This window comes from Ambystoma mexicanum, chromosome 10 (genome assembly GCF_040938575.1).
Source record: "Ambystoma mexicanum isolate Mex_15411 chromosome 10, UKY_AmexF1_1, whole genome shotgun sequence".
Classification (NCBI taxonomy): domain Eukaryota; kingdom Metazoa; phylum Chordata; class Amphibia; order Caudata; family Ambystomatidae; genus Ambystoma; species Ambystoma mexicanum.
Genome location: NC_090932.1, coordinates 76,262,530 through 76,334,618, shown reverse-complemented (window position 1 = coordinate 76,334,618; position 72,089 = coordinate 76,262,530). Strand labels below are relative to the sequence as shown.

Genomic DNA, 72,089 nt, shown 5'->3' with positions numbered 1-72,089 from the left:
TCAGGAGTAAAGCGCTAGGAAGCAAAATACTATTATAGTGGCTGCTACATTCACAGGTGTTATCATCAATAAAAGGGAGGCGCCATTCGCATGCTACCAGTGACATTTTAGTGCTGTGTTTTTGACAATTTAACATTTTATTCCAATGTACCGATATAGATATGGATAAAATATGACCCGCAAATCAAGTGTGGCGTATTTTTACAAAATGTTAAACACACCAGTCCATCTGTTTCTGAAAATTGTCTCCATCCATGAATAAGAAACTGCAGGAAGGGGAGACAGCTCCACTGTGTATGTGTGCACAAGTGTGTGTGAGTGTGTTAAATATTGCCACGGGGACACTGAACTGACCTGCGATCAATAATGGCTTTAAAAAGCCAAGTGACGCCAGGTCGCTTATCGAGCGGCCTGAATTTGAACTGAAGGGTCAAAGGTTATGGTCTCCCTATGTCACAGCAATGAAACCATATGGTACCTCATTCACAGGAGTTTGCGTTGAGATCTGGCTGCCATCACCCCTCTTCCCCCGTACTGAACAGAACATACAGTTAAGGATGCTGCAGGGTTCGAAATTGCCAGGAGCTGGTAACAGCTGTTAGGGAATCGATACTTAAATCGATAATTAAATAGACCTTCGTGGTCTCGGCCTAGACGCAATGTAGCACCCTGCTCATTGGCTGTTGATGATGTAACAGGGAGCAGAGGAGGTGTGGTCTACAGGGATGTGTAAGTGGGATACACCGGGCAGGAATGTGTTGTTGTTGGCCAGCCACCTCCTAATGACTTTTTTCACATTGCAAAGGGCATACTATCCCTGCAACTGCGCGGCTAAAAATATAAAGGCTGATAACCACACATGAATAAATGATGAGTTCACACTTAAAGTGTCAAGAGAGTGGACAGGACCCAAGTGGTCGGATGTCTAAAGTGTGGACCTAACTGGGGAGCAATAGAGTGCTGTATATAAGGGGCACGTAGGGGGTCACAGCTAATGGTGTAGGGTAGCAGAAGAGCTGGTATGGGAAGGGTAAGTGGGGGCGAACTCAGGAGGGACAGCATTAGGATTGGGGTGAGTGATCAGAGATTGAAGAGACACTCTGAAGGGTGGGTCCTTCCTGAAATGTAAGGTGGGGGGCAATTCTCACCTGCCTTGGTAAGCTTATGCTTCAGGGCTCAAATCCTGAACTGAAGCTCCCTCTTCCGAATCGTTGCTCAGATCCCCCAAAACTAAGTTCTAGGTTTTGGAAATAAGAACTCGAGTTTGTGTAAGCACATGTGATTTGCATAAGCTCAACCCAGAACTCTGGTTGCCCCTCGGGCCTATGACTCAAGTTCTCTGCCAACAATTCCAGCTATGGAGTCAACATTCAGAACCTCTGCTCTGAGCCTCAACCCTAAAATGTGAGCATCAAAAATGTGGGTGTGGGTAAAGAAATCTGAACTCTGCCTTCTCAAACCCAGAATTATAATTTCAAAGCCACTACTTGAGTTATCAAGCTTTGGATTCAAAACCCCCATACTCTGGTTTCAAAGCCATGAATTGAGTTATCAAGCTTTGAATTCCCAAATCCAGGACTCTAGTTTCAAGTCCATAGCTTCAGTTATCAAGTGCATTATTCTCAAACCCAGAATTCTAGTTTCACAGCCACTACTTGAGTGATCAGGCTTTGGATTCTAAAACCCAGGACTCTGGTTCCAAAGTCATAATCTGAGTTATCAAGCTTTGGGTTCTGAAACCCAGGACTCTGGTTTGAAAGCCTTACTTTCAGTTATCAAGCTTTAGATTCTCAAACCCAGGACTCTATTTTCAAGGCAACAGCTTGCGTTATCTCAAGCTTTGGATTCTCAAACCCAGAATTCTAGTTTCAAAGACATAGCCTGAGTTATCAAGCTTCGGATTCTCAAACTCAGCACTGTAGTTTCAAAGCCATAACATGAGTTATCAAGCTTTGAATTTTTAATTCCAGATCTGTGGTTTTAAATCCATAACTTGAGTTATCAAGCTTTATATTCCCAAACCCAGACTTCTAGATTCAAAGCCAGTACTTGACTTATCAAGCTTTGGATGATTAAATCCAGGACCCTAGTTTCAAAGCCATTACTTGAGTTATCATGCTTTGAATTCTCAGATTTGAGTTCTGGGTCACATCTATATTCTCAAAGTGAAAACTCATGTTTGACAAAGATTCTGGGTTCTTAATCCTGAGTTACAGATTTAGGAGCAATGAACTCTAGTTCTTATTGCTCACGGTTAAGGTTTCAGAGTTTAGGACCCCTGTTCTCTCCATCGCAAGTCACAGCTATGGTTTCTCAGTTCCAGTATTCAGGTATGAGAGCTCTTGTCCAATTCCCAAATCAAAGTTCTTGCTTTGAGAACTCAGGTTCTCGTCTACTATTTTAACCTCAGAATAGTTACTGGAAGAGGAAGAGCAAAGGCTCGAAGCCCAAAATGGCACCTGGAACAAGAGGTGTCCAAACCCAAGGAAACATTGTATATTAAACCAATAATTAGTCCTGTAAAGGACTTTTAGTTCTGTTGTCTTTCAACATGTAGGTGCTCAGGACTGGAAAGAAAAATAGGAATTGAATGGGGCCTGATTACTACCTGCTTGCCTGCGCTCTTTAAGTGTTACAAAAATGTAAGACGACTTTAAATAATTAAAAATAATGTTGGGGTTCCATTATTTTATAGCAACATGAATGGACAATTTATATATCATAATGTGTATTTTTTACTTATTTTTATCGTAAAAAATAAACCTTTGTTACTTTTTCTAGAGGTGGATAAAACACATAGACGTTTGTTTTAAAAAGAAGTCAAACAATGATGGGATTGTTTGATATCATCCAACGAAATTAACCAAATTATCAATTTATATATTTAAAATGTTTCAATTTTTTTAGTAGTGTGATTGTATTTAAAGATTGGCAAACATTTAACAAACATTATTAAAGTGTTTCTTTTCATAAAAATAATTGCAGTTATTGCTTCATGTCCAGGCAGGATCGGGACAACTTAATGCCATGCTATTTAAGTCTAGCTGTACCCGGTGCACTGGTTCCTCTTTCCTCTTTCTCTCGCTTTCCCTCTCTCCCTCCCACCGTCCAAGCCACTCACTCACTTGCTTTCCTTAACCCTTCCTCTCCCTCGGTCTCTGCTTTAGTGCTCGAGCCTGGCCTTGCTGACCTCACAGATGCAAGGGAAGGTGGAGGAGCATGGGGGGCATGGATGTAGCTGTCCAGAGTGCCTCGCTGTGCTTTAGTCCTTGTTTGTGGAGTGGGGTAAGAGATAAAGGGCCTGATTGACAGAAAAACGTGAAAATACTGCACAAAATTAATTCTGCGCTTGCGCTATGATTACGGGACCGCAATACATTGCGTGAGGAGGCGATTTACAGAAATAAGCGCAAGCAGGGACCAACAGTGCAAAGAAAGTAGGATTGCACCTGCCACCCCCACACACATGCAAAGGGCACTCACACCCACTATTCCTACTCCCGGTACACCCACCAAACTGAGCCCGCCACATGCAAAGTGCACCTACACCCACTATTTCCACCCCCTGTACGCGCACGAAACAGAGCCCGCCACATGCAAAGTGCACCTACACCCACTATTCCCACCCCCTGTACGCCCGCAAAACAGAGCCCGCCACATGCAAAGTGCACCTACACCCACTATTCCCACCACCTGTACACACACACAAAACAGAGCCAGCCACACACAAAGTGCACCTACACCCAACAAACCTAACCCCTGTACTCCCACCAATCACCACAACACACACATAACCCCACACCCACGCATCCCTCTCAAAGGACCAGCACACACAAGGTGCACCATAAAATCACACAACACAGCACCCAGGCATCCCCATTGAATCTAAAAATAGGCCCCAAGTCCAAACCATAGAAATGTCACCTGGCTGTCACCATTATCCCACACCAGTAGGGGCACAACAGTGAATGAGAACTGTCCACCCCACTTAGCGGTTGTGTGGTGCAGCATGCGGATGCCCCCTGCACCTGTATGTGTGCAACAGGAAGGAAGGAAGGCAACCACCCCACACCAGGATTGTGTGCCCCAGTGCATGCGTCCCCCCATTGCCCTGAGGCAGATTGATGTTGAAGTGAGACCCAAATCTGTGGGCCATATCGGTCCCTGACCCTGGCAGGGATCCCAGGGGAAGAGCTTGATGTGCACCGTGAAGTGTACCATGACACATTCTGCCATCAGTCCTGACCACTGGCACCCACAAAGCTGAACAAACTGGCCAGAGTTTAATGTGAGTCACAACTAATCACATCAGCTGGACGCACAGGCAAAGAGAATGCAGTGAGTGCCGGACTGTGGGCCTGGACAGGACCCAACAGGCAGTGTCTTCCTGGGACTGCACCCCACACAAACTCAGCCCTGTGCTCATATGAAAAATCCACTGCATGCCAGTACACAGCACAATACCCAACAGATTCCACCAGAAGTGTCACCACCGCCATTGTGCAAACACAATACCCTACTGTAACCCGTTGATGGACAATGAGCAAACATTATCTAAGCTACAACCTGTGCGTGTTTCCATACAAATTAGTGTTCACAATCACTGAGGCAACTTGTCTTTGTCACACTCCGAATTACTGACATTGTCACTGTATGTTCGGTGCAACAACTTGTCCACCATAACACCCCTCTTGAGCAAATTGACTCCACATGTCCGGCCAAAAAACATGGAGGACTACCACCTGAGTGTATCTGCACATCCACATGAATGTGTCGTCACACCATCCCTAGAAGTGTGAGTGATCAGTGGTCCATCACATTCCCACCCACCCTAAAACACCAGTTGGACAGATTGTAAATACTACACAGATGTGTCTCACATGGTGTACGCCATGGAGAAATCAATAACCACATACATCGGAGGCACACGTGGTGGTGTTGACACGCATTCACCCGAAGCACGTGTACAGCCTCAAACACCCTTATGCACACACCCATCAGACCTATGCATGTTGGACAATTGTTTGGTGAGTAACACATGCATCAGCAGCCACAATGCATTAAAAGAATGCAACCATGAACAATAGTACAAATCCGGGACCACAGACATTCTCAATACATAAACTGAGCCTGATAGTGACCATCATGGGATCATCAAAATAATAGAGCAACAAACACCATCACTGGCAACATCCCCACACCCAACACACCTGTGACACCCATGCAACATCGACAAAGCCTTGGAGATAGCAACATCACCCATGAGAGAACACCTACAACCACGACACAATCCCAAACACATATGAGTAGTGGGGCCATGTACATCAAGCACTTCTCATGTAAACATGCGTCTCCAGTGCAACATCCATGCCTACTGCAATGCACATTCATCATCGTCACACATAGTGAAACATAGACCCGTACAGGCAACACACATGGATACATGACCATATGTGCACGGAATAGAATGCAGGATAACACTGACAACCACAATGATGCACAATACAAATCCACAGAACCACCACCACCCTCACATACATACAGCCACAGATGCATATGACAGTCTGCACAGCACACAAATACATGTACCAAAGCCATGCACATGCATCAACTACATTCATGGACTGAGAAGGCCACAATGAATACATACACATATGCTGAGCCATCAGCGCATGTCTGCGATCCTGACACCTGCATACAGCACACATGTCGCTTGTTGGCAATATGCACATGTAAGCCCGAATCCTACATGCACAGTGAACAGATGTATGTAGCAATGACAACCATAACCTTGCCAAAACAAAACTATGATGAGCTGAGTGCCTACACATGAATCCCAAGAAGCCTACTACATGAATATGTGGCATGCACCCTCAGAAACAGACCAGTGTGACATGCACTATAGAAGATGACTGCACACACACACGTGTTGTAGAAAGTAAAAAGCCCAAAAAAGTCAAAATAACCACATGATTCAGATAGAAAAAAAAAACACAACTGTATTTGTATTAAAACTGAACAAAAAGTATCAGAGCAATCAGTACAAAATAAATCTACAGGAATCCTCCTTCAAAAACAAACAATAATGAGGCCAACACACACCAAAGTAAACAACAGTCACTGCTGCAGTCCAAGTCCTGACAACTCAAGCTCCAGTGCTGCTTCTGACTCTTCCTCCACTTGCTGCAGGCGTGCCTCCCTGCTGTTCCTGGGGGCCTGCAGGGACTCACAAAGGGACTGCTCAAATGGCTTGGAAGACCTCCTGCTCTCCTCCAGAATGGCATCACGTAACTCCTCCATCCTTGCACGTGCTGCATCCCAGCCCTGGCAGCTGCCTCCTCTATAGCCGCAGCCTTTTCCCTCCTGCTGCAACATGTGCTGCAGTTAGCATGTTGTGGCCACAAGAATCTGTTGCCTTGCCACCTGCCTCCCCTGCCAGAGCAAGATGCCTGCTGTGCCCTCCATGCCAAGAGGCACCGGCGTGATTGTCTCTGTCGCTGCAACTACTCCTGCCGCCTGGCAGCCCATCTCTGGTGCTGGGCTTCCCTCTGGAGAGACGACCGACTCCTGGAGGGGAGTACTGCCCCACCACCTTCCTCAAGTGCCATGTCCACTTGCCCTGCCTGATCTTGCTTGACTGGCATACCAGAGCTTGGTCCCACCGGAATTCCCTCTATGGACACCTGCAGCCCACTGACCGTGAAGCAGGCAGCAGACAAACAAATGGGTGTACGTGGGCAGAGGAGCCTGGGCTGGTTGCCAACATGGAGGCCACACCTATGGGTGCCTGGGGCACAGTTGCTGAGGAGGAGGTGGGTGTCACTTGTGTTGCCTGTACCATGTTCACCACACCCAGCAGTGCACCAGCCATCTGCGACAGGATGTGCACACCTGCCCATGATGGCTGCCGAGTTGTCTCACTTCTGGGTTAGTTTGTGTTGTGATGTGGATGTTTGTGTGCAGCCCTGTAGACGATGGCCCTGGGACAGTGTGAATAGCTGACTCAAACAATGTGTCCTGCACAACGTCCTGTCCCAGGTCCATGTCCCCAGCCAGCACATCTACGATGCACCCCCACCAGACACATTGGCCAGGGCCCCAATTGCGCCCTTCCCCTCCACCACACCTGAGCCTGACACCCCAGATGGCGCCTTTATGGCAACTGGCCTGTCTGTGGGGGTGGCTGAATCCCACTGTACGTCAGCCCTGAGGACTCACCCTGCATGCCCATGCCAACTTCCTTCATGTCATCATCCCCAGTGCCATCAGAAGATGTACCCTCAGCATCCACCTGTCCTTCAGATGAGGTGAATGATAGTATTCATTGTCATTGTCTATGCAGCCTCTGTGAATGCCATGGTCTTGCAACTTTCTCGTCCTCCATGCTGGTCTCCTCATTTGCATGCAACACTGTATGGGAAGGGAGAGAGGCGAGGCAGGTCAGCATGCGTGTACACATGTGCATGTCTGAAGATCGGCATGGTACCATGCCACCATCTCACACACAAATGGCACTGCCCAATCACAACACGACGGCAACAAATCACCCTGAACAGACAGACACGTGAGCACAAAATAAAAGATGTCAACCCCCTTCAAATGCATGCATGGATCTGCAGACAATGAGCATTCGCCACCCCAAGGGAATAACAGCCACCATGGCCACCTTGGAACATGGATGGGGCATACGTGAGGACTGGAGCATATTAGCAAGACACGCAGCGATCATCACTGCACTATCGACACGAACATTCCTCACCCTCCACTGACCCAGGACCATCTACCCGCATATGAACCTGGTACATGGGAATGAGTAAGGTGGACATGGCACACTCCATGTTCCCCACCATACATTACCACTGCCTCATGGCAAGCCAGCAATCCATCACCCATCCCAATCAATGACCATACAAAGGCACAATACCCCCTCACAAGCATCATATCATCCAACCACCGACTATGAGCACACCAGATGAGTCAACCAAGAAAGGTAAACACACATCCTGCAACGCAGATTGTGACCTGGGCACACAGCCATGAATTGGACCACATGTGTACATCTGTAAATATACCACTGGGAAGTGAATGTGAAGGGTGATTGTCCATTGACCTCTAACACATGGCCCAATACCTTTGATGTCAACATGCAACTGCACAAGGACACGGCGGAATACAAGGACACCCTTGACACACCCTCCAATGGTCCTCACACCCATAGGACCCCCACAGAGAGCAAGAATGCATGCACCATTACGTAACACAACATTACTGTGTCCCTCAACAAGTGTCCTCTTAAAAGGCCCCAATTAAGTGACAGTGTGGACTCACCTGTTGCCTGGATCTGGTCCTGCAGTACAGAGAACTGGGCGTGAAGATCTGTGTTCACCCTCTGCAGAATACTGAGTTTGAGAGGCCCGCCGGAGTGCACCTCAGCAGTGGGTCCTGCCTCAATGGCGGCCCTGGCCTTCTCTTGGCACCGGATCCTCAAATCATCCCATCTCCTTTTATTGTTTTCAGGGGTTCGTTTGGCCACACCCTCAACATTAACGGCTGTGGCGATGTCCCGCCAGATCCTCCTGTGACCAACTGCCCAACGCTGCTGCTCTGGGTGGATCAGGGCGTCATAATGCTGCAGCACCCGTTCACATAGTATGGTAACTTCTGCAGCCAAGATGTGAGCTGCTCTCATTTGCCCAACCCTTGAGGTGGAGGTGGCTGACATGTTGATGGTGGACTGGCACAGGGTCTGGGATGCACCTGTAACAGAGACATAATTGTATCAACCTTCAATGTGACTCCGTTTGATCCCCCTGGAGCGCACCCACACTTCATGGCCCCAAGTATGCTCCTAGGACATTGTCCCCCAATCCTAGCCCAATATTGATTCAGCCGTACACGGCCAATCAGCCACTGCCTATGTCAGAAGTGACACATCAACATGGACAACACACTCACGCATGTGCACACAATGGCCAACTGTAAATGTCTCTGCAGACCAACCAACTCAGGCACCTTGTCAGCGCAATTCATGCATCTGCTGCAGCAGCTCCCATATGCATGAGGGTACATTGTCTAGCTAACTACTTCACATTGCAAAAAAAAGCATACAAAATGTGTATATCATTGCATAGGTAAGCACCCACCTGCGACACACTGTGCCCCCCACAACAGCACCCCTGGCCCATGAGTGTCATCATCCCACCCCCCCTTCCTGCATGCAGCCACAGAGCCACCAGTTGCCCTTTTGCTATTCCCACACTCACCTGTACAGAGTAGCAGCAGGCAGCAATGAAGTTAAATTGTACCAATGCGCAACTGGAAATGTACAGCAAATTGTTCATAAAGTCCATGCCTGAGTGATTGCAGAAGTATGAGAGCAGGCCAAGATGGGTCTTGAACCAGTGGCAGGGCGCTGTCTGTGGACTCATGCAACTCTGAATGCCAAAACAAGCTGGGCTGTGTCACGTAATTTACGCATGTCGCGTAAGTTACGCCAGTCACACCATGCAAACCCTGAATGCGCGGCTTAGTACGAATATGGGGCACATGCACAGGATGCAGCTGCGCTGCATAATCGTAACGGTCGGAAGACACGGAGTACTTCCTTGATTAGCGTTATGGCTTAAGCGGCAGATAGGTGGCGCCAGTTCAGAACAGCAGGTTTTGCAAACATCCATCTTCTAGATTCCTGACATGGATGGAAGGGGAACTGGCAGGACTGGGAGAGCAGTGAATGGGAGGGGACCAGTACCAAGACATGCCAGGGGGAGAGCACAACGGCTAATTGCTGGGGATGCACCACTGACACAGACAGGCACTAGCGCTGTCACTGCAGGTGGCACTGGCAAAAGTCACTGGGAATGGGCAGAGCTGGAAGAGGAAGTTTACAGTTGAGGAATTACAAGTCCTCAGGCACTATGTAGACGAACACCAGTCTGAGCTGAACCCCTGGGGTGAAAGCACTGTGACACTGGCCTCGCGTCAGCAGAAGTGGCAGGAGGTAACTAACCTGGTGAATGCCTGTGGGGTGGAGAGGCCGGCTGCGAAAGAGGTGCATAAGCGGATGGATGACCTAACCAGGCGTACCAAGGAGAATCTGGTTGCAAATGTGTCCTCTGCACAGGCGACTGGTGGTGATTCACTGCAGATTGAGGATCGCACTCCTTTTGAGGATCTCACTCCTTTTGAGAAGGTAGCCTCTGGCCTCATCTCAAGTGAACAGGTTGTTGGCATAGGAGGCATTGACACATTTGGACATGCTGCAGGTGAGTGATATGTGTGACTGATACATGTGATCATGACGCCACTGTGCATGTGAAAGGATGAGTGATTTGGTGTTGCACAGTGGAATCCACTTCATGGGATTGATATTCCAGATGTATACACATGTGCGTCCTGGGGGCTTATGTGGCATGTCGTATTTACTTGGATTGCGTTTAGTCATTCATCAGTTTTACACTGCCATCATGTCGGTTATATTTTGGGTGTCTGGGGTGTCATGCTGCTCTTGCTAGGGTTTGCATGGATGTGGGACAGGACTATGGGACCAGTTTGGGATTCTGTTGCATGTGTCTATAGTCCTTTTGTGCATCATGCATTTCATGTGAGGCATGGATGTATATCGAGATGTAGCACTTACTTGTGTCCTCTTACTTTTTATAGGTGAATCCGCAGCTGGGGCGGAGCAGGTGCCAGAGGGCTGATCAGGGGATGAACAACCAGACAGCAGCAGTGGCCAGGATGCTGTGCATGGCGAGAACCTGAAGCTGTAACGGGCCATCGTCGGCATGTCTGCACAGTTATCATTGGATGAGGAGCATGAGGATGATGATGTTGCAGAATTTTTCAGGCAGATGGTGGCTTTGCAACCACTGAGCAGTCCCGACCCCATGTTCCTCCTTGAGTTCGTGGAGGAAACTGAGCCTGAGGAAGAGCAGGAGACTGTGGCCCTGTCCATGGTGATCCACGCTTCTTCAGACGGCACTGCGCCTGTACCATTGCCTGCACCATTGCCCACACCTGTCCTGGTGGCAGCGGAGGTGTGTGATGGTAATGGGTGGCATGTGGACCCGCAGGCCGTGCCAGTGCAACTACTCAGGTGGGGACGCACAGCATCATCACATTTTCGGTGCCCATGCACACATGGGGGGACGTATGTCTGCTGCATGCCTTGACTGGGACGAGGAGGTTATCGAGGAATTCATGCAGCAGGGCAAGGTAATGCAGGAGATCGGCAGGGACATTCATCGCCTTGCTGAAAACATCATTGTGCCCACCACCACGATGTGCACAGAATATCAGCTGTTGTGTGGGGAGAAATCTGCCTTGAAGGCATGCCTGCATGAGGGGATGAAGGCTTCCAGGGAGAGTCTCCGTCTTGAGATGTCTTACCTGAGGGACACTATCAACGTCCAGATGGCTGCATCAAGGGCTGCTATGCAGGCAGACATGAGTGAGACACAGAAACATAGTCACTAGGACCTTGTTGCAATTGGCGGCCTGTTTAATGCCTCTGTGTCACATGTGGCAGCCACACAGGAGGACAAGGCATCTTCGTTGCATGGCCAGGGGCACCCTTCTCATGATGATCCACAGGGTGGGTCATAGATGGGATTTTGCCAAGTTAGGCTATCTTTTGAGTTCTCTGCACTATGTTCTTATGTTACCTCTCACCTTACCACGCCCCTTCCTCATCACCCCCGCTGACTATGTGCACAGTCATGAATATTTTTCTTTTGATTTTTTATTTGCTGTCCAAGGTTGACTCATTTTCTTTCTTTGATGGGCATTACCATCTTGCACCGTGTGCAGCTAGATCTCTCACGGGGGGAAATTTGTGAGTGATGCTGAAGGCCTACACTTGCAGGCATCAAGTGCCTGCAAGTGGTGGTGTTGAGGTGTCACGCTGCCTCATTGGATCTATTCTCTTATATTCCTGAAACAAGGTTTACATCGTTTATGGACAAGAGGAAGAGTCGTTCCATTACTGCAGCGAAACGTTGGGAAAAGGACTGCATTCACCAACATTCCGTGTGGCTGCTCGCCCCGCCCACCGTCTCCCAGACACCATCAAAACCTACAGGGCACACGGATCTGCGCGCGGGGTGGCGAGGCATTACGGTGGGGGACTGTTGAGAGGTGTTGCGCGGATGGCGGATGCGTTTGGAAGTGGCGAGTAGTTGGCGGAGCTGGGGACGGGGTGTGAGTTGGTGGGGGGCGTTTGTTTGCGGTAGGGTAGCTGTTGGTGTGGATTGGTGGGGTGTGGTTGTTTGCGGTTGGGTGGCTGGTGGTGTGGAATTGGGGGTAGTGGTTGTTTGTGGTTTGGTGGCTGGAGGTTCGTGTGGAAGTGTGGGTGTCACTCGGGTTGGTCACGGAGGGTAGGCGGCAGTGCGCGGTGCCTCGCCTGAAGCGCATGTGTAGGCGTACGGGCTGGGGTCTCGCGGGTCTGCGTGCCGGTCTCTGGGCTCGCTGGGTGGTGTGAGTTTGGGGTGTTGTGACTGTTGGTGTGGTTTGGTGGGGTGTGGTTGTTTGCGGTAGGGTGGCTGGCTGTGTTGAATTGGGGGTAGTGGTTGTTTGTGGTTTGGTGGCTGGAGGTTCGTGTGGAAGTGTGGGTGTCGCTCGGGTTGGTCGCGGTGGGTGGGCGGCAGCGCGCGGTGCCTCGCCTGAAGTGCATGTGTCGGCGTACGGGCTGGGGTCTCGCAGGTCTGCGCGCCGGTCTCCCGGCTCGCTGGGTGGTGTGAGTTTAGGGTGTTGTGTCTGTTGGTGTGGTATGATGGGGTGTGGTTTTGTTTGCGGTAGGTTGGCTGGTGGTGTTGAATTGGGGGTAGTGGTTGTTTGTGGTTTGGTGGCTGGAGGTTCATGTGGAAGTGAGGGTGTCGCTCGGGTTGGTCACGGTGGGTGGGCGGTGGCGCGCGGTGCCTCGCCTGAAGCGCATGTGTAGGCGTACAGGCCGGGGTCTCGCGGGTCTGCGCGCCGGTCTACGGGGCTCGCTGGGTGGTGTTTTGAGTGGTGGGGGGTGTGTGTTTGTGGTGGGGCGGCTGGTGGTGTTGGATTGGGGGGTGTGGTTGTTTGTGGTTGGGTAGCTGGTGGTTTGTGTGGAAGTGTGGCCTGTGTGTTGATTGGTGGGGTTGGTGCACATCGTGCTTTAGGATGGGGAAGCACCTGCGTGGGTCCGCCCATGCATTCCATAATTAAGAAGAAGAAGAATAAGGATCTGCGCGCGCATCAAGTGCCTGCAAGTGTAGGTGCTGAGGTGTCACGCTGCCTCGTTGGATCTGTTCTCTTATATTCCTGAAGCAAGGTTTACATCGTCTATGTACACGAGGAAGTCTCGTTCCATTGCTGCGGTGAAACGTTGGGATAAGGACTGCATTTACCAACGTAATTATTTAGGCTAATTTAGGATAAGGTGCGCTTGTGAATGTAAATAGTGGCTGATCCTCAATTGTGTGGGCTGGTTTATGTGGGCTGTGGTAGTGGACTGTTGTTGTGGGCTGATGTAACTGACGACGTTTGAATTTTGAGTACACCCATTCGATACGTCACCAACTCGCCCTTTCTGTTTTCTTTGTCCATTTAGATTCCGTGTGGCTGCTCCCCCCGCCCACCGTCTCCCAGACACCATCAAATACTACAGGGCACGCGCAACTGCACGCGCATCAAGTGCCTGCAAGTGTAGGTGTTGAGGTGTTTGGGTGTAAGGGTGAGAGGTGAGTGAGCACGGAATTTGTCCTGTTATAGCCTATGAAGTAGTCAAATACGTTTTTGAATCTTTTTTTTAGTACTGTTTGTAATAACTGTTGCCAGATTGTTACATTTTATTTTCACTCAATGGCAAGTGGTTTAAGAAGTGGTAGGGGTCTGAACTTAACCATGTTATCTAACATCGACTCTATTCCCTGCCAAGCGCCTAATATGCGAAATGGTGGTGCTTCTACTGGGAAAGTTACAAACAGCTCCATCGATTCAATTAAACATTTTCAAAGTTTCACGACAATATGCCAAATGGATCGTGAACTGCCTACCGATTGTGTTGTTAACAGTATAAGCTTAACCTCTACGGAAGACTTAGGAAAACAAAATATTGCTATATCGTCTTCTGGGAAATCGCCTGCCATACTAGATCACTTAATTCAGGATGGCGAATCAGACACTTCTACTGGCATTTCCTTCAACAACTTGGAGCCACAGTATGATGAGGCTGTGCCTATTTTGCCGGGTCCCACTTACACCTCACCTACCACAAATTATGAATTTGGTATTAACCATATGGTAAAATTGAATGAAAGAATCTGTCACTCAGTTGGTCTATTGACCCGCTCATACCTTTGAAAAGTATTGATGAAACTCCACTTTACAAAGGTGGCAAAGCTATCTGCTTGTCTCCCGGGTATGAGGTCTGTGGTTGAAATGACATCTTAGGATCCAACTCCTCATCGCCAACTGTACATGATACAGTAATGTTCATCCCATGAATTATGATGGGGGTGCTAACATATCACGTGTCACTATTGGGGACCCTATGCCCTCACCCACTCCAGACAATCAGGAGCCCTATTCTTTTCCTGTTATATTTAGGACCCTAGATTTCCTAGATAAAGGCCATGATGTTACACATTTAGAGTTACGTGTTGTGAAACATTATATCAAGGAAATTAAAACCAAAATGTAGAAATTGGAGGGATTTATTATAGCAAGAGAAACATGTACAGGCTATATCGTCAAGTCAGATACCAAAGAAGGAAATCTCAAACGAGCAAAGTTCCCAGTGGAATGGCTATATCAAGGAACCTGCAGGTTCTGATGTGAACGATACTGGTACCAAGAATAGCGATTCTCTTAACAGGATTATGAATGAAATACGGTGAACCAATGTGGCAATCCAATCTCTTAGTAAAGTGTTCTCTGAGATTAAAGATAAACTGGTCAACTATTCAAATCCAACTATTCAAACCCCCCTTGATAGTCCTACTGCTTTGACTAACATTATTGAGCTTGAATCTCACAGTGATTGTCTGGATGAGTCATCTTCCGACAAATCAATATTTATGTCACGACGAAGCCGCAAGAATCAGCAGTGCTCTATAAAGAGACTTGAAAAAAAGGCGCTCTGCTAATGAAAAAAAGAAAAGAAAATGGAAAATGTGCTCTAATCTCAAAAAACCCCAATGCTGTCAAATCACCTTCTAGCATATGTGGTGATGAAGACATAATTGATGTAAAGCAACTATCTGAAGAGAGCCAACAGCACCTTATCACTGTTGGAGCTAATGGGAATTCTTGTCATAATAACGCAGTTAGACAAGTAAAATTACCCACAGATCTAGGCACATACGGGAAGTTCTGAAGGATACTTCTGTTAAACCAGATTTAAAAACAAGGGCATGATAAAAACAGCAAACTTCGATGCAAAATCACCAAACACTTTGGTAGATGGTAAATTATTTTCCTAGTGATGGCAGGAAATGTATTACTAAGATGAATCATGCTAATACGGATACTTCACTATGTACTAACGTTAATTTTACTATTCCGCTCCAACCTAACATTGATTCTGAACTAACAGTACACAAGGAATTGTACTCTGATATCTGGCTGCTAACAATGCAATATGTATTAATGTCCCTATTAAGGAACAAGTCGTTGTTTGCTTAGATTCTGGCAAATCTCAGGAAATGACGCTGCCCCGGCAAACTGAGAAATACAATGAGGTTAAAAATGATGACGTCAATACTAAGCAATATGTTGATGGGGCAATGTCCAATCCCGTAATTGGTGTGGATAATGCAACATCGTGTGGTTATGATTTAGCTGCTCTGAACAAGGCTTTGAAGTGTGGCAGTTTGTCACTGGCAACTATTTCCAAATTACTAAATTCTATGCTAAAAAGCACTCAAATTGACGACATCAAACAAACAACTAATAACCTGAGTAGTTATCGGACTGAAAAGCCATTTAATTCAGGTGCTTTATCCTCAACGTGCACTAATGCCGTAATGGTTGGGAACCCGCCCAGCACTACTCATCAAATAGAAGGGAACGCTGTCAACTTAACATCCCTGAGCAATGTAACTAGTAATGCTGATAAAACCGCTGTTTAAGGTATCAATATGATTGGCTTGGATGGTAATCCTGACAAATTAGGGAAATCAAGAATTAATTGTTCTTACCTTTTATGCCTTTTATACACAATACCATCATTAAGAATTCTTACTTCTAACAATTTCGATAACATTTCTCTTGCATTGCACAATAATTATCGGATGACTTGTCATGTATTCTCGGAACATGTGTTAAAGCTTATCTGGTATTTTTGAAAAGAGTTGCTTGATTTAGGATTTACTCTGCATGCATTTAACAATTTGAATACTGCTGAGAAATTGATTCGATATGAACCATTAGAAAAAAGTGCAGACAATCGCTTAGGAGAGGGTGGTACCACCGATCCGCAAGTAGAAAAATCATGCATCTCACAACTACTTGCAATCGCACTTAACAACCTGGAGATTTCATGGATTGAACCCCTCCTAAAATCAATTTTTTCCTCTGAACCAGGATTCATTAATTCATAGAACAAATGCAATTTGAGCCTTTACTCTTATTCTTATGATTCAAGAAACTATGAAACAGGATATGCTAGATCTTCAGGATTATTGTACCTTTTGCTCTAAAACTATTAGAGGTTCTGAAGGTCGTCCTTCCAGAGGCCTTGCTATAGGAATTAGTAATTCCCTTGATTAGGTTGCTAAAACTGGTCATTCTTCTTATCTTTTAATAGCAGTATTGCTAACTTTAAAATCTTTTGTTTCCAAACCCTTACTGCTCATTTGTCTATACTGGAGCCCACTTAAACACAGCTAATCAGTTGTATTAGATGATTTGGATATCTGTTTGAAAAATGCATTTGATGGCAATTCTGACATCAAAGTTCTCATTGGGGGAGACTTTAATTTGGTGTGTAAGATAGGTGCTGTTGGCTATAAGTCCTCTATTAGAAACAAGAGTTATATGGTTTGTAGTAGGTGGAGGTAAATTATGGAATGCCTACTGCAATGACTGGGGTATGTATTTTGTTGACTTTGGAGTAACTTCTCCAGATTTTACTTGAAGAGGCACACAATGTTCTTTGATTTAATACTTCTGTGTTATAAATACTCTATTAGGTAATATAGACTTTGCTACCATAGACCAAATTGTTTACAGTGATCACACACCTCTCCATATGTGTATAGGAATCGCTTGTAACACCTTAGAAATCAATGAATAACTCCCAGTACTAGAAAGCAAGTGTGAAACAATTTCACTTAGATGGAATTCTAACTTATGTAACTGTCTTGTTGAAAGGATATCGACTGATTAATTTTATTAAGGTTATAACAACTATAACAGATTTAGCCCCTATTTTCTAGATCATATTGTTGCTAATTCCGTAACTACTGCTATAGCCCATTTTGACAACATTCAGAAACCCTTATTCTGTGAAGCAAAACACTCTTTTAATCACAAAATCAAAATGTTGAAACATCAAAAAAACAAAGAAATCTGTATGTTGAGGCATGACCAATTGTCATACTCACAAATGATATATCAGAAAAATTTAATTCTGCAAAGATATACATTTAAAGTAAAGGGTATCCATCTTATTGTGTATACTTGGAACAAATGTTCTATAATTAGATCAATTTGTCACCATAACACAGGGGCAATATGGTCTATTGTCAAAAATGGTCAAGTTGGAAATAAACCGGATTCTGCCTCTACTATCCGGGCAGAAACTTGGATATCTTTTATTAGTACTAAATTCAAACTACCTGTGAGATTTGCTCATATCAGTTATGAGAATAATTTTAATCCACTTTTGAACCCATTTAAATGGTTGATTGCTGATATAGAATGGGCTATTAACAAACTTTCCAATTCTGTGGCTGCAGGTCCACATCAAATACCTGCATGTGTATATAGAGCGGATAAGCGTTTTTGGGCTACAATTCTAAAAATGTAATTTGATAATATTCTTAATTGAGGCAACCTACCGGAGTCGTGGATGACTTCTATTATTATCCCTATCTTTAAGAAGGGTGATTCTTCCAATTTGGAAAATTATAGACCCATTTCTTTAACAGACGCAGCAGCCAAAATATTTTCTATTCTTGTAATTGCAGATCTTGATGAAAGTATTAGAGTTCAGAAAATGTACTCTAAATTTCAAATTGGTTTTTAGAAAATCTATGTCAACGTCTCCAAACACTACAATCATGGCTCACTTAATAGCTGGTACAGAGAACAAAGTACTTAGTCCTATTTATTTAGCATCCATAGATATGACTTCTGCCTTTGACTCCGTTGTTTGTAATTTACTATGGATAAAATGACTCATTTGGGCATTCCCGATTACTTGATACATTGGATCTCTAAATTTCATTCCAATACTTCTTATAGAGTTAAAATTACTAAGGATGGATGTGTTACTGAACCTATAATGTCTTATTTAGTACTTAAATAAAGCTGCAACTTTGCAGAAACTCTATTTAACATCTATCTTTGCGATTTAGAAAAGATTTGGAATGAGAATACTACGTATGCCGCTAGATTATGTTCGCTTAGGCTACATTGGATAGCCTTTGTTGATGACATTATTCTATTTTACCTCACTCCAACCGGCTTAAATACAAAATTGCAACTGCTTGCCCAATTTGCCTATAATCATTACTAAAACCTAATCGAACTAAGACAAATATTTTGATTTTCAATGCTGGAAGAAAGCTTGGAAAGTTTGTGTGGAAAATAGATGGAACATTAATATCTCATGCCAAGGAAGTTACTTATCTGGGCTATCACCTTAGTAACATATCTTCAATCAAATCTTGAATGGAATACCTTAATAATAAGGTGAGACCCGGGGCGCTGTGGTGCGCCGAACAAGATGGCCGCTTGATTAGCGTGCTCCGTAGCCGGCAGATTCCTCTCCTGATATTCCTGCACAGGCACACTAAACGATTTCGCAGCAGCTAATCTTGGGATCACCCGGCCTGAGACTGGTGCAGAAACGGCACCGGGAACCCAGAGAACGAAAGCCCATACGGCCACGGCCACCCGCCAACTGCCGAGAAGCTGCGCACAAAAGCCAATAGCCCCTGCGCTGCGGAGGGTGGGAGCCGACCTAGATTACATCCAAGGAGACAGCCTGCTGATCTCGTTGGAACCTGGCGGTGGACGGACGCCCGCGAGTGCGACGCAGCACTGCCTACGGGGCTGCGAGGCCGTGGGATCAGTGGCTCGGGCCAGAATTCGCCCGAGGGATCGGGGCAAGCCCCACCTCGGCGGGGGGCTGTCCCACCCAACACAGGCATATACGGCGGCATTCGAGAGGGCCGACACATAGCGGGCTGCCCCTCTACCCCCTCAGCGGGACTCTAACACCTGGGGTTGGGACGCAGCGAACCACGGAATCCTGGTGCCGTGCTCCCCCGACTCCATTGGATAGGAATATACTGGCCTCGGCAGCTGTGGGACACAAAAGGCATGAATAAACACCTTGTGCACCCCATCATATAACGCACGGCCACATGGGCTGTAATGTGACCCAAGAAGAAAAAACTGTTGTGGCTTAGGGGGTGCGGGCGGAAGACCCAGGGACAGAGGCAAGACACGGACCTACAACCTACTACCTACATCATCCTGGGGGGAGCACCCGTTGGACACCCACGCTGCAGAAAGCCTCAGAGCTCCACAACCCGTCCTGTAGAGCCCTCCCGCTGCTCCTCCCACAAAGACATATCCTCTTTTTCCCAGGGCCTCCCTCATCTTGGAAGTGCGGTCAGCACAACCCCCTATGAACACCCACTCACTATCAGGGGCATTCCTGAACCCTATGCTACCAGCGCTACCCCCTACGAACACCCACTCACTATCAGGGGCATGCCTGAACCCCTAGACATGTCTGGGGGGCACGAGACCCCTGGTCATTAATAACACAGTGTGGCGCCTCGACACAGCCCCGGATCTGGCGCTACTTGTCTACATCCCGGTGCTGGCCCGGATCAGCTATGTGCCCCGCGGCTCTTATGGTGGCCCCTTTGGAGCACGCTGTTTCATCCTGAGGTGACCTCGCGGGGATCAACGTTGCGGGGGTGTGCATCCCGGCCCCCCCTGCTCACACTTGATATCCAGGGCCCAGACACTCGCAGACCAGGAAACACCGGTGGCGGTGCCCTCCATTCTCTACCCAAAAGTTCAACCTGTTAGTCTCTGGTGTGGCGGCCCTCTTGGTGGCGGACTCGCAGCATCTTCCCAGATCCTCAGCGATCCTTAATACCTGCACCAGGAGCCTTGCGCACATTGGAGATCTGGCGTGACGCTTGCCTCTCTCCGATTGCGGCCCAGGATATTATTGCATACTTCTTCAGCTGGGCCTGCTGAGACTGTGTGGGGGTGAACGCTTTGTTCTCCAGGTGCCCTCTTGCTTCACCCTCCAAGCCCCCCCATCCTAGGTACATCACGCTGACCTCGGCTGTGGGCGAGGCAAGTCGGCTCACCTACTCGCAATACCTGGCTATCCCTGATGCTACAAAGAGGTTGTCGTTCCATTCTACTGGTGCCCCTGGTAGTCAGCTACTTGCAACTCACGAGATGCCTCCTTCCCACTCTCTGCATCCTACTTGGCTACTTGCCTGCACCACTGTTGATCTCTATAAGCCTACATTTCACCTCATTCAGAACTTCTCTCGGCACCATGACCAAAGGAGCTGGGAAAAAACAATGCTCCATCAATATGTTCGCAAAAACTCTGTCGAGATCAGCTGAGGAGGCGCCAGAGCAGCCTTCAACCAATCCAACTTCGTCTGTCCCTTCTGACTCCCAGAGCATGATGGAATTTATCCGCGAGGGCTTTACCATACTTCATTCCAAACTCGATTACATGAATGGCACCATATCCTCTATTAAAGCCCACATTGAGAGGACTGACGGCCGGGTGGCGGAGATCGAGAAGAGGGTGAGCACCATTGAGGATAACCTGGGCTCCCTTCGTGCAGGAGTATCCTGTCTCTCCAACCGAGTCCTTGAGGTCGAGAAGAAGAACGAGAACCTTGAGTCCCTTTCGAGACGAAACAACCTCCGCATTATTGGTGTCCCTGAAGACGGTGTCAATGAGCCGATTGAAGACTATATCGAGCACACACTGCTGACGCTCCTTGACTCTCTACAACTTTCCCTGCAATTCGCTATAGAGAGAGCTCATCGAGCCCTAACAGCTAAACCCAAGCCGGGAGCCCCTCCGCACCCTATCATAGGCATGGTCCTGAACTTCCGAGATCGAGGTGCCCTCCTCAGAGCTTCAAGAATTAAGGGCGCACTTCTGTTGGGGGGTGGCAGAATACACCTAAACCCCAACTTCTCAGTGGCTGTTCAGCAGGAACGCAAGACCTTCTTGGTGGTAAAGAAGAGACTAAGGGACCATGGAGTCAAATACTCCATGCTATTCCCCGCTAAGCTACGAATTGAACAATCTAACAAGGTGTATTTTTTCACAATTCCAGAGGAGGTCTCCAGGTTCATTGACAAACACTTCCCTGGCTAAACCTCCTGCCGCACCAAATATTTCTGACTGCTGTGTCACTCTGTTGAGAGGTTACTAAAACTGGTCACCACTCTGCGTCAGTAACCTATGATTCTACCACTCTCAACCCAGAACTAATTGGTTCACCATTGTACGAACGTGCCATATCTATGTGTACAAAATCCTCCCCAAGTTGCAGATGACGTCACTTTCAGGCACCATGTTTATCCTTAAATTGTCCCAAGGTTCGGAGCATCGCCACCAGGCCGGTTCACAGGCCCCCTGGCGTTGATGCCATTGATTTGGATTTGGTTAATTGGGTATGGGGTTATCATTCCTCTGTTTGGGGGAGGGATATGGGTGAGGGTGGGTTACGTTGGGTGTCATGTTGTAAAAGGCTTGTCGGCTGCAGCGAGGATTGAGTGCATGGTAGCACTGATCCGATAGTACAGAAGGGCTACTAGACGGATCGGGACTGCTGCTCCGTCAAATATTGACTTTTCATGAATATCTCTACACTGGTAACTGAAGATAACTTAACTTTCATGAGCTGGAAACGTGCAGGGTCTGGGTAATTATAAGAAAATGAGACAACTTCAGTTGCAGTCTGAACGTCATGGGGTCAAAATCTTTTTCCTGCAGGAGACGCACGCCTGTACTGAATACTGTCAAAAATTCGCAAAAATGTGGGGCCCTCAAAGATACTTCACTAATTACTCCACCCAAAGTCATGGGGTCATGACCCTAATCCACAGGTGCCTAAAGTTCGATCTGATATCCTCACAGATTGACCCCCCAGGGCAGATATGTCCTACTCCACGCCATACTTCAGAACAGGGAAGTGGTCCTACTGAACATTTACGGTCCTACCATTGAAGATCCAGAATTTTATTTACATCTCACGTCCCTCCTGGATAGCTTCCCCTTAATACCAATACTCTGGCGAGGTGACTTTAATACAATTTTTGACGTGAACCTGGACAGGTTCGGCTCCAGACCCCGTCAACTTACGAAAGCAGCTTATACTACATTGTCATCTCTCCCTCGTCTTGCACTGGTCGACACATGGAGGTTCCTCTATCCCGATTCCCGCTCCTACTCCTTGTACTCCTCGGTACATGACTCCTATTCCCGAATGAACAGATGGCTAGTCTCTGATATGCTGATAAAAAACATGACGCAGCTATTGATCCTTCCTAGAACCCTATCCGACCATTCACCAGTGACCATTACCCTTTGTTGGGGCCCGGACCGCGATCGGACTAGGCACTGGAGGATGAAGCCTCACTCTCTCCTCGACCCTGTATTCAGTTCTGAACTGGAGATAGCCATCGAAGAGTTCTTTGAAATAAACACTGACTCGGTACCTTCACAGGCTACACTTTGGGAATCTTTTAAGGCCTACATTAGTGGCATAGCACTATCCAAGGAAAATGGTATCCTTAAAACAATCCGAAAGGACATCTCTGAAAGTGAGTCCAAACTATCGCCCCTGGAAGCCCAATGCTCATTACACCAAACTCCTGAAGCCCTAGCATCCATAGGAGCGGAACTCGACACCTTCCGCGCCCTGGCGGACCGCAAACTAAAATTCCTGGAAAGCCCCTGCCTGGCTAGGAAATATGGTGAGGGTGAACGTCCGGCCCACTTCCTGGCCAGGCTTCTCCGGCGTGAGCTTGGTGCCCCACACATTCTTGGAGTGGAGAGGCCCGATGGCTCCCTGGCCACTTCATCGCAAGATATCAACTCTGAATTTCTTACCTTTTATGAATCCCTATATACCAAAGCGGACAGTGCCTCGACATTGGAGATCGACTCCTACCTTGATGCCCTCCCCCTCTCCATACTCTCCCCCAAAACCATTGGGTCTCTTGATTCCCCATTTACCCCTGAGGAGTTCTCAGATGCTGTAGACTCACTTTCCACAGGGAATTCCCCAGGCTCTGATGGCATTCCAATTGAATTTTATAAACGCTACAAATCGCTCTTACTCCCCGCCTAATGGCCCTCTGGGAGGAATCAGTGGAGATAGGCAAATTCACCCCCTCTCTCCGCGAGTCCACGGTAACAGTCTTACTCAAACCTGGCAAACCCCCCACACAATGCGGTTCGTACCGTCCACTCTCACTCATTATTTGTGACACCAAAATCTACGCCAAACTGTTAGCTCTACGCCTGGCCCTCTACATGCCACATATTATTAATCCTGATCAAGCAGGCTTTATTCCAGGACGCTCCACCTCCCTGAACCTGAGGCGCCTCTTTAATTTAATTAGCAGAATACACCCAAATGTCCACGCAGTAGCCGCTACTCTCGACATGCAAAAAGCGTTTGATTTGGTTTCAAGGTAGTACCTCTGGAGGGTTCTTGAAAAAGGCAAATTCAACCCCTCCTTTCTCTGCTGGGTTAGACTGCTATACTCCGACCCAGTTGCCAGGGTCTGCACTGAGGACCAATGCTCTCCCCTTTTTCAGATCGCTAGGAGGACGAGGCAGGGCTGCCCATTCTCTCCCCTGGTTTTGCCATAGCGATGGAACCATTTGCCGATATGCTACGCCAAGCCCATGCACATAGAGGTTTATGAACTGCGGGCCAGTTCGACATAGTGTCCATGTATGCCGATGATGCGCTTCTCTTCATCCGATCCCCCTCCATCAATCTGGTCCCAATATTGGAAGATGATATCCGTTTCAGACACATCTCCGGACTTAAAGTGAATTGTGCTAAATCCACCCTCTTCCCGCTCACAGACTGCACTCCTCCCCCCTGATACTCTGGGGTTCGCCAGGGCTCAGTCCAAATTCACCTATCTTGGAATAGAAATAGCTCGTCACATTGAACAGATCTTTGAAGAAAACTACCAAAAATATCTCACGAACCTCGCAACCAGGGCACTGGGTTGGAGTAAGCTGACGATGTCCCTGGCCGGCTGAATAGGGATACTAAAGATGATAGTACTACCCCAACTTCTGTATAGGTTCACTAACATCCCCTTATGGCCAGGTGAAGGGTTCTTTCGAACAATGACTCACACGATTATCACCTTTTTGTGGCATTCAGGTGCGGTCCGCCTTAAACTTGGGACCCTGTCCACCCCCATGGAGGGCGGTGGCTTGGGAGCTCCTGACTTCTTCAAATACTGGCTGGTAGCGCAAGTCCAATTCACGTCACACTGGTTTAACATCTTAGACCCCCCCCCCACACGTCAGGCTCGAAAAACTAGCCGTTGGCGACCGGGACATTCGTTCCCTAGTTGTCCAACCCATCCCCTCAGTCCCCGACTCACTTGACCCGGTGACCTGTACGTCCCTGGCCCTAACAAAAGTACGGACATTACTTGGCACTGCCCATCCATTCCACGGTAACCTCCCACTCTGGAACTTCCTTCCAGGGGTCCCACATGTACCACCACTCGTAGTGCGCCATTGGGCTGAGGCAGGATAAGAGACATCTTTGAGCAGGGCAACTTCATTGAATGGCCAGACCTCCCACTATCCCTGAGACAGGGCCCATCTATATGGCTTCAGTACTCATCCCTCCGAAAGACCCTTAAACGCAAATATTCTATGTTCCCAACGATACCGCCAGATGACCCTGCAATTGTGGAGCTAACCTCTCCCATGCCCACGATGGGTAAAGTATCCAGGCTCTATACCATGGTTCAAACTAGGACCACCCCAGAATTCACCAAACTGAAACAGTCATGGGAAGATGACCTTGAGCTGTAAATGACCGAAGAACGCTGGGCCCATATGTGCGCACGCATACACAGGGTATCCTTCAACTCCCGCTTCAAATTAATCCAGTTTAAGGTACTCCACAGGTATCACTATACCCCAAACAGACTCCACCATATGCTCAATGACCACTCCCCAAGATTCCCCAGATGTGGCTAAGATACTGTCCACTATATTCACATGACCTGGTCCTGTCCCCGCCTCGCCTAGTTCTGGAATTTGGTATGTGCTACCGTGTCAACTATTCTTGAGCATCCTATCATTCCATCCCCAATGAGATGTCTCTTCCACAACTTTCCTGAACTCCGCCGTGACTCCAAAAAACTGTCCGGCCTCTGCATGTTACTCGCAGTGAGGTCCATTCTACTTTGTTGGCTTCGGCCCACACCACCCACTCATGCGCAATGGCTCAGGGCGGTTACCTGGGCTTCAGACACCGAGGAATCCTGGTCCCTACTACAGCCCACTCACTCGAGACCCAGAGACATTTGGCTTAATTTTCGATCCTACATGTCCGCTATGGAAACTCCATCAGGAGCCACATCCCCGGGCTTCCACCCCCCGCCCCTCACTCTAGTCCCCCTTCCTGAACTGCTGTCTCTCCAATCCCTCACCTACTCTGCATGTATCTCCCAAGTGTATAATCAAACTGTAAGTTGGTCCTGTATACCTGTATTATCTATTATCTATACTGTCAATGCATTGTACCTGTTTTGTTTGTTGCTCGCCTATGTCTGTGCTGCCAAGCTAAATAAAAAGAAGTTTTAAAAAAAAAAATAACAAGGCGAGACCCTTTGCTAGTAAATTGAACATTATTTTCTCCAAATATTGCAAATTTACTGTGGTCGCATTATTAGATTTTATGAAACTGAAAGCTGAACCTGTAATCCTATACGCCCCAGGACATCTATTTAATTAATTTGAACTCACACTTGGATGTTTTATAGGGACGTTTACTTAAATCCACTCTCAGTTTAGCTCTCTCCATACTCAATTTTATTATAGAACACAAATTAGGTATTATTTCTTTGTCGTGCCATAGAAAATGGAGGGATCTTTCGGATTATGCCAGGATTCTCAGTCCTGTGGGAAATTCACTTCATGGTGATTTGAATAACATGACGAAGGGTTGCAGCTCCAGCTCTTTTATGACCTATTATACATGGATCCTTGCATTACTTGACGATCTAGGTGTTGAACAGTGTGACCTGAGAGTACCTCCAGGATTTGTGAAAAAGAAAAACTATTTGAGTGCGATTGGATTAATACTACCAGTGAACCATCCAAATTTAGTACATATAGTGAATATGCTAATTTTCCTAGAAAGCGGGACTTTTGTTGCTCTTTTCTGACAATATTTCCATGCAACACCGCTCGCAGCTACTCTATGCACTTCAAATCGAACCAAATGAAAACACTGGAACGGACTAGACTCTGGTGGTCACACAATGATAGTTCTGCATCTAGGTCATGTAGGTTCCCTCAATGTGTCAAAACCAAGGAGACGCTAAAACTTTTTATTTTAGAATGTCCACATTTTAGAGAAGCTCGAACAAAGTTCTAATATTGGATATGAAGATTGTATGGAATCACTATGGAATCGTTTAATGTTAGGACAATGCAAGGTTCCGATTTTTGCACGTTTCATTTTTAAAATGAATTGAAAAAGAAATAGAACTATTAGAGAATTTTGATTGATACTATGGATTCATTTTGTGATATCATCTACCTGTATGACATAATTGTAATTTTTTTAGATTAGATATCATGTCAATAGGATGATCCTAGTTATCTGTTTTTATATGTCTATGTAATAATTGTCAAGTTTTAGTTTGAATGTGTAATTGTACAGATCAGATATTGTAACAATTGGATGATTACAGTTCTTGGTTTTATATGTTTATTTAATAACCGTTCGACTTTAGTTTGAACAAGTATTGTTGTTCAATGTGCTGCTATTTTTGCACAAATTTGCTGTTTTTGCACTTTGCAATTTGCACATTAGGGAACCTACCGTTTTACATTCAGATTAAATATCGTGATGGCTTTCCTATGCTTATGTAATGACCATAAGGTTTATTGAAATAGTATTTAGATTAAGCTGATTGTTATTTTGCACATTTCATGCTGCTTTTCACTCCTAATGCTTTGAAATTTAGGCAAATCTGTGAAATGCCTCAAGCATTACTAACTTTTGCATTATTGTTGTTATATTGAATGACTTATGATTTTTGCTTTGTAACTTGAAAGATTATAATATTTAATGACAATGAAAAATAATTCTTTGTAAAGGTTGTTTTAACCATAAACAAATTAAAAAAAAGTTGATAAAAAAATGCTAAAGGTGGCATGTTCAGACTAACATATTCAGTGACGTTAACTGGCATGCTGGTTTCCCAAGTGACATGATTGGATGTACAGGTAAACATAATGTGGACCCATGATGTACATTATGAGTGGGATATGTGTGACAGGGAACATGAACTGTAACAGTCATGTATCTGTTTTCATTACAGGTCATTTTACACAGTCAGCTCACACCCACCCTGAGAATGCAAACAGGAGACTCTTCTTGAATCCAATTCCCCATTCCCTCTGCTGGACACTGACCCTCCTGACACACACGAGGAGGCACAGTGTTAGGTGGAGCAATGGCAGTGACACGAGGTAAAGTAGCCCATGCCAGGCATTGACATGTTTGTTGTCCTATGCATTCCAGCACTCTCCTGATGTGGCACAGGTAGGGTCGTGCATGAATGTGTCTTTCTGGTGTTATGTCTGTGATTGTCACAGGCAGCCGACATGGGGGATTGTACAATTTCAATTATTCTGTAGGCTGTTTAGGAATCTGCTGCATGCTGGTGGTAGTCTGTCTGCTTGTGGTGCTTTTGTGCATGTGTTTCTGGTGCTGGCCCTTACGCTGACATCTTGGTTTGTTCTTGGATTATTAGGTGGCATGTCCTGTGCAACTTGCATGACATATCCTGCCATTATTGTTGTCGGGCAGCCAGTCCATCATCCATGTGCATCCTGCACATCTCAGCTTCCACATGGGGGGATTATTTCAGTGACATACTGCAGCATTCTTTGTACTTGTCACATGTTGGCATGGCCATGATGTGTGTTTTTAGCTCTGATTTTCTTGAAGGGTGCAGGGCAAAGTGCAGCTTGTGTGCTGAGTCACTTTGAAATGCCATGTTGCACACCTAATGTGGGAACGCTCCCTGGCCCTGCAGCCCACTGCCATCCTAGGGTATTGACCCCACCCTGTGAGCCCAGTCCCTGTGTGCCCTACGGACTGCCCCTGGGAGGGTGCCGTGGATGCACCTGTACCCACGTGGCCCTGCCGATGAGGCACTAGAACACCCAGAGTGATGGTGAGATGGCCCACACCCACCAAGTCACACACTGCATATGCGTTGTTGTGCTGGTGCAGCATTAAAGCTGCCCCCAACCAGTCTTGGGCGGATACTGCATGCAGCCAACAGTTCTCCTGCTGCCCTGGGAACACCAGGCTGCATACACAAATAGCCCCTCCGCTAGGAGAGAGGGGGCCTGCTTTTGCTGGCATTTCAGTGGTATATGCCCATTATCGGGGTGTGATTCAGTCATTTACATTGTGCTTATTGAGGGTTCAGTCCTGGGTAATGGTAGAGACTCAATATGGGATGGTGTGCCATGCTCTTGGTTTGTCATTGTTTGATAACTCATGCCCATGTAACTTTTTGAGTTGATGGCCCTCATTCCGAGGTTGGTGCTAGTCATGGCGCTATTGGCGCCATAAATTACGGTACCTTTATTAGCTTTGATGTCCCTTTGCGGATCCCGTCCATAACGCCTGGTAAAAGCAGGTGTTAAGGACGGGGCTGCAAAGGGACCTCGTAGTAGGGTGCAAAGGGTTTACCGGCACTGATGTCCTTAACGGTGCCTGGGATCCCTTTGCGCCCTACTCGGAATGACCCCCATGTGTTGTTTTTATTTGTATGCTTGTGTGAGTGACTTTGGGTATGCAATGTTTACTACTAGTGACACTGCCCATGTTTTCATGTTTTTCTATGCGGTTGTGGGTGGAAGACATGTGTGTTTTTAACAGGTATGAGGCACACACCACATGTTCACCCTGGCATGCCAATCTCAGGTAGTTGTGTATGGCCCAACTGGACTTGTCATGTTTCATCATCGATGGCATTCAGGAATGTGCTTATGGTGTGACTTTCACACTGGATGTTTTCAGGTAAAGTATGTCTGGACAAGCTGATTGCAAATGTGCTGGGCCCTCACCCTTTGGCTTGCTATTGGCATGGGTACGGCCTGTGACTGTGATGGCAATCCCTCATGCAACTCCATTGGTATGCCACAATCTGTGGCTATATTATGCAAGACGCAGCATGCCAATATTTGAAATGGCACAGCTGGTACATACAACAGTACTCTACCTGAATGGTCAAGGCAGTGGAACCATGATTTCAGCACTCCGAATGTTCGTTCAATTATGCCTCTGGTCGCAGTGTGTGCTGTATTGTAGCGGGTCTCTGTTGGTGTGGTGGGATTTTGGATAGGCATCATCAGGAATGGTGATAGCGGATCTCCACTGTCCCCTGTGGATGACAAAAACAGTATTTTGTTATGGGTTGCGATGGTATCGTGGTTTGTATTTGATGTGACACACCTTTCAGTGTGTTTTTGTGTGTGCTGGCTGAAACTCACCAATGAGCCACTTGTTGCCGAACGTTCCCAAAGACAGTGCCTGGTGGATGGGGGAATGGTGTAGTATGTAGCCGTCATGGGTGCATCCAGGGTAGTTTGCATTCACATGCATTATGAGACCCTTGGTGTCGCAGATTACCTGTACAGTCAGAGAATGCCAATTTGTTCTGTTCCAATATATTTGTTCAGTGGCTTGTGGGGGCTGTAGTGCAACATGTGTGCAATCTATTGCCACAAGAACCCATGGGAACTGGGCAACTGCCTACCATTTTTGTGCCACTCTTTGCCTTGCCTGCACGTTGCATGGCATGTCTCTGTGGCTGTGCACACATGCAATGATGCAGCATAGGACCTGTTTGAGGCAGCGTGAAAGTGTAGGATGTGAAATTCCCCCGACAATTCTGTGGTCTTTTGGAATGTGCCGCTCCCCAGGAAGTGAAGTGCAGTTAGAACTTTCACTAAGGGTGGTATTGGCTGTGAACACACCGTTTGTGACACCAGGTTATTCTCCCACTCCCTGAACAATTCACGGGTGGCGGTAGGATTTTTGTGCATTTTTGTTGGCACAGATGCAGAGGTGAATCTGTAAATACAGGTTTGGTTGCACGTCATGTTTGTGCATTATCATGGTGGCACCTTCCCCATGCCCATGTTATCCCTCATTTCTCTGATTAAGGATTCATCCCCCTACCACGAGATCAAGCCTGATTAAAGCCTCCATTTTGAGGACCTTTCCGGGACCAGTACCAAAAGAGACGATCGCCCTACATGTACCTAGGGTCAATTTAACCCCTTAGCACTCCACTCTCATACAGCCCCCGTCCTGAAGAAGGCCGTGACAGACACGAGGCCCATCTAGCCCATACAGACGGCCTGAAACACCCCGGTGTAGACGCACCTTTTAACCACAGTGCATTGTCACTGTTTTTTGAAAAAGAACATTTTGTCATTTGTTTTGTTGTCTTTGTTAAGAATGTTCATCTTTGCTCTGTTAAACACTGTCCACTAGAACTTGACAGTGCATGATTTGCTCTCGTGTTTTTTGACACACAATTTATTAGGCCATTTAGCGCTGAAAGTGTCATGTTTTACCTACCTGTATGAGTGTTATGAAATACCTGTATTTTTGTTGACCTAATACATTACTACTTGAACCATAAAAACTAAGAACGTACCCAAATCGGGTATTCAAAGTAGAGTGTTGTGCACATTTATTTGGATCATAGGGCAAGAAGAGTGGGCCAAAAGTGAACTCTTTTGACCTATTCAAGTGTTTTTCTGATTTAATTAGGACATTTGCATATTCTGCCCCTTCTTGGTCTTTGCACTGGCCAGTCCCGCCCGCCTCGCCTTAGGCTCACGGACATGGCGCATGGAACAGTGTATTTATTTTTGCGCAAAGTGCCATTTTGTGGTGCAATTTGCTTATGCGCCACACAAAACTTTCTGTAAATCAGGCCCACGGTGTCTCACTGCAAGGCAAGAAGTGCATGAAGAAACTGTTCCTAGGGTTAATTAAGGGCCTCTTGATAGCTCTTTCACGCAATCGGTGCTTTGAATAAATCCTCCATCTTTACCATAGACCCAGTATATGAAATACATTTAAAACTTGTATTTTTCATTCATATGAAAATATTCCCTATTCATTCAAAAAAGTTAAAATCATATACACAGCCTAACAAAACATACACATGAATACACACAAAATGAATGAAACACAACATCAGTACAACAAAAATTGCTTTGTTCAACAAACATCTACTGTTACATTTATTTATTTATTTATTTATTTTGTTTGGTTTCATAAAGAAACCTTGCACCATTTAAAACCAGATAAAACAATCAATTAATCAGATAATAAAACATGAATACAACCTACACCAACATATAAAAAACAGTAATATTATGAATCACGTCATCACAATGATTTTAATAAACGCATTACAATCAAATCTTGCAATGAAACTCTCCAGGTGTAGAGTCAAGCAAACATAGACCGATTGTGAACTCGAATTCCCTGTCCAAAATACAAATCTCACCCTATCATGAAATGACTCAAACATAGATTTCAATCCAAAGGTCTATAGTTTCGGCACATGGGGTCCTCATTTCCAGGGTAGGGGTCTCAACATGGACATACGAAAACATAATAGGCCCTCTAATAGCCCAAATGACTTAGGCGGGTCACTCCTTGCACAGCAAAAACATGTTTTTTTTTTTAATAAACAAAAGACATGCAGAGTCTACGGTATATCAAGATTACATGAGGTCACATTGTTGGGGTGCCCAGGACTATTCGTAATAACTGGACTTTGCACTATAAAGTATCCCCACGAGTCATAGACACCTCGAGGAGCCAAGCCAGGGCCCCTGTGGCCGGGACAGCCAATATGCTTTCTAGCACTCATATGAAAGGTGTCCTGCTCAGACCTCTCCACTGAGGAAAAGAGGGAGCGCTAGGAGTTGCGCATTCCCAGTTCCCTAATGTAGGAGCCACAGGCACTAATCCACAGGGTGTTTTCCAATGGCGGTTTTGCCATTCTAAAACGCTTCTGTGAATTGGGCCCAAGGGCCAAAGACCTCATTTTAGCCCATTCAATCGGGGACACACTCACATCCCGCCCAACCACAGAGCTAAATTAGCGGCTCAGACCAGCTGAGCAGTCTTTCTAATGTCACTGCAGGCAAAGTGTGTATAAACCTCCCAGTGCATCACACGGTGGCTTCTCTTTAGCCCACATCCTCAGCACAACTAAGAGGACAAGCTCTCCCTTCAACGCGTCTCTGTGGGCACAGGGACCCTCTCGTGTTATCACCACCCAGAACAAGTCTAAAGAGACAGAGATGACCTGAAAGCCAGTGTAAATGCGTCTGGTGATGGCCCCGGACACATGGGGCGTTGGTGTGTGCTGGTGCTGGGTGGGCGATAGAGTGAGACCTTGCATGTCCATCAGAGAGTTCGAAAGAAAAGCCTTTAAAGGCATGAAGCCCCCCCCCCCCCGCCCCACCAGTAAAATTAAGGCTCGGGGCCCTGCTCCTGTTTCACTACTTCTTGCACAGCACCCCATTCCTCTTCTCTGCTTCCAGGGTCTCACTTTCTTCCTTTCCCATGTATTCTCAGTCCACCCTTTTGCGTTTTAGCCCTCCCCATATATTTTCTTTTTTCCTTTCCATGTTGAAATTGTTGATGCTGTTCTTTAATAAATTACATTTCTGTACATGAAAGGCTTTGACCACAATTGCTGCTAGAACATGAGCCTAGAATATGGGGCTGCACGTTGGCATATTGTAGCAGGCATAGGCAATGGTACCTGGTCCGGCGGTGGCAGTGCCAGAGTATATCAAGCTTCTCCCATATAGAGCCAGATTCATGGAATTTTCTGCACCCTGACAAGTGACGTTGGGTTATGGGGGACCCTATGCAGTGTCACAGTATTGCTGTACAGCATGAATCGGTGAGCAGACGTATGCGCGCTGATTAGATTAGATAGAATTCCATGAATCAGGCCCTTTGTGGGGATATCAATGGAAATGTGATGGTTAACGCGAAGCACATACAACTGCTCCTTGCATATTGCACTCCATACGAGCATATGATGGCGCTTTTTTGCTGCCAGTAGGTAGCATGCAATTGCACTACCTGGGCATATCAAGCTGTTATTGGGTACATAATAGTGCATAACAGGCTATATTTCGAAATAGTGCACTGTTTCTGACATATCTAGCTGTATCTTATGATATGTGGCGGCATGAGGGTATATGGTGATCATATGAGTGCATGCAGTGACTGTAGATGGGGAAATGAAGTGGCAAGTGGTGATCTGATAATCAAATACTCTAATCGGGCAAGTGAGGCAGGCCACGGGCATACGCGCAGTACCTGGGCAGAAAGAGCTTTTCAGTGCCATAACAGAGATCTATGTGATAAACTCGTGCAGAAAATATGCCAATGATTCCATTTGATTTTTTCCTTCTCCCTAAAACTCCTTCCCCAACATATTCTAGGACTGCTGTTACTTACTGTTCTAAACTCCAGTCCTAGAACACGTGTTGAAAGTGCTTGATTTTATTCAGGGGTCAAATGGGGGTAGGTATCTTCCCCAGGTTGCATTTTCCTTGGCGAGTTCATCACTGGATATCCATGGGAGAGTGTGTGCACGTACAGAGGCCAATACCTGCCCATAATGGCCTGCCTGATGCCCATCTGCCTACGCTACCCATTTCAATGCCTTCCTTCTGCAGCAGCTCAGGAATTCTGCAGAATGTACTACACAGTGAAAGGTGGCATTTGGGGAAAACATGATTGATTTTTTTAACCTGGCAAGATAATACTTTGGGCTGAATTGACTGTATTGACTAAATACGCAATGCTGGCATAAAACAAGAGCATTTACTAAAATTGGTAAACGAATAGTTTGGGATGAAATTTGCCTCATAACTCATACTGATTTAAAGGGATTTTCCGCTGATTTTATTGCGTCATTTGCATGGTGCTGGAGGACACCTTTTGCTGCTATGGCAGTTATTTCATGACTGCTGTGGAGATATTTCATGATTTATATTGGTAGCCTTTTAAGACCTCATTATCACTAAAACCCTGCGCTGTCTGAGGTCTGAGCCTGTAAAACCAGTGTCACCGGAGGGAGTTCCTCACTCTGAGGCCGTGCCAGGCTTCAGCCACCTCAGCAGCAGCTCTGCTGCCTGCGGCTGGAAGGTCTGTGTAACCTGAGGGATGGCTCCGCTGTCTAAGGCCTGGGATCCTGCGAGCGGCCCACCTTCTATTCCTGCCTTCCTGCCCTCCCAGGTAAGTCTATCTCCTTGGAAAGGATAGAATGGGCACACGAAAGTAAGTGTTGGAGGAAATGTTGAAATTCCTCTGAACATTGTTTTTATAGCCAATTGTTTGGCGGGGGGAATCTATTGTAAAAAATCACTTTTTAAAATTAAAATTAAAAATGATGAGAGGCTGTCAGAGATGTCTGCGGCACAGGAGTCCTGTTAAGTGTGCTCTGCGCGCCTACCCAAGGCCTTCGCCGAACCTTCTTACTCCTCCAGCTCCAGTCTTCTGCTAGTGCTGCGCTTCACTGCCACTTCAGTGAGGGACAGGCCAGCGTGTTCTGAAAATAAAGAAAAAACAAGCCTCTCACAAAGGTCAGGCGAATTGGGAGGATCGCTCAGGGGCAATGCGTTTGTCTTGGAAACAGAACAGCACTGAGCAGCACAGGTTCAAATCCTGGTCCTGTGCTTAGAGACTCATCTCTTTTATTAAGTGAGTTATACAACATTAATTAATTAAATAAACAACGGTCAGACAGGACACCATCCTGTGGGGAAATCGCTTTTCCATGTTGTGTGATGTAACAGTACAGGGATTTACACCGTGCGCTGTTACCCTTTGCACGGTCGCCGGGTGTTCTGGTGGATCTGAAACAGACAGTGGTGGGTTAGGTTAATGGAGAGAAAAGACAAATGCAAGATATCGGGAGTACCTGGGTACTGTTTACGGGTGTATTTTTGGGTGATCAGTGGCAGACATTTGGGTCTAGCTGGGAGACTCGTATGCCAGTGGTGGTAGGGTGCATCGGTCGTCATGGAGGTATGTAAGTTGCTTGTAGAGTTTTGTTGTTTGATAGCTTCAGGGAGACATTTTAAATTGTTTTGGACGAGTGGTAGAGATTGTCCATGTACTGTGTGTTTGGGAGTGAAGAAGACAATGTTAGTGATGGAGCAAGAAATGAATACCCTGGTCAAACAATTCATTTAGAATGCTGAGAAGCAAAATGCAGCCGGCCAAACATTAAACTAGGTGAAGCAGTCCAACTAGGTCAAACAAGTCATAAAGTGCTAAGGCGCTAAATACAGCGGGGCAAACATTAAACCAGGTCAAGCAGTCCAACTAGGTCAAACAAGTCATAAAGTGCTAAGGCGCTAAATACAGCGGGGCAAACATTAAACCAGGTCAAGCAGTCCAACTAGGTCAAACAAGTCATAAAGTGCTAAGGCGCTAAATACAGCGGGGCAAACATTAAACCAGGTCAAGCAGTCCAACTAGGTCAAACAAGTCATAAAGTGCTAAGAAGCAAAATGCAGCCGGCCAAACATTAAACTAGGTCAAGCAGTCCAACTTGGTCAAAAAAGTCGTAAAGTGCTAAGGTGCTAAATACAGCCGGTCAAACATTAAACTGTGTCACACAGTCCAATTAGGTCAAACAAGTCGTGAAGTGCAAGGTGCTAAATACAGCAGGGCAAACGTTGAAACGGGTCAAACAGTCCAATGAGGTACAACAAGTCATAAAATCCTAAGGCGCTAAATACAGCGGAGCAAACATTAAACTAGGTCAACAGTCCAACTAGTTCAAAGAAATCATAAACTGCTTAGTTGCTAGATACAGCGGGCCAAACATTAAACTAGTTCAAACAGTCCAACTAGGTCAAACAAGTTATAAAATGCTAGGGCGCTAATTACAGGGGACAAACATTAAACTAGGTAAAAGAGTTCAACTAGGCCAAAGAAGTCATAAGGCTCTAAGGTGCTAAATACAGCGGGGCACACTTTAAAGTAGGTCAAACAGCCCAACTAGGTCAAATAAGTCATAAATTGCTGAGGCGCTATATACAGTGCGGCAACTGTTACCTGTGGGCAAACAATTCATACACTGGGGCAACAGCTGAACTAGGGTAAATCATTCGTACAGTGTGGCAGCAGTTATTCTAGGATGCTACTATGACAGTGTCTTCAAGACCGCCTATGTGGGGGGTCCCGATCGACATATTGTACCCTCTTTGTCTTCCTCTCCCCTCTTTCTTCCACCTGTGCTCTGAAGCAGCTTAAGCAGCTAGATACAGGCTGTTTATGTCACCAAAGTAGACACAGTACATAAACCAATATGGACTTCAAGGAAAGGAAATACCAGCAAACAAAGTGGTTACTGCTAAAGTGACTGTAACAATGATGTGTCACATGTATTATTCTGGGAATATTTCCCTAACTTGATATGACAATGGAGAGCCTTTTATTGTGTTGTTTTCTAGACTTTGACCTAACCCCCCCCCACACCGACCCCAGTCCCCACCCCCTGCAACACTGTACTCACATTCACTTCCTGTTCAATAATGGTGACTGCAATTCTTGTAAATAATGGGAACATTAAGTCACATTCCAGGAACCTAGTGCGGAGCCGGCAGCTGATGGTCCAATGGGACACCAGGGGGGCTTAAGCAAAAGTACTGACTGCAAAGACGAGGTGGGCGGTAACCTCTGTGGTGCGTGCACTCCACCAGTTACCAGCCGGCCGAACACGTGCCACTCATTGTCCTGGAATATTTTAGGAGTGCACCAAACCACGTGTAAGGTGGTATTCATAGCCTGCCACCCCCTGTCCATTGTGAATGGTCCAATGTGCTGGACATGCTGTATGTTGCCATTCATTTACTGAACATTCTGTATTAGAGAAGCACCCAAAAGCCTGATGAAGATGGCTTTGTAACTTAGCTAATCTTACCATGTGTCGTTGTCGCAATGTGATTTACATAAATAGCACTGTTGGCCACAGACCCCCTCAACATGACCCAATACCCCAATTACAGTCGACCTTAAGTCATAGGCAGTTCTGCCCAACAGCACTGATTTAATGGGATTTTGAAATGTTTCCTTGTCTACCACTTTCCACGGAAGTTCTTCATGAGGAAATCCCAACCACCCTCTAAAGGTGGATTGGCACGGGTCCCGGTTTTCAAGTTAATCGACCAATGTGCCATTTAACTCATTATTCGCCGCTTATCTTCCCAGAATAATCATCCAAGGGGGAAGCTCGACCTCCCCTGGAGCAGTAGGATTTATTCTGTATTCGATGTTGGCTAATGTTACTGGTCCAGTGAGCTCCAGAGCCATAATTGTGCTAAGACTTAATTAATGTGATGGGCACACTGTGCCATGGACGCTCTGATTGCCCCCACGTAGCAGCAAAATCCAACCTTGCAAGAGGCGGCTTTACTTTAGAGGGACTACATAACCAAAATGGGAAGCTATATTTAAAATCTATTGGGTTTTGTCAAAATATTCCAAAGTGCTCCATTAAGCCCATTTTGCCCCAGTGTTTCCCACTGAATCACTTGGGGAGAAAACCTGCAAACCCTTCTGGAATTGCTATTTAATCTTGTCCAACATTATGGAGTCGGTGTGCTCTAAGGGTTATCATGTGCCACTAATTGACCACTGCCTCATGGGGATGAGAACCCCTAAACCTCTATGAATGTGTCCTTAAATCCTATGCAAATTACAGAAACACCCACGTTACTGGCCCACTGTGTTTAGAGAAGAACCATTTTCCAGGCTATTTCCAAAATAATCCCTGAAATAGATTTCTACTAATAATTGAAAGACTTAGAAAGTGCTTTAAATACTCAGCATGTTGCACATGATTTTCCAAATGTTCCTGGGGTACACCTCTTCCCACCTCACCCAGGTCCCATATGATCCCCAAATGTATACTCCTGGAAAGGAGCTTGCCTGGAGGTTACAGCCTTGTCAGCTTTTTCATTATAAACCCTTCATCACAATCGACAACTTTGGACGTGCCAGTTTTCCTGGGTGTTATGTGTGACGTGTGTGTCACCTGGAGCTTGACATCAAAGAGAAAGAACACAGAAGCCAACATCTCTCTGCACCACTGCTTGGCTGTGGGGGTTGTAAACAAGGAATGACATCATGGACTCTCCGGCCATTTCCAAGCGGGAAGTGTCCCATTGCTCCTGGACACCACTGCCGCCACACACTCATCCTTTGCAGGGACCAGGCACCATCAGGCTGGCAGCACCATGGTAAGCCTGAGTGAACACATTCGGCCAAGTCCCAAATCGCCAGAACCTTCACGGTATTCGAGAGATTCTGCATCAGATGAGCTTCTAGGATATTCAGGTGACAGATTCTGGTTAAGCTCATCCTGATGAAATGTCACTGTAAACATTGGGCTGAAGTGCTCAGACCTTAAACTATAAAGGTACTGCAGTAGGTCAGAAGATCAGAACCTTTTTCGCAGACAATGCTCAAAGAAACCAAAGTGTCTAAGTAACTCATGGCTTGTAACTGGCTGTTTATTTAAACTAGAAACCAACATTAACTCTTTGTTTGCAGCTGACAAAAACATTGCTATCTTTTTTTTAAAAATCACTTAGTGCCAAATTGACAAAAATGAATGCAAATCAAATGTGTGCAGAGGATGTGTTTTTTAATTTGCATTACTTTGAGAAAAGTGAAGTTCACCTTATTCACGATGTGGCTTGGCCATTTCCGATGTGCTGGCCAGCCCCCTTGCATGCATTACTGCCTGGAACATGTATGGGCGTTTCTTGCATGTGGATTCTGGGAGTGCATTTCATTGTGAAATGTGTACAAAATAAAATGTGCCTTTCCAATCCATGTGAGGGATAGTAATGCACATGGGACAGCAGTGGACCATGCCACTGTTGCCCCACACTTAAATAAAAATGCATGCACAGGCCAGAAATGACCCTGTGGTGCATTGCATGTCCCCTGCACCTGTTCCAGAGAGGTCCAGTGGAATTTGTTTGTGCTTCCTCTTTCTGAACTCAGGACGTGTATTGCACATATGCAGAAACACCCCTTATTTGTATGAAAGTGCAAAGAGGGTGAAAGAGGGAATCTAAATGTGTGCACCCCCGATGCACACATTCGGAGGAACTTTGCACACATGGCACATGTTTTGTGGGTGCAAGTGATGAGATACTTTAGCACATCTCATCACTCTCACCAAAATACGTGTTGAGAACAGGCCTCCTACTCTAGGTGTATGCTATGTGTTTTTAGCATTTACGTAACATTGCAATCCCACCTGACTAAATGGCATCAGAGTGTACATAGTGAATGCATGACATGTGACTGACTCTACTCCAACCCTACTGGATTCTCTGAGGTCAGTGACCCGAAGCCATGCACTCTCATTATTATTAAATGAATAACCTCAGTAGTCCTCATGGATGCAAACCCAGCAGAATGAAACTTCGTGCACCCGAGGACTGACTCTTCCCCAGCCCCATTGGCTTTTCAGAGGTCCATGTCTGTAATGAATTCCTTATATTGTAACATTATAAACCTCAATGATACGGTGCTTGACAACCTATCACAGATGAAAATGCGAATGGCATGGGACGGATTCTGCTGGCCTGACATACAATCTTGCAATTTCCCATTTCAACAATACCAATTTGATCACCTTCAGAAGGATGAAAGGCCGAGTTCTCCTTTTCCAGTTGTAAACCTGGGACTTACAGGTTGCACATAGATTTTTGCAGTAAGTGTATTAATCTACTGAGCTATCTCACTGCAGTTAACCTGCCGTTAATCTGATTGGTATTTTACTGGACAACATTCACATATGCACAGGACTCCATTTCCTCTTACTAGTTCCCCTCCGAAACTCAACCAAACCCCCCCTCTCTTCTAACCTTTCCCTCTGTTCGCAAAGTTTTGGAAGTTATTTGTGTATGTTTTTTTCCCAAGAATTAGCCCGAACTTCTCCCAAACTTCCCTGAAGATGTATAGCTCTTTATTCGTTATAAACTTCCCTGAAGATGCATAGCTTGTTATTCGGGCAGATTCGCGCTGGAAGAAAAATTATCGGCAACCCGAGAACCTACACGAATTTCACTAGGAGATTCACAAGAGCCCATGCATCAGATTCAAGAAAGTTCCTCCAGGCGAACAGCAGAGTTAAGAAGAGAAGAAAGGGTTCTCAGCATTCCCCTTACACCATGAAAGATGTGTTCTGTTCAGTGGGTCAGTTATGTTTTCTCTGCCACGTTGTGTCTTTTTCTTACTTCTCTTTCATCTGGAAGCATGTTTGGCTGATGAAATCCTGATCAGAGCATGTAGGGCTTGGCTGAGAAACTGCTCATTAGAGCATTATTAGAGAGTAAGGAATGGACTGAGGAACCATAGCGGTAGGACGTAGGATATAATACCCCACAACATAAGGGGTACCTCACCCAATGTCAAAAGATACATTTGTATATTGTTTGATTGATTGATATATTATTTCTATCGCGATCGTACACAGTGTTTCAGAGCGCGACAAGGCAAGGGAGGGGAACAGGGGAGAACGAAACAGCGATCTTACTAGGTTTGACCAGGCGTCCTTAGCGGGTCCTGCAAGCGGACCAGGATGCTAACAACGGGCCCGTCATTAACGGACCTGTTGTTAGCATCATCCCCACTCCCATTGAGCCCTATGGGGGCTCACATGAGAATGGGGATGTACTGGGGTCGGCTTCCCTGAATGGGGAAATACCAGGCCCTACAAGGTCAGAATGGCCTGGTAATTCCGCATTCAGGGAACCCGGACCCGGTACCCGGAATGAGGGTAGCCATGCCGCAAATGGCGGCATGGCTACCTCCATTCTCGTAATGACCTCCTCAGTCTTGAACTCGGGCCCCAGGCTAATAACACCTGATCTGGCCCACTGGATCAGGTACGAATACTTAATTGTTATATATATTTTTGTAGCGCAAACCTACAGGAGGGAGCAACAGAGTGCTGTGCAGGTCATAGAGTAAAACAATGGGACTGAGATTTTAACAAGGTATCAAGTAAACATTAGTAATAATTCTCACAGCAGAATATAAGGATTGGGGCATGAGCAAGGTAGCCAGAATCAAGGTAACGCCAAAGTATTGTTGGAAGGGCCAGGTCTTCATTTCTTTCTTAAACTGAGGGAGACGTGGACAATCCAGATTGTGACTGGGACGGATTTCCAGAGGGTAGCACGGAAGGACCTTTTCCCGGTTTACTCCTTGCGGACCATTTTAGTTCCTCATCTGAGGATGGTGTTACTAAGAGATGACCTTGTGTCACTCTATGTTTTTAGGTTGTTCATTATTTATCACCATAAGCAGTGAGGCTGACTTTATTGCAGAATATTTATAAATTGACAGTGAGCAGTGCTCCCCTTTCACACCACATAACAGGAGCATGCACTGCCCATCCTGCAGGAGATGTGTTAGATTATTGTGTTTGCGCTCCATATATATATACATTTACCTATTAAAGCAAAGTGGTTCTTGTGTTAAACAGCCCTTGTTCTGTTTGTGACTCAGAGGGAAGTAATTTACCCGCTCCCCTCTTTCCATGAGGTGGTGCTAGGGGGAAACCGGTCTGCCATGCTCAAGGTTTTGCCCACGTCAAGCACACTGTGACGTGTGACGTGTGTCTTTGATAACTGATGCTCCTATGGGTTTCCCTCTTATGGCATTGGATAGTGAGGTGTTAGGATAGGGACCTCCTGATGAGGAGCAGTTTATGAGTGCTGTGTTTTAAAACCACCTTCGACAATGCCCTTTTGAATTGGCCTAGTGTTGTTATTTTTTATTTTATTGGAATGTATTGTGTTGCCTCTGTTTCCACTTTGACAAATGAAACAACAACATACTACATGTGTGGAGAAGGACCCCTTTTCATTTCTCACTCCACAACCTGTTCCAGGGGTTCGCCTTGTGTGTGACGTATGGGGATGTGTTAATGCTTATAAATGCTGGAGCTCCAGTATACCCTTAGGGTATCAGAGGGCCAAGGCTGGTGTACCCAGTGTGACAATGCTGGAGAGGAAACACTGTGTTTTACTTCCCAGTCCAAAGTCACACTTTATATCTATACTGGGGCTCGTGTCTCTTTTTCATCTGGCTTTCAATCTATCTGCATTGTGTGTTATTATTTGTTGTTTCTTTTGTAACAAAAGGCAATATAGGCTGAAACAGTCTTGATTGCAGTTCAATAGGCCTTGTGTAGTGCAGTGCAAGGCGAGTGTCGCTTACTGTAGCATGCCAAGACATGGCTTTTGGGGGGGCCTCAATGCATTTTACAGTATCTTGCATGATTAAGGTAACTATCGATCATCTTCACATTTAAGATTCGAGTTGATTTTACTGTGGGATTAGTGAGTCCAACTGTGGGGAGATGTTACCTTCATGCAGAGCTCAGGTGCAACCTTTCACGGCTTGCAAGGTGTTTGCACCTTTTCACATTGGACATTTCTGTGTATCTGGGATTAAACATGACAAAACAGTAGCTTAATGTCCCTGTCATGTATTTGTGCTGTAAAGGATATTGTATATCGGTCTATCTTGGCTCCAAATCTGTCTCCCATATCCATAAAATATGCCTGTGCTGTATTTTTCTTGTGGCTTCAAAACAATCCTATATGCTCAGGTTTATTTAAGTTCCCAGACATGGGAATTCTGTTCTGTATCTACTGCTTGGCACCCAGTACACCTGCTGTATCTGTGCAACTGGCATGGTGCAGGGGGTTCTGCCACGTGACCCTCAGAAAATCTCTATTATAGACACAATTATATCATTCTTTTAATATTCTCTTCTTCACTTGCAGAGAGCAAAGGCAATGTCGTACATGTGGATTTGTCTGGAGTACTTCCCCTGCAAAAGAAGGTCTGACGACTTTGTCTATGTTTATAGTACATTTTAGACATTTATGTGGTATGATGTGCTGTTATAACACTTTATCATGATAAGTTTAGACGTGTTGTGTACATTGATCCGTACCTTACAGATAACGTAGAGTGCAACATGAATGGTCCGAGTCTTAGAAAAAGAATGCAAGACCTGTACCTGATTTATGTACAGTAGGCATGCAGTGTAGCCCTAGGCGTTAGAGTAGTGCAGGGGTCTGAACCTTGCTTCTTTCTTGATGTTTTGGACTAAAGCTGAAAGGATCACTCACCATTAACTATGCTGGCTAGGGCTGATGGGAGGTGTTGTCCAACATATCTGGAGAGACAACGGTTGCAGATCCTTCGGGTAATGGAACAATGTGCATCTATTGCTGGATTGTAAAATACAGGACAAAAAAACACCAAATGTTATGCTATGTTTTGTTGATTTCAGATATGAGGTCTCAGGCTGCGAGTGCTGTGGTTTGACAACACTGAGAAATGACACTTTCTGCTATGCAGCGACCATACATCTGCCAGTTAGACTGACTACACTCATCCTATCTCGTGATGCAACAGCTGCTGTGTGCCCCAGAGCACACCTGACAATACTCACTCTTTGGTTATCAACTTTTAATGCTGTATTGTACATATGTGGCAATCAAGTACTGTAAAAGCATCCATCAGAATAAAAGCAGTATTCTATGGTTGATCAATTTTGAATGCTGTATTGTACATACATGTACATAAACTACTGAAGGGGCACCCACTCAGAAACTTGATGTAGTGAATAATTGATCAACTTGTAATGTTGCATTGTACATACATGGAAATAAAGTACTGTACGGCCAAAAGATGCCTACTGCTTCGGCCTCCTCCAAGCTCCAACTCTAACCGCCCACCAAATAATTACTAGGGAGTGGATTAGAAACCATTTCGAACTGCAGACACTCACAAAACAAAGGAGGTGATGGCTGGAAGGTTTGGAATTAATCCTAACAACTGGCATTGCTCTGGGCAAACCTCCAGATCATCGTTCTTCACCTGCCAAGCCATTACAGAAGAGGAAAGACCATATGCAAATCAGGCTTGGTCCCACCCCGAAAGGGGCAGTCCAGCCCAAACTGCTAAGCCACATCCCTTCTGCACGAGACCACAAGCATCCCCAAGCATGTTTCAGCCTTGCTGGGCCTCATCAGTGAGGAGTATCTTGGGTCTCTTGCCCTAGCAGACACGGGGCCCACGTCTGGGTAAACCTTTCCCCATCGCTTTTATGACTTTAGTTTGCCTATGTGAGAGAGGGTATGCCCAGACGTGGGTCCTTTGCATGTTGCGCCATAGGGAACCAAGCTGCACCTCACTGAGGAGGACCAACAAGGCCGAAACATGTCTGGTATTGCTTGTGTTTCCATGCAGAGGGGACCTGGCCTAGCAGTTCGGGCAGGGCAGCTCCCTTTAGTGGCAGCACCTAACTGATTTGCATATGGCTGGACCCCTTTTGCAATGGCGCAGACGGGATACAAAACGGTGGTGTGGAAGGTTGCCCAGAGCAATGCCAGTGGTTCAGATTAATTCAAAACCTTCCCCCATCACTTTTTTGGTTTCAACTGCAGAAACTGGAGTGTGTTTGCTGGAAGGGTAATGGTTGCTTTGATAGGACACCAAAGTGAAGGTGTTGGTTTGACAGCAGCTGATGCCAGATAGCAAGGGCTAAATCTATGGAGCCTGACCCACAGTCATCTATTAAAAGACCATTCATGTACATTTACTTAACATGAAACCACGGATGGATTAAAGTCAGATGAGAATGTGTTTCTTTGCTATAAGAGTCTAAGTTTCAGTTGTATGGGTAGCAGGGAGGCAGGAGGACACAGGATAAAAAGAGTCTAACAATATGTGCCGCCTCCTCAACTCTGTTCTAATTAAGTATTAAAACAAAAGAACCGTTCTGAATGCCTTGCCCGTTGGGGTTGTCGGGTGTACTGCTTCATTATCATTAGAAAGACAGGGCTGTTATTATTATGAAAGAATTAAAGATCTGGTTCTACTGTATACTGTCCCTGACATTGATATTTGAACTGTCGTTGGCACACAAGGCACCTTTTACCTCAATATGAGACCCTTTATGAAAGCGAGTGTGTGTAGAATACCAATGGCAGAATCAGAACTGAACCTGTGAATGTCTGTATAGTTTCTCATAAAAATATGGAAAAAATAAATAAAAACACTAATACCAATAGGCAGACCCAACATCAGGGGATCAATAAAAACAGTAAATAGTAAACAAGTAAAACCAGGGCCAACATAAAAAACACAAAATGGACACGTCAATTATAATTCAATAACAGTGATTAACATTTTTCTTATATTTAAACACATTAAAGTAACAATTGGGTGTTTTTTTCGAATCGTGTGATCCAGTTCATTTAGAGGTCGTGAGAGGATGAGGAGTGCACCCAGTTTATACGATCCACACTAGGTTTGAACCCTGGTCCCCAACCTATCCTGGTTGTGGCAGATAGGCTTTCAAAGCCACAGTCCCTACTGGTACAGATAGGGATGGGTACCTGAACACCTATGTGCTTGAGCTGAGCCCTATGTTACGCTGCCCCTGGCAGCACACTTGGGGTCAGCGCATGAACGTTTGGGGGTTCCCCCCCTATTGCATGGCAAGGAGACACCTACTAGTGAAATGATAAACAGCATCTCGAAAGGCGTTGTGCAGTGGGTATCGAAGGTGCACTGGGCCCAAAAAACGTCACAGAAAAGGGTGGGCTTTGTGGACAATTGCATGATAAATAAAATTATGTAGAAATATCACTCGCAGGTGCTGTACCAGTTTCAATACAAACATGTGCCTTTTTGGAGCTAAACTAAGCGACTTGTGTTTGCAAATATTGAGCTAATTTAGTGTGATGTTATTGTTTAGTTGGGACATTGCTTGTCTGCACTTTTATTCACAGGAGGTTTCCTTGTCCATGGGACACAGTGAAGGCCTGTTTATCCCTAACTCTCCATGCCTGTCTCATGCTGGGGTCGGGGTCACAATGCTAACCACACTCCCGTCCTGATTTGGAAGCAAGAAGAGGGATGGCTAGAATGAGGCCCTTGGCATGTTGTTTCCAAGCAGAGAGTGTGGGGTAGATGTTTCTCTTTGGCCGCAGCTGCTCTCTGGAAGGGCCTCCCTGCCTCGCTCAGACTAGAGCTGGACCTGCTTAGGTTCCAGAAGCTTCTCAAGACTTTCCTTTTCTCTTCTTCCTTCCCTCTCCACCTCCCTTGCTAATGCCCCCAGTGCCGCTGTGAGCCTTAATGGGGCCCAGGCCGGCCTCTGCCCAGTCTACACCAGCACCCCCTCCAGCACTTGCCCTCCCGGGCCCCCTTCCCAAGCCTGCCTACTGAGACTGCCCCCCCCCTGCACTTTCTGTGTTCCTCAGCACTTGCCCACGCTCAGAACCTCCCCCTTCTCCTTCTCACCTGCCCTTGCTGACATTCCCCTCCCCTGCAATGCACCCAGCACTCTAATGCTGCACTTGCACGATCCAAATAGGACAACGGTTTTGGGACTTGGAAACACCATTTGATGAATAGGCACCTTACAAATGCTCAACACATGTATACAAATTAAAAAAAAAATAACACTGTATGCTGTCTTCACCTGCCACCAAAGTGATGAACCCCAGCCAGACCGTAGGAAGAGAGGACACCAAGCGGAAAGATACGTTCATACAAGTGTTTGTGTAAGTGTGTTGTGAACATCTGTGTTTAAGAGAGGTTGAATGATCATGCATGAGTGGGGTTGTGTGCCTGAAGGCATGCATACATGTCTGTGTGTATGAGTTGGAATGAGCTTGTGCATGTGTGGGACTGAGTGTCTTTAAATGTATGTGTGCATGTGTGTGTACATGTGTGTGCGTGTGTGTGTGTGTGCATGCGGATCTGCCATTGGCAGTATTCCCAATGAAGCCTTTGCCTCACGACCTTCCCCTGCGGTTAGCGAGAGCACCAGAAGAATTGACATAAATGGCAGGTTAGCCTACATTGGGAACAGGTAGCATGACAATATATAGATATATATTTACAGTGGCATACTTGCATATGGTGGGCATATGCACTATGATAATATGGTCTTACAGTGGTAACACTGTCAGTTATTGGGTGAATTAAGCATGCAAATATGCTTTTATTTGTCCATGCTTACATGTCTTGGGCACAGCCAGCATGAAAATGTACTCTTACAATAGCATTACTAGAATGTTTTGGGCACAGCCAGCATGAAAAAAATGTTTGCGTCATGATGCTTGCATATATTAGGCATATGCACAATTAAACTCTGCTCAAGTTGCCTAATGCTTGCCTTCCTAAAAATGTGTCCTTACAGTGTCAATATGACATGTGTTGGACATAGCATCAGAGTGTGTCCTTACAGTATCAATATGACATGTGTTGGACATAGCGTCACAGTGTGTTTTTACAGTGGCAATATGACATGTGTTGGACATAGCGTCAGAGTGTGTCCTTACAGTGTCAATATGACATGTGTTGGACATAGCGTCACAGTGTGTTTTTACAGTGTCAATATGACATGTGTTGGACATAGCGTCACAGTGTGTCCTTACAGTGTCAATATGACATGCGTTGGACATAGCGTCACAGTGTGTCCTTACAGTGTCCATATGACATGCGTTGGACATAGCATCACAGTGTGTCCTTACAGTGTCAATATGACATGCGTTGGACATAGCATCAGAGTGTGTTTTTACAGTGTCAATATGACATGCGTTGGACATAGCATCAGAGTGTGTCCTTACAGTGTCAATATGACATGCGTTGGACATAGCATCAGAGTGTGTCCTTACAGTGTCAATATGACATGCGTTGGACATAGCATCAGAGTGTGTCCTTACAGTGGCAATATGACATGCGTTGGACATAGCATCAGAGTGTGTCCTTACAGTGTCAATATGACATGCCTTGGACATAGCATCAGAGTGTGTCCTTACAGTGTCAATATGACATGCCTTGGACATAGCATCAGAGTGTGTCCTTACAGTGTCAATATGACATGCGTTGGACATAGCATCACAGTGTGTTTTACAGTGTCAATATGAAATGCGTTGGACATAGCATCAGAGTGTGTCCTTACAGTGTCAATATGACATGCTTTGGATATAGCATCAGAGTGTGTCCTTACAGTGTCAATATGACATGCGTTGGACATAGCATCAGAGTGTGTCCTTACAGTGTCAATATGACATGTGTTGGACAAAGCATCAGAGTGTGTCCTTACAGTCTCAATATGACATGTGTTGGACATAGCATCAGAGTGTGTCCTTACAGTGTCAATATGACATGTGTTGGACATAGCATCACAGTGTGTCCTTACAGTGTCAATATGACATGTGTTGGACATAGCATCACAGTGTGTTTTTACAGTGTCAATATGACATGTGTTGGACATAGCATCAGAGTGTGTCCTTACAGTGCCAATATGACATGTGTTGGACATAGCATCAGAGTGTGTTTTTACAGTGCCAATATGACATGTGTTGGACATAGCATCAGAGTGTGTCCTTACAGTGCCAATATGACATGTGTTGGACATAGCATCAGAGTGTGTTTTCACAGTGGCAATATGACATGTGTTGGACATAGCATCACAGTGTGTTTTTACAGTGGCAATGTGACATGTGTTGGACATAGCATCACAGTGTGTCCTTACAGTGTCAATGTGACATGTGTTGGACATAGCATCACAGTGTGTCCTTACAGTGTCAACGTGACATGTGTTGGACATAGCATCACAGTGTGTCCTTACAGTGGCAACGTGACATGTGTTGGACATAGCATCACAGTGTGTCCTTACAGAGTCAACGTGACATGTGTTGGACATAGCATCACAGTGTGTCCTTACAGTGTCAATGTGACATGTGTTGGACATAGCATCACAGTGTGTTTTTACAGTGTCAATATGACATGTGATGGACATAGCATCAGAGTGTGTCCTTACAGTGTTGCATCAGAGTGTGTCCTTACAGTGTCAATATGACATGTGTTTGACATAGCATCAGAGTGTGTCCTTACAGTGGCAATATGACATGTGTTGGACACAGCATCACAGTGTGTCCTTACAGTGGCAATATGACGTGTTGGACATAGCATCACAGTGTGTCCTTACAGTGGCAATATGACATGTGTTGGACACAGCATCACAGTGCGTCCTTACAGTGGCAATATGACATGTGTTGGACACAGCATCAGAGTGCGTCCTTACAGTGTCAATATGACATGTGTTGGACACAGCATCAGAGTGCGTCCTTACAGTGGCAATATGACATGTGTTGGACACAGAATCACAGTGCGTCCTTACAGTGGCAATATGACATGTGTTGGACACAGCATCACAGTGTGTCCTTACAGTCTCAATATGACATGTGTTGGACAAAGCATCACAGTGCGTCCTTACAGTGGCAATATGACATGTGTTGGACATAGCATCAGAGTGTGTCCTTACAGTCTCAATATGACATGTGTTGGACAAAGCATCACAGTGTGTTTTTACAGTGTCAATATGACATGTGTTGGACATAGCATCAGAGTGTGTCCTTACAGTGTCAATATGACATGTGTTGGACATAGCATCACAGTGTGTTTTTACAGTGTCAATATGACATGTGTTGGACATAGCATCAGAGTGTGTCCTTACAGTGCCAATATGACATGTGTTGGACATAGCATCAGAGTGTGTTTTCACAGTGGCAATATGACATGTGTTGGACATAGCATCAGAGTGTGTCCTTACAGTGTCAATATGACATGTGTTGGACATAGCATCACAGTGTGTCCTTACAGTGTCAATATGACATGTGTTGGACATAGCATCACAGTGTGTTTTTACAGTGTCAATATGACATGTGTTGGACATAGCATCAGAGTGTGTCCTTACAGTGCCAATATGACATGTGTTGGACATAGCATCAGAGTGTGTTTTACAGTGCAAATATGACATGTGTTGGACATAGCATCAGAGTGTGTCCTTACAGTGCCAATATGACATGTGTTGGACATAGCATCAGAGTGTGTTTTCACAGTGGCAATATGACATGTGTTGGACATAGCATCACAGTGTGTTTTTACAATGGCAATGTGACATGTGTTGGACATAGCATCACAGTGTGTCCTTACAGTGTCAATGTGACATGTGTTGGACATAGCATCACAGTGTGTCCTTACAGTGTCAACGTGACATGTGTTGGACATAGCATCACAGTGTGTCCTTACAGTGGCAACGTGACATGTGTTGGACATAGCATCACAGTGTGTCCTTACAGAGTCAACGTGACATGTGTTGGACATAGCATCACAGTGTGTCCTTACAGTGTCAATGTGACATGTGTTGGACATAGCATCACAGTGTGTTTTTACAGTGTCAATATGACATGTGATGGACATAGCATCAGCGTGTGTCCTTACAGTGTTGCATTAGAGTGTGTCCTTACAGTGTCAATATGACATGTGTTTGACATAGCATCAGAGTGTGTCCTTACAGTGGCAATATGACATGTGTTGGACACAGCATCACAGTGTGTCCTTACAGTGGCAATATGACGTGTTGGACATAGCATCACAGTGTGTCCTTACAGTGGCAATATGACATGTGTTGGACACAGCATCACAGTGCGTCCTTACAGTGGCAATATGACATGTGTTGGACACAGCATCAGAGTGCGTCCTTACAGTTTCAATATGACATGTGTTGGACACAGCATCAGAGTGCGTCCTTACAGTGGCAATATGACATGTGTTGGACATAGAATCACAGTGCGTCCTTACAGTGGCAATATGACATGTGTTGGACACAGCATCACAGTGTGTCCTTACAGTCTCAATATGACATTTGTTGGACAAAGCATCACAGTGCGTCCTTACAGTGGCAATATGACATGTGTTGGACATAGCATCAGAGTGTGTCCTTACAGTCTCAATATGACATGTGTTGGACAAAGCATCACAGTGTGTTTTTACAGTGTCAATATGACATGTGTTGGACATAGCATCATAGTGTGTCCTTACAGTGTCAATATGACATGTGTTGGACATAGCATCACAGTGTGTTTTTACAGTGTCAATATGACATGTGTTGGACATAGCATCAGAGTGTGTCCTTACAGTGCCAATATGACATGTGTTGGACATAGCATCAGAGTGTGTTTTTACAGTGCCAATATGACATGTGTTGGACATAGCATCAGAGTGTGTCCTTACAGTGTCAATATGACATGTGTTGGACATAGCATCAGAGTGTGTTTTCACAGTGGCAATATGACATGTGTTGGACATAGCATCACAGTGTGTTTTTACAGTGGCAATGTGACATGTGTTGGACATAGCATCACAGTGTGTCCTTACAGTGTCAATGTGACATGTGTTGGACATAGCATCACAGTGTGTCCTTACAGTGTCACCGTGACATGTGTTGGACATAGCATCACAGTGTGTCCTTACAGTGGCAACGTGACATGTGTTGGACATAGCATCACAGTGTGTCCTTACAGAGTCAACGTGACATGTGTTGGACATAGCATCACAGAGTGTCCTTACAGTGTCAATGTGACATGTGTTGGACATAGCATCACAGTGTGTTTTTACAGTGTCAATATGACATGTGATGGACATAGCATCAGAGTGTGTCCTTACAGTGTTGCATCAGAGTGTGTCCTTACAGTGTCAATATGACATGTGTTTGACATAGCATCAGAGTGTGTCCTTACAGTGGCAATATGACATGTGTTGGACACAGCATCACAGTGTGTCCTTACAGTGGCAATATGACGTGTTGGACATAGCATCACAGTGTGTCCTTACAGTGGCAATATGACATGTGTTGGACACAGCATCACAGTGCGTCCTTACAGTGGCAATATGACATGTGTTGGACACAGCATCAGAGTGCGTCCTTACAGTGGCAATATGACATGTGTTGGACACAGAATCACAGTGCGTCCTTACAGTGGCAATATGACATGTGTTGGACACAGCATCACAGTGCGTCCTTACAGTGGCAATATGACATGTGTTGGACACAGCATCACAGTGCATTTTTACAGTGGCAATATGACATGTGTTGGACACAGCATCACAGTGTGTCCTTACAGTGGCAATATGACATGTGTTGGACATAGCCTCACAGTGGCAATATGACATGTGTTGGACATAGCATCACAGTGTGTCCTTACAGTGGCAATATGACCTGTGTTGGACATAGCATCACAGTGTGTGTTTTACAGTGGCAATATGACATGTGTTGGACATAGCATCACAGTGTGTCCTTACAGTGGCAATATGACATGTGTTGGACATAGCATCACAGTGTGTCCTTACAGTGGCAATATGACATGTGTTGGACATAGCATCACAGTGTGTGTTTTACAGTGGCAATATGACATGTGTTGGACATAGCATCACAGTGTGTCCTTACAGTGGCAATATGACATGTGTTGGACATAGCATCACAGTGTGTCCTTACAGTGGCAATATGACATGTGTTGGACATAGCATCACAGTGTGTCCTTACAGTGGCAATATGACATGTGTTGGACATAGCATCACAGTGTGTCCTTACATTGGCAATATGACATGTGTTGGACATAGCATCACAGTGTGTCCTTACAGTGGCAATATGACATGTTTTGGACATAGCATCACAGTGTGTCCTTACAGTGGCAATATGACATGTGTTGGACATAGCATCACAGTGTGTCCTTACAGTGGCAATATGACATGTGTTGGACATAGCATCACAGTGTGTCTTTACAGTGTCAATATGAAATGTGTTGGACATAGCATCACAGTGTGTCCTTACAGTGGTAATATGACATGTTTTCGACATAGCATCACAGTGTGTCCTTACAGTGTCAATATGACATGTGTTGGACATAGCATCACAGTGTGTCCTTACAGTGTCAATATGACATGTGTTGGACATAGCATCACAGTGTGTCCTTACAGTGGCAATATGACATGTGTTGGACATAGCATCACAGTGTGTCCTTACAGTGTCAATATGACATGTGTTGGACATAGCATCACAGTGTGTCCTTACAGTGGCAATATGACATGTGTTGGACACAGCATCACAGTGTGTCCTTACAGTGGCAATATGACATGTGTTGGACACAGCATCACAGTGCGTCCTTACAGTGGCAATATGACATGTGTTGGACACAGCATCACAGTGCGTCCTTACAGTGGCAATATGACATGTTTTGGACACAGCATCACAGTGCATCCTTACAGTGGCAATATGACATGTGTTGGACATAGCATCACAGTGCATTTTTACAGTGGCAATATGACATGTGTTGGACATAGCATCACAGTGTGTCCTTACAGTGGCGATATGACATGTGTTGGACATAGCATCACAGTGTGTCCTTACAGTGGCAATATGACATGTGTTGGACATAGCATCACAGTGTGTTTTTACAGTGGCAATATGACATGTGTTGGACATAGCATCATAGTGTGTTTTACAGTGGCATGCTTGCATATTTAAGATACAGGCAGCATCAAATGTTTTTTTCAGGGGTACCATTGGCATGTACTGGGCACAGACAGCAAGAACATGTGTTCTTTTGGCGACAATAGTAGGATTTGTTGGGCACAGCCAGGCGAAAAATGTTTTTTTTGAGTATCATGCTTCGGAACATTGGGCATGATCAGCAACGGGTCCACGAATTAACAACAAATTTGCTCAAACTTAGTTATTTTCTTTCTTAAGCCAGTAATTCACGCTCACCTAAAGAATAATTTAATTGATCCCGTCCTCGCTGCAGGAATCAATTTTGGACTTCCAATTTCCACTATATACAACGTATTCACAGTTAAACTGTGGGTGGCCACTTCCTCACAAACATACAAGGTATCATAAAATGTCCCAAATATTTTCAGACTACCAAGTGGATAGTGACTTGAAGCTTGCACCCTATTGCCAAGTTTGTCTTTAGGAATAACCAATCCCACAGCAAGACATTCCTCTACGGTGTGACCAGAACCGCCATCTGGAAAACCAAGCTTCCGACAAAATGGGTCCCCCTTGCGGCCCAGTTTGCACCTGTTTTCCATGTGTGGAAAGCTTGCCCTGCTGTGGTCCATGCTGCAACGCTGTGCAAGTGACCCTTGCACTGCTTTGGCCCATGCTGGACTTGTTTTCCATGTGAGGGAAGCTTGCCCTTCAGTGGTCCATGCTGCAACGCTGTGCGAGTGACCGTTGCGCTGCTTTGGACCATGCTAGACCTGTCTTCCATATGTGGGAAGCTTGCCCCACTGTGGTCCATGCTCCAACGCTGTGCGAATGACCCTTGCACTGGTTTGGCCCACGCTAGACCTGTTTCGATGTGAGGGAAGCTTGCCCCGCTGTGGTCCATGCTGCAAAGCTGTGAGAGTGACCCTTGCACTGCTTTGGCCCATGTTAGACCTGTTTCCATGTGAGGGAAGCTTGCCCCGCTGTGGTCCATGCTGCAACGCTGTGCGAGTGACCCTTGCACTGCTTTGGCCCATGCTGGACTTGTTTTCCATGTGTGGGAAGCTTGCAGCTTGCCGTGCTGTGGCCCATGCTGCAATGCTGTGTGAGTGACCCTTGCACTGCTTTAGCCCATGCTAGACCTGTTCTCCATGTGAGGGAAGCTTGCCCTTCAGTGGTCCATGCTGCAACGCTGTGCGAGTGACCGTTGCACTGCTTGCTTTGGACCATGCTAGACCTGTCTTCCATATGTGGGAAGCTTGCTCCACTGTGGTCCATGCTGCAACGCTGTGCGAGTGACCCTTGCACTGCTTTGGCCCACGCTAGACCTGTTTCGATGTGAGGGAAGCTTGCCACGCTGTGGTCCATGCTGCAAAGCTGTGCAAGTGACCTTTGCACTGCTGTGGCCCATGCTGGGCTTGTTTTCCATGTGTGGGAAGCTTGCCGTGCTGTGGCCCATGCTGCAATGCTGTGTGAGTGACCCTTGCACTGCTTTGCCCCATGCTAGACCTGTTCTCCATGTGAGGGAAGCTTGCCCTTCAGTGGTCCATGCTGCAACGCTGTGCGAGTGACCGTTGCACTGCTTTGGACCATGCTAGACCTGTCTTCCATATGTGGGAAGCTTGCCCCACTGTGGTCCATGCTGCAACGCTGTGCGAGTGACCCTTGCACTGCTTTGGCCCACGCTAGACCTGTTTCGATGTGAGGGAAGCTTGCCCCGCTGTGGTCCATGCTGCAAAGCTGTGAGAGTGACCCGTGCACTGTTTTGGCCCATGTTAGACCTGTTTCCATGTGAGGGAAGCTTGCCCCGCTGTGGTCCATGCTGCAACGCTGTGCGAGTGACCCTTGCACTGCTTTGGCCCAGGCTAGACCTGTTTCGATGTGAGGGAAGCTTGCCCCGCTGTGGTCCATGCTGAGACGCTGTGAGAGTGACCCTTGCACTGCTTTGGCCCACGCTAGACCTGTTTCGATGTGAGGGAAGCTTGCCCTGCTGTGGTCCATGCTGCAACGCTGTGCGAGTGACCCTTGCACTGCTTTGGCCCATGCTAGACCTCTCTTCCATATGTGGGAAGCTTGCCCCGCTGTGGCCCATACTGCAACGCTGTGCGAGTGACCCCTGCACTGCTTTAGCCCATGCTAGACCTGTTTTCATGTGAGGGAAGCTTGCCCCGCTGTGGTCCATGATGCAACGCTGTGCGAGTGACCCTTGCACTGCTTTGGCCCATGCTAGACCTGCTTTCCATGTGTGGGAAGCTTGCACCGGTGTGGCCCATGCTGCAATGCTGTGCGAGCGACCCTTGCACTGCTTTGGCCCATGCTGGACTTGTTTTCCATGTGTGGGAAGCTTGCCGTGCAGTGGCCCATGCTGCAATGCTGTGTGAGTGACCCTTGCACTGCTTTGCCCCATGCTAGACCTGTTCTCCATGTGAGGGAAGCTTGCCCTTCAGTGGTCCATGCTGCAAAGCTGTGCGAGTGACAGTTGCACTGCTTTGGACCATGCTATACTTGTCTTCCATATGTGGGAAGCTTGCCCCACTGTGGTCCATGCTGCAACGCTGTGCGAGTGACCTTTGCACTGCTTTGGCCCACGCTAGACCTGTTTCGATGTGAGGGAAGCTTGCCCCGCTGTGGTCCATGCTGCAAAGCTGTGCGAGTTACCCTTGCACTGCTTTGGCCCACGTTAGACCTGTTTCCATGTGAGGGAAGCTTGCCCCGCTGTGGTCCATGCTGCAACGCTGTGCGAGTGACCCTTGCACTGCTTTGGTGCACGCTAGACCTGTTTCCATGTGAGTGAAGCTTGCCCCGCTGTGGTCCATGCTGCAACGCTGTGCGAGTGACCCTTGCACTGCTTTGGCCCATGCTAGACCTGTCTTCCATATGTGGGAAGCTTGCCCCGCTGTGGCCCATGCTGCAACGCTGTGCGAGTGACCCCTGCACTGCTTTAGCCCATGCTAGACCTGTTTCCATGTGAGGGAAGCTTGCCCCGCTGTGGTCCATGCTGCAACGCTGTGCGAGTGACCCTTGCACTGCTTTGGCCCATGCTAGACCTGTTTCCATGTGAGTGAAGCTTGCCCCGCTGTGGTCCATGCTGCAACGCTGTGTGAGTGACCGTTGCACTGCTTTGGCCCATGCTAGACCTTCTTTCCATGTGTGGGAAGCTTGCACCGGTGTGGCCCATGCTGCAACACTGTGCGAGCGACCCTTGCACTGCTTTAGCCCATGCTAGACGTGTTTTCCATGTGTGGGAAGCTTGCCCTGCTGTGGCCCATGCTGCAACACGGAAGTACCCTGAGCTTTGGTGCAGGTCAGTTTCTAGTTGTTGTGGGTCAACAGAATAGAAGCCTTTGAATCCGAAAGTGAGCGGAGGGTGCCAGAGGCCTGGAATGTATTTGGTTGCTGAGGTGTTGTGTTCTGATCTTTGATGTCTGTTGGTAAGGGTCTTCAGATGCCATGTGTGGATAGCTTAGGTGGTATGCATGGAACACAGATTGTGCATGCAAAAAGGCATGAAAGTCATCGCAACGCATTATGGGTCATAGAAATACGGAGTAAAGGCCTTGTCAGCTTTGGTCCACCCTGTGCTCCCGCCACAAGGCTCTTGCAGACAGGCAGTGGCACTGGGTGGGAGAGAGGTGAACGTGTGGATTCTTTGGTTCTCGCCACGTGCTTAGAGGAGGGTGGAGGCATCAGACCCTCACTTCCAGTGACTGGTGCATTAGGAATGGATGGAGGAGTACGGCTCCATTCTGAGCATGGGAGCAAAAGAACAGCATTGGACGGATAACCCTGCAGTGGCTCCATCTGCCTCAATATCCCATATGATCCCAACACATAATTAGCTGGTGTTTTAATAACAAATGATATCTAAAATGCCACATGTCTGTACCATTGCCACAACACTCATAAAGGGGCCATAAGGGGGTACACCTTCACCTCCAATTACAGGCCTTGGGCGTGGGTGCGGAAGGTAAGATTGGACAGACTGGCACCTCCAGTGACTGACATCTGTTGGGAGTGAATGAAGGATGGGTGAGGGGTAGGCCTTTGCTTGCGCACCAGTACCTCTGTGTAGGTCATTGGGGTACGGTAAGGAGGTAAGAGGGGCATTGGTAGTCATTGGCCCTGCGTGTCGTGACTATCATGTTCATACCTTCACCCAGTGACAGTAACTGAGGGTTCATAGGGCCGTCCTTTACCTCAAGTGGTAATTATTGGGGCTTCATGGGGAGGACAGGGAGGATTTTCACTTCCAGTGACAGGCATTGAAAGAGGATCGATAGCGGATATGGAGGGGACCGGCAGTGACAGGCAGCAAGACAAGAAAAGGAGTGTGTGATTGGCAGACCTTCGAATAGCATTGGGTCATGATGAGGATGGTAAAGGGCAGACCCTCACCTTTCAAAGACTAGCATTGGTGTAGGATAAGGAGGTCAAGAGAGGGGCTGACCATCCCCTCCAGTGAATTGTATTAAGCCTGAATGAAGGACAGTGTGAGGGAAAGGCCTTCTCCCACCGCTCCCTTTGCGAAGGTCTTTGAAGTGGTAAAAAGGAAGTACGAATTCCATTGGCAGAAGAGGGGAATGCCTGCTTCTCCAGTAACAGGCACCAAGGCTAGCAAAGGAGAGTGTGATTGGTAGACTTTCACCCTTCAGTGACTAGCATTAGGAAAGAGTGATGAGGGTAAAGAGCAGACCCTCACCTTACAGTGACTAGCATTGGGACAAGATGATGAGGGTAACGGGCAGACCCTAATCTTACAGTGACTAGCATTGGGACAAGATGATGAGGGTAAAGGGCAGACCCTAATCTTACAGTGACTAGCATTGGGACAAGATGATGAGGGTAAAGGGCAGACCCTCACCTTACAGTGTCTAGCATTGGGACAAGATGATGAGAGTAAAGGGCAGACCCTAATCTTACAGTGACTAGCATTGGGACAAGATGATGAGGGTAAAGGGCAGACCCTCACCTTACAGTGACTAGCATTGGGACAGAGTGAGAGCCTGCATAATCCTGGCAGGTTTGATTGTTCGCAACAAACCCTGTCTATTTCTAGACGACAAGGAATATACCCTAAACTTTAGTTACATTGCTACAAAATGCAGTAGGGACCTTATGGTCCTCACGATCACGACTGCCCAGTGTATAAGTGCTGAACTACAAAAAACATTGGAGAGTGAGGAGGCGATGTACAACACTAGCACGCTGATCACGAATGCGAATGAGCAAATCCGGGAGATCAATTAGCAGTTTGACATCTTTAAATCCAATACCTTGACCAAAAAAAACAATTAAATATTAAGGAATTCAAGATAGAAGTAGTATATCCTTATACTACTGACTTGGTAGCAGCCCCCCTTTTTTCTGTTATAGAGACTGGAAGAGAAGCCAGCCGAGAGTGGAAAGAGATGAAGAAATAGAGTCACGAGGGGTTAAGAGAAAGAGTATGTGGATAGAGGCATTAAAGATAGATTTAAGGGGTGCCAGAAGAGTAAGAGGGAGACCAAAAAGGGCAGGAGAACAGTAAAAATGCGGGAGACGATTAAAGAGGACAACAGCAGTTTAGTGGCATTGAAGGTTAGAAAGATACAAGACTTACAGATATTCAACCCCCTGTCAACTGCATTACCCTTGCTAGAACTCTCATCATGTCAAAACTCGACTACTGCAACACGCTCTATCTAAGGACCAGTCAACGGAACCTAAATAAGCTACAAGTAACACAAAACGACGCCATCAGGGCAGCACTAAATATTCTGAGAAAGCATCCTATTTCTGACACTGGACAAAGCTTACACTGGCTGTCAGTTACCCAAGAATCACCCTCGAATCTCTGTCACTTACCCATAAATGTCTCGCCAATGAAGCACCAAAATACCTGTCCAACCGATTCACACCTTTCTCATCCGATCGTCCTCATAGAGCAGCCCAAGTACACTTCCTCCTATTACCTAGGTTCAAGCTGCAGAAAGCAGGGGGCCGCAGTTACTGGTGCTCACTGCCAGGCTGTAGAGCTCGCTACCCAACCCTCTCAGATCAGAATCCTCATTCCATTCATTCAGAAGCAAAGCTAAAAGCTGGCCCGCAGTTCAGGAACACTCAAACCAATACTAGACTAACTGCTCATAACAACTTACACTTGTTTTCTGCTATTGTGTTATGCCTGCATGTGGATCTCCACTGTAAATATATACTGAATGTAAATGTGATGTATATGTAAATGGCTTTGTAAGAATGTGATGTATACGCATCATTTGTATATTTATGTAACTGTAACCTTGCAAGAAATGCGCCCAGATGCCTTTGGGCCACGTGCGCTATACAAATAAACAAAATACAAAATACAAATATTGTAAAGATGAAAGTGACAAGCAGGTGCTGCAGATAATGAAATGTAATATTTAAAGGACAGCTCAAAGTCAAAGTAACGCCCTAAATTACGGGCCGTGAAAGAGATAGATAATTGGGAAGGAGGAAAAGGAACAAAGGAAGGGGGAAGAGGAGAGGGACTAGTATTAGCTGGAAAGAAGAGTACTTAAGTTTTCACAGCGTTAAGAGCCAGAAAATGAGACGACATCCAAGACTGGATAGCCAAAAGACCTGCAGAGAGTTGAGAGTGGATATCCTTAGAAGAAGAAGAGAAAGAAAGAAAGAAAGAAAGAAAGAAAGAAAGAAAGAAAGAAAGAAAGAAAGAAAGAAAGAAAGAAAGAAAGAAAGAAGGAAAGAAAGAAAGAAAGAAAGAAAGAAAGAAAGAAAGAAAGAAAGAAAGAAAGAAAGAAAGAAAGAAAGAAGGAAAGAAAGAAAGAGCTGAGTGTCATCAGGGTAGAAGTGCTGAGAAAGGCCAGTGGAAGAAATAACTTTTGCTAAGGGAGAAGTATAGAGAGAAAAGAGAAAAGGGCCAACTAGTGAGCCTTGAGGGACACCGTGAATAAGTTGAAACGTGTCAGAGGAAGACCCAGACCAAGAAACTGAGAATGCCCTATGGGAAAGATATGATTTAAACCAGGAAAGAACGGATCCAGTAAAACTAAAAGATGAAAGAGAAGCTCAGAGAAGAGAGTGATGCACAGTGTCAAAAGCAGCCGATAATTCAAGAAGAATGAGAAGTGGTGAATGTTTAGAGTAACAAGCCGATAAAAGAGAATCAAGAACAGAAAGAAAAGCATTTTCAGTCGAATGAAATTGACGAAATCCAGACTGGAAGCAAGGAAGAATAAGCATTGTATGAAACAAAAGAAGAAACTTGGAAATAAACACGCTCAAGTATTTAAGAAAGATAAAGTAACAGGAAAATTGGGCAAAGATTAGAAGGATCAGCTGAAGGTTTCTTCAGAACAGGAATGATGAAGGCATGTTTAAATGAGGTTGGAAAAGTTGAAGATTGTAGACAAATATTAAAGAAAGAAGTAAGATAGGAGACAAGAGAGGGATAGACTTTGGGAATAAGTACTGAAGGTATAGGATCAGACGGAGAAGAAGTGGCATGGGCACCAGCCAATAACAGAGGTTTCCTCATTACTAATCGAGGTGAAACAAGAACGTTTCTTTAGGAATTGAGGTAGAACAGCTCAGAACTGACTGAGGAGTAAAGGATTCAATGGCTAGGTGGATAGAAGCCACATTTGAAGTAAAGAACTGTGCAAAGTCAGTGGACGATAGGATATCATTAATAGAATTTTCAGGGATGGTAGGAGAGAGAAGGCAAGAGAGAGTTTGGAAAAGACGCCTAGGGTGAGTTGATTGAGTAACCAAAAGATCGGAGAAGACTGTTTAGCAGAGAGGATGGAATCATCATAATGAGCATGATAGGAGGAGTACAAGTTCTAATTCTCTGCAGTCTTAGGGCCTCATTACACGGTAGGCGGTAAGGGTTTACCGGTACCAGTATTTTACCGGTACCGGTAAACCCTTACCACCTTACTACGAGGTCCCTTTGCGGGTTGGAGAATTTAACGCCTGCTTTTTGCAGGCGTTAAAAACCAACCCGCAAAGGGACCAGGGAGCTAATTACGGTAACGCAATTTGCGGTGCCGTAATTAGCACCTTCCCCATTCCCAAAAATGGGAATGGGGAAGGGCAATGGGGGAAGGGGGAATTACCGCCCCACCAACCTTGGAATAGGGCGGTAATTCCCCTTTCCACCAAGGCGGTGCCAGTATTTTACCGGCATGCACCTTGGTCCACTGCCGTCCGTGTAATGAGGCCCTTAGACTTAAGTCAGTGCTGCTCAAGGCGATGGACAGCATGACGCAAGGCGCGGAGATGCGAGCAAAACCAAGGTTGCCGAGGTTTACGAGATGACTGAAAAGCAGAAGTAAGATAGAGACTATCAAGTTAGGAAGAAAGAGAAGAGGAAAGGGAAGACACAGTGTCAGCTGCAGTTAAAGTGGCTAAGGATGGGTGGGAAGGAAGAGCAGATGTACAAGAAGAAACAAAAAGAAGAATATTAAACTTGTGTAGGTCATGACGAAAAGAAATTGGAGAAAGAATGAGGAGGAATAACAAGAGCAGCAGAGGTAGGAAACATTGTGACAGATAGAAGATGGCGATCAGAGAGATAGACCGGGAGTGAGGAGACATAAGAAGTAGAAAGAGGAGAAGTAAAAATAAGACCAAGACAGGAGCCAGACATATGTGATGGAGGGGTAGAAAGTGGAGTAAGAAGGTAAGAGTCCCATAATGGGAGCAAACGAATAATAACGTGAGTAGAAGAGAGATAGCGATTAAAGTCTTACAGGAGTATAAAAGGGGCGACAGTGGGAAAGATTGAGGAAAGAAGAGTGTCGATATCCTCACAGAATGAACCAATAGGACCAGGTGGCCGGTAGATGAGTAAAAACGAAATTGGATAAGACTTAGAGAAGACAGTGTATGAAAACTCAAATGAGGTAAAAGAGGGCAGAGTAAGGGTAGAGGGAATAAGTGTGAATGAGGAATGAAAATGAATGCCAGTACCACCACCGCGAGCAGCAATACAGGGGGTGTGGCAGAACGAAGTAAGAGAAGTAGATAGAGAGGCACAAAACATAGTAATAAAAGAGGGAATCCAGGTCTCAGTAATACAAAGAAAGTGCAGATGTTGCCTTAAATACAGGTCTAGTGCAGAGGAAGATGTATTACATAGAGATCTGGCATTCCAGAGACCCATATTAATAACAGTAGAACTCTTTGCCTCTTGACAGTGTTAATTTATCTCGAGACACTGTTTATTAAACTCTTTCTTCATTCAATTTAATGGCGTATATATATTAGCCTTTTTAACAGTTCTCAGCCCCTTTTCTAGGACCTTTAATGTTTTCAAGCTTTCTTGGCTTCCTGCAATCGACAAGCTCCGAGTTCCCCCAACCTTCTGTGCAGACTCACCGGTTTCCAGCCACGTGTCTGTTGGCTCTGGTACATCGATCGAAAACCTTGTTCGGTTCTCGCTGCTTCCCGCCACCTTTCCTCGGCCTCGGGTACCCTTCTGAAGGACTTTACTTCACCCCACTGCCTTCCTTGGAGCACCGGTAAGCATGGTCTCGCTGATCTGCAGCTGTGAACGCCCGGTGAGCTTCCCTCTGCTACCAGCGTCTCTGCAGCATTTTACAATACCGATTCTGCTTCACCCGGTTTCCTCCCGAGTCTCAACCTGGCTTCTCTCTGGTTCCCACTGCCCTACTGCTGCAGCTTCTCCGGTCTCCATGTTCCAAAGAGTAAGGAGTGTGCTTCTTGCCATTGTGTCTCAATTTTTAAGTTCCCAGCATCAATTAAGGTTTCAAAAAGTCTAGGCCACTCCTTGCCTTCAGTGTTTGATGCCTCTTCCTCATCCCAGTACCAAACTGATGTCAGGAAAGAGATGATTCATGGCTCTGGTTTTACTCTCTTTCGACCCATTACCTGACTGTTTTTTACTGGGAGATGATTTACTGGAGGGATAGGGAAGGGACTGGTATTACCATACAGAGGCCAGGGGGATCTTGGACTTGGTAGAAAAGGGGAATGGGGGACACCATGTCTCACCCAATGGTGCCTCATCCCCACTCCCCAAGCCTCTTCTACCCAGGTGATCCTCCCTCACATATCCACACCCAGGGTCAGGATCCAATAGCGATAGCCTTTGCCTGGCCACCTGGAGAGGGGGGGGTATTGGGGAAAGAAGTAAGGACACCTTGAGATTCCTCACAGGTAGGAATGAAAAAAAGCCAATCTAGGATTAGAAATGTTATGCACAAATCCATATGAGCAAAGCCATCCTCTTAAGTAGCGTTAACCAAGCAGTAAGGCTGAACTAAGGAAGAAGGAGCACAGTTAACACTTAGACATGAAAAGGAAAAGACCCGCACTGGTAAGTTATAGACATAACACTATTTATTACAATGCTGCACAAAGGAACCTTTAACTATTTCAAGGTGCTGCAGCATATATTACATACATTACTTACCGTAACCATATTTCTTATGCTTGTATCTGCTTAGATTCACATGCTTTGCATAGGCTGGCATCTAGTAGTATGTGCAGAGTATTGCATGACTTGTTTTCAAAAGCCAAAAAAGGATGTCTCAGTGAATAGTATTGGGGGATAAGGAGGGTAAAGGGACAACTTTCACCTTTCAGTGACTAGCATTGGAGCAGGATATGATATGATAGTTTATTTATATAGCGCCTATACACAATGTGTTTCAAAAGTGCTTCAAGGGAAGGGAGGGAACAAGGGAAAATACAATGACATTCTTATAGGGTTTTTCTTACAGGCCATGAACAGTAAGGATGTGAAATTAACTATCGTACTCGGCCTGATGACTTTTCAGATAGTGCAAGAGCTAAGGCATAGATAAGGAAGGGAGGGGGAGAGTGGGAAGGAAATAGAAACAGACAGGCGACTACCGTACTAGGCCTGATGACATTTCTGGTAGAGCTGGAGAAAAACAAAAGGTGAGGGAGAGGGGTGCAGAAAGGGAGGGGAGGAACAAAACAAGCAACTATCGTACTAGGCCTGACGACATTTCAGATAGTGCTGGGGGGGGGCAATTATGGGGTAGGGGAGGAGACAGAAGAGGTTGTTATCATACTAGGTCCAGGGACAATTCTGATAGAGTAAGTGTATTGAAGAAAGTAAGGGGAGGAGATAGGAAAAGGGAGAAAGGGAGAGGAGGAGAGAACAGAGAGTAAGCAGTCAAAAAGAGTGGAGAAGCAAGAGCGCAGAGCAAATACAAGCCGGGATACACGAGGAAGATGGGAACAGCACGATTCAGGGCCACCATGAGTATAGGATGCAAAGGAAGTCTAACATGAGAGTTGAGAAAGAGTGACGCACCGTGAATCAATGAAGTCCATAAAAGTAAAATCCAGCATTGGCCACAAGACGGTGATGGTGGAACCAGAATGTATCAGGACAGACTCCTGCAGAAGTACATTCCAGTGCGTAGCATTGGGACAGGGTGATGAGGGTAACAGCCAGGCCTTCACCTTTCAGTGACTAGCATTGGAGCAGGAGGAGGAGAGTAAAGGGCCGAACCTCACCTTTCAGTGAATAGCACTGGGGCAGGATGACGAGGGCATGTGGTGACCGTCACCTTTAAGTGAGTAGGGTTGAGCGAGGGAAAGGAGGGTAAAGGACAGACCCTCACCTTTCAGTGAATAGCATTGGGGCAGGATTAGGAGGGTAGGCGGCAGGCCTTCGCCTGTATGGATGAGGGCCCAGGTCTTCTCATAAGCGAGCCAGAGCTGTGGGCTGGAGGATAGTGGGGAAACCTCTCCATCTCTGCGGAAGCCATTGAATCTGTGTGGGGGAGGGGCAGTCCATCGGCTCCCAGTACCAGGCTGTCCTTTACCCCAATGGGAGCCCCAGCTTCCTGCCTCCCACACTGGCCAGGATCTGGAGCCATGGCCTTCGTGTGTTTTGCTCATCTCCAAGTTGGGGGGGGGGGGCAAGTCGCAAGATGAAGGAACATGGACCGAGGACACACACTCTGCACCCCCACCCCAGGCACCTGCTGTCACTCGCGCATTGTGCGGCCTCCCCGTGGAACTAATTTCCAGAGGATGTCAGTAATTACGGAAGCGCGGGCCTGCGATCACATCAAGGGGAGGCCGGCTCTTTGTCCTCAATGAAATGCGTTTTATTGAGGAGAATTGTGCATTTGCAAGGAGACAATTTTCAGCCCTTTTCAAACTCGGACGGCTTTCATTTCTGCGCCAAATGACGGCTTTTATTTCTTCCGCGGTGAATGCACTCTGCCGTTCGCTCGCATCTGAAATTGCAGAGAATGATTTGAAAGCCGTGCAGGGGTGAAGCCAGGGTGTGCATCTCTCGCCCCCACCCCTTTACACTTTCCAACCTGGTTAATATTGAAGAGTATGCTTTCATTAAACCGACTGAGGGCCATTAATCGCTGCATTAATGGCAGGCAGCTCAGGCGTCGCTTGGATGTACACAAAAGAGTCTCGTTACAGGTTAGTGGGTCAATATAAAACAGGCTCTATTTCTGAATAATGCCTGCTTTACGGCTCCAGATTACTATGGGATTCAACACTGAAATACAGAAAAAATACCTGCTTGTAAGTGGAGGCATCGCATCACTTACCATGGTGGTAGTCGATCAGACAGAATTACCACAAGCGGTAATTCTGCCTACCCCTAATCGGGAACACAAATATCTAAATGAGGCTGTAAGAGTGTTTGTATTGTATTGTAGTTGTCATTTCTATAGCGCCGTTTACCATTATTTTAGTTTCAATGCGCTGGGGGTGGGACCACCCTTGGGGACCAAAGTCGGTCAGGCATGGGGTTGGGTGCTGAGAGGAGTCAGGAGATGGCGTGAGTGCTAGGGACCCGCTACGTGTTCAGCGTGCCCACATTTTTCATAGGTCTTCGCTGCAAACTGATGTCAGAGATGTTGAGGCGTAGTCTGGTGTAAGTAGGCAGAAAATGATGTGACCAGCGTGACCGAATTGGCCATAGTCGCTGCTTTATTCTGATGTGTGCAGGTAGCCATGCCTGTGGCCAGAGTCCACAAGTGTGGTACATTATATGTACGTAGCAGATTTGGTGTTCATATGGTGTATGTGCGTCCACTCAGGTAGTGACTTCCTCTGTCGATTCTTGTGACTGCGATAAAACGGTTAGCGACAGCGATAGTCAATGCTTCTACTAATTGCAGCCAGAGGAGCCTGGGATATACTTACAGGCTCTTCTAGGTGGATAGCATGGCAAATCTACCCAGATAGTGTGCGCATACTGAACCTTCTTCATTGTTATCATTACCATGGGCAGCCCACCCTATATAGTTCATCCATGTGCGATACCCGCCCATCCCTCCAGTCGTTCCAGTGCGATGCAGTCTAGTTCTTGATTGCATTCCCGGAGTAGTGCATGAGACAACACGACCTGCCCTTCTGGCGCAAGACATGGCCATGGCACAATGTATGCATGTAAATTAATCTAACTGCATGGGCACCTGTAATTCAGTTTGGAGGTGCTGGCACAACTAATACCCCTAAACTGATAATGAGGCCCAAACACTCATTTCTGTAGCAAAGTCATGAGTGTTTTACATTGTATTAACTGAAATTTGGATTCTTGAACTGAGAATGAGGCAGTGTGCCAGCCTAGGAGCTGTTAGGGTAGCAGTTACAGGTCGGTGTTGACTCACAATTGCGCAGAAGACGTAGAATCTAGGGGGCCTGTCTTGCCAGATAACATCTACAAAAGAAGGTCAGGAGAAGATTCTGGAAGGAAACCAGCACAATGAATAATAAGCAAAGAGGGTACAAAGATGATTCTGGAAGAAATCGGGGTCACTGTGTGGCAGGCATGACAGTGAGATTTGGAACACCACAATGCACAGGGATGGATACACGTGGCTCTGAGACGTGCAGGAGTGGGATGAATCATGAGGAAAGATGGTGCAATGATGATTCTAGACAAAATCACGGTCACTGTGTGGCAAACATGCCAGTGGGATGTGGCAGACCACGCGCGGTTGGAGGGATGTGGCACTGAGACGCGCAGGAGTATGATGAATCATAAGGAAAGCAGGTGCAAAGATGATTCTAGAAGATAACGGGTCACTGTGTGGCAAGCATGGCAAAGGGATGTGGCAGACCACGCGCGGATGGATGGATGTGGCACTGAGACGCTCAGGAGTACGATGAATCCTAAGCGTGAAGAAGGGCTCCTGGAGGATCAACCCTATTCTGCCCAGGAGGGCTGAAGTTTCTAGAACACAAATGAAAGGGTCGAGGAAAAACCAATTGAGAGCCTCCTCCCTTATTATTCATTCAAGATTAAGCACATTGATGTGTAAAAAATCACACCTAAACTTACAAAAACTGGTTTATATACAGTTTTTGGTATCTGCTTTTTTCATAGTTTAAGATATACTTCTGAACATCATTGATTACAACAAAATAAACAACCACAGTTTGCACAATCAAAACAAAACAAAAGCAAGTTGGTGCTCTTGCACACGGTTCTATACAGAAAACACAATACAATTACTACTGTCGCTATCCAAAGGGGGCAAGAGGGGTCAAAAGTCGATAACCAAATGAACAACAGGTATATAATGCATATTTTGGTACAAAACAGTAAAAATTGGTAACACTGTGTTTAGAGGGAAAATCCGTCTACACCCGGTGTTTCGGCCCTATAATGGGGCTATATGAGCCAATTTCTTCCTAGGGCCATCGTCAGGACAGAGGAGGACTATGCAGTCAGGATGTTCAGGCGGTGCTGTGGGGATGATAGTCTAGCCACAGGTGTAAATGTAGAAAGTGGCCCCAAGGCCCAAGTCGCCTATGGGTAATAGTCACAGTGGACACCTATATTAAGGCAGCCGTGAAGTCTATTAAATTGAATGCTTCAACATAATAGTCATGGTGGTGCCGTAAATTCAGAGCTATATTAGGTAATCCACGTAGCTAGTGAATCGCTGATGGCACCATAGTAATCGAAAGTGTCTGAATCAATAGTGGGGCAAGCCCTGAGTGCTTGTCAGAGGGAGTGTTAATCCCTGTGGTCGATCAAAGCAGCTGCAGCGTGTTGCAGAAGCACTAGCGTGGGGATCTCAGAACGCTGCTGTTGAGCCAGCTTCCACGGAGAGAAGAGCGGGATGTGGCAGGCCAGGCGGGGCTGGACAGATGTGGCACTGTCATGATCTCTGGTGCAATGCACCATAGGTACACCATTGAGTCATGCTTCGCCCAACTTATTGATTATTGTTGCAGATGGGCAAAGCCCTGGTCTTTATAGGGCACTAGCCCACAGATGCTTGTGGTAAATTAGTCATAGACCAAAGGTGTTTCCTCGCACCTTATGTAATTCAAGTTTAATAAGTTCTGCTATGTGTCATCAGTTGGCAAAAAAGGATGTCGTCACCCGTAAAGTTTACAATAACAGTCGCTCACATCGATCAATTGGGAGCCATTTTGAGCTGGGGGGAAACATAACACAAGCAGCTGAGAAACAGCTTTAAATTTCTAATAAACCTGAAGAAGACCATTTGTTTTTGCTTGAAACATCTGTCAAGTGATTCTTATAATAAACCTATTGCACAACCTATTTGATTGAAGGACCCCACTTTGGAACTACTTTTATGACAAGGAGTTTATAAGCTGGGCCTTGGGAAAGTCCTCATTAAATATGAAGTAGCTTCTTATGAAAGCTCTTTCACCTCCAGCTACCTTTTGTCTCAATGGAAAGGTTAAAGGTTTTGGGCAGCTACCACTTAATCCCTTTTGGGAAGCCCAGTGGCACATGCTGCAGTTTCCCACACTCTCCTTTTAGGATGTGCAGTGCCTTCATGATCCAGTGTTTACTCACTCCCTTTTTTGGGAGCCGAGTGCCTTCATTCTGTAGTTTCTGCTTACTCACCTTTTCAGAAGGCCAGTCCCTTCATTCTGAACTTGGTATTCACTCTCTTTTAGGCAGCCCACTGCCTTAATTCTGCAGTTTCCACTCAATCCTTTTTTAGGAATCCCAGTGCCTTCATTTTGCAGTTTCTGCTCAATCCCTTTCTAGGAAGCCCAGTGCCTTAATTCTGCAGTTTCTGCTCAATCCTTTTTTAGGAATCCCAGAGCCTTCATTTTGCAGTTTCTGCTCAATCCCTTTGTAGGACGCTCAGTGCCTTAATTCTGCAGTTTCCGCTCAATCCTTTTTTAGGAAGCCCAGTGCCTTCATTTTGCAGTTTCTGCTCAATCCCTTTTTAGGAAGACCAGTGCATTCATTTAGCAGTTTCTGCTTAATTTCTTTTAGGAAGCCCTGTGCCTTAATTCTGCAGTTTCTGCCTAATCCCTTTTTAGGAATTCTAGTGCCTTAATTCTGAAGTTTCTGCTCAATCCCTTTTTAGGAAGCCCAGTGGCTTAATTCGGAAGTTTCAGCTCAATCCCTTTTTAGGAAGACCAGGGCATTAATTTTGCAGTTTCTGCTCAATCCCTTTCTAGGAAGCCCAGTGTGTTAATTCTGCAGTTTCCGCTCAATCCTCTTTTAGGAAGCCCACTGCCTTCATTTTGCAGTTTCTGCTCAATCCCTTTTCAGGAAGACCAGTGCATTCATTTAGCAGTTTCTGCTCAATCCCTTTTTAGGAAGCCCAGTGCATTAATTCTGAAGTTTCTGCTCAGTCCCTTTTTAGGAAGCCCAGTGCCTTAATCCTGGAGTTTCGGCTCAATCCCTTTTTAGGAAGACCAGTGCATTAATTTTTCAGTTTCAGCTCAATCCGTTTTTAGTCAGCCCAGTGCCTTAATTCTGTAGTTTTGGCTCAATCCCTTGTTTAGGAAGACCAGTGCATTAATTTAGCAGATTCTACTCAATCCCTTTTTAGGAAGCCCAGTGCCTTAATTCTGAAATTTCTGCTCAATCCCTTTTTTAGGAAGACTAGTGCTTTAATTTTGCAGTTTGTGCTCAATCTCTTTTTGGGAAGCCCGGTGCCTTCATTCTGCAGTTTATGGTCAATCCCTTTTTAGGAAGACCAGTGCATTCATTTTGCAGTTTCTGCTCAATCCCTTTTTAGGAAGCCCAGTGCCTTCATTTTGCAGTTTCTGCCCAATCCCTTTTTAGGAAGACCAGTGCTTTAATTTAGCAGTTTCTGCTTAATTCCTTTTTAGGAAGCCCCATGCCTAAATTCTGCACTTTATGCCTAATCCCTTTTTAGGAAGCCCAGTGCCTTCATTTTGCAGTTTCTGTTTAATGATTTTTTAGGAAGACCAGGGCATTAATTTTGCAGTTTCTGATGAATCCATTTTTAGGAAGACCAGTGCATTAATTTTGCAGTTTCTGCTCAATTCCTTTTTAGGAATCCCAGTGCCTTAATTCTGCAGTTTCTGCTCAATCCCTTTTTAGGAAGCCCAGTGGCTTCATTTTGCAGTTTCTGCCCAATCCCTTTTTAGGAAGACCAGTGCTTTAATTTAGCAGTTTCTGCTTAATTCCTTTTTAGGAAGCCCCATGCCTAAATTCTGCAGTTTATGCCTAATCCCTTTTTAGGAAGTCCAGTACCTTCATTTTGCAGTTTCTGTTTAATCCTCTTTTAGGAAGACCAGTGCATTAATTTTGCAGTTTCTGATGAATCCATTTTTAAGAAGACCAGTGCATTAATTTTGCAGTTTATGCTGAATCCCTTTTTAGGAAGCCCAGTGCCTTAATTCTGCAGTTTCTGCTCAATCCCTTTTTAGGATGTCCAGTGCCTTCATTCTACAGTTTCTGCTCAATCCTGTTTTGGGAAGTCCATTGCCAACATTCTGTAGGTTCCATTGACTCCCTTTTGCCTTCAATGTGCAGTTTCCGCTCACTCTCTTTTTAGTAAGTCCAGTGCGTTCAGTCTGCAGCTTCCAATCCTTCCCTTTTTGGGAAGCTCAGTGCCTTCATCCTGCATTTTATGCTTAGTCTCTTTTTATGAAGTCCAATGCCCTCATTCTGCAGTTTTCACTCACTTCTTTTTTGGGGGGAAAAGTCCAGTGCCATCATTCTGAGGTGTCCACTCACTTCTTTTGAAGGCAGCACAGTGCCTCAATTTTTCAGTTTCTATTCACTTCCTCTAGCGGGAGCCCATTGCCTCTATTTTTCAGTTTCTATTCACTTCCTCTAGAGGGAGCCCAGTGCCTCCATTTAGCGGTTTCTATTCACTTCCTCTAGAGGG

General features: G+C 46.0%; 1 long non-coding RNA gene across 1 annotated transcript; it reads left to right on the top strand.

Annotated features, from left to right (window-relative positions):
- Positions 1 to 34,677: 34,677 nt before the first annotated feature.
- LOC138493125 (uncharacterized) lies at positions 34,678 to 44,243 on the top strand. Its single transcript, XR_011276270.1, has 3 exons — positions 34,678 to 34,805; positions 43,400 to 43,458; positions 43,915 to 44,243. It is a non-coding gene; the product is annotated as an uncharacterized lncRNA (long non-coding RNA).
- The last annotated feature ends 27,846 nt before the right edge of the window (positions 44,244 to 72,089 follow it).